Here is a 72089-nt window from a genome sequence, read left to right on the forward strand (position 1 = left end):
AATCAGGCAAACTCTGTTTGGACAAAATAAAATGCATTGAAATTCATCATGGTTCAGTCTTCCCCATTTTGTTCTCATATTATTCTATGTGTGTCTTCAGTGTCTTATGGGGACTTTTAGGAATGGCAAAATGTGTGTTTCTACAGTAGAGCATCTTTTGCCTTGGAACAAGACTAGATCATTTTATTTTTTTGATTTTTGCAAAGCCTTTTGAATTTGTTTTCCAGGATGAAATGGTTACATTTACACTAAATACATGCAAACAGGTGATTTGCCACAAGCTTTCTTTGGGAAGCAATTTAAATGTACGGTCACATGACTTGCTTTCACAGGGGTTTTTTGTTTCCTTTTTTCTTTTCTAAGGACAAAACCTCATTGTTCATGAGTTTGTAATTAAAAAAACACAGATGGCATCAATGGACTTTACTTATGTTGCCTATAGTATCAGTTGGCATGCATTTAGTTGATTTTATCACATGACTAGGTAAAAGGGAACCTCAGTAAGTTTACAGACAAGTAAAATCAGTTGGTATGTATTTCAGACATAAAATATTATTTTAAAAATGCCGTTACTGTGGCCAGCTCTTCTTTATTCTCACAAAGAAAAGTTTCTTGAAGTTTTGCCTGCACAATGACATGAGGTGAACTTGTTCTGTGAGTGGACACCAACAATACTCCATAGGAACTTCCCAGCTATCCCCAAGGACTAAAGCCCTCAAGGCTGACCACAAAAGTCTCTACAGTTAGTGAATGTGACAGTCCCACCTCTGCGACCAGGTCCAGTGGGACACACAGTAGGTGACATTTTTTGTGGTTTCAACCTCCAACTCCAGTTGTTAAATTCAGAGTATTTATTTTTTTGACAATGCATTTAATGTGATTCTTACCCCAGAGTAAATTTATGTCACAAAAATATTTATAAAAATATAGATTTAAAAAACATCTTTAGTAATTTTTTTCTCACTACAGCTGGAGGTGTTACTAACAAGACAATGAACAGGAATTAGTTATGTGTTTTACAACTGTCAACCATAGTGGTCTCTTTGCATGCTCATTATAAATTGAGTCAAAATATTGATATATATGATATATATTGATATTGATATATACGATATATATTGATATATATGATCCTTGAGGATGTGGTCTATAATAATAAATCACATGTGCAAGATCCAGTTAAAATAGCAACATGACTGAACATGAACATTTTACATGACTGAAAATAGTCTCTCACATTTTCCATTAAATATGTAAATGCCTTTAAATGCAAGGAATTGTTCTGATGACCCAAATTGTATTATATACATATTAAGAAATATATACAATCTTCCATAGATATTTATTCATCGACAAATTCCCAGACTTGTGCAGTTCTTTAAAAATACAATTGGGAAATAAAATTAATCATTTTTATCTAAATGTGTTCTTAAAGGAAGAAGTGGAGACAGAAGTGCATTTCTGCCCCTGATAATGAGCCAGGCAGAATTATTCTATTCGGTCAATAATTTAGTGTGAAAAGCTGATCTCACTGAAGTCAACAGTAATAGGTCTGAATCTTTAGTTTTAATTCTTCCTTGAGAATGAAATTTTCACTTGCTCAGAGAGGCAGGATAAGGCTAATGCATCACATCAGTCTCGTTTAGACTTTACCACGCCTCCACTTCCCTCTTTACTGAAATAGAATTTACAGGTGTTCTTCACCCATCTGTGTGAGGGTAAGCTGTTTTCTAATGAGAGTTTTGTTGTAAGAACAATTCTAGAATATATTTATTTCTTTTAATAAACAGAAAATACAACATTTCTTAATGAAGGTAACATTAAATGCTTGAAATCATTCCAAATTTTCTGGAAACAGACTTTTCCCCCAAGGCTCTAGTTTTGTCTTCACTAGTTACCTTGTGCAAAGCACAGAGGGTCTACCTGACTTTATTCCTCCTTCTTGAAATGTTTATATCTGATATGTTGGTATAAATACTTTTGTATAAGAAAAATAATCATTTCCTCAAAGATGCATAAATCTGTACAGAGTTGATATGTTCGTCCTGACTATTCTTTAAAATCATGTTATAACTGTATCAACTATCTTGATGGTTACATTATAAATTGCATTTATAATTTTTTCTTCAAATGTAAATTGAGGGAAAAAAGATTTTGAATTTATAATAAGAGAAGGGAGAAAATTAATTTAAGGCTTTTGATCTAGGTAGATGGATACGTTACTATATGGAAAAATAAAATATTGCTACATGAAGAGATTTCACCATGCAAGAGCTGCATTTAGTCATCTAAATGAATATAAATTCTATGTATTTGATTGATTTCTGGGTAAATTTAAATTTTATGAATTTGATTGGTTTCTAGGTCAATTCAAATGCTATGCTTTGTGGTAATACATGGTATAAAAACTCACTTTAACAGGAATGAGTTATTGTCCATACAGCAAGACTCAACAAGTAGAAGTACCTGGCACACGAAATAGCTCCTTTAGCTTTGCAGACACCATGCAGAGCAGGATCCCATTCAGGAAATGTTGTGGTGGTAGAATCCACACGTAATAATTTAACACTGTTCCAAACATTTTCCACCATTTGTGAGGAAGGATCAAATTTTGGAACACTGCTTGTTCAAGTATTTTGTTCAATTCTGGGGTCCCTGGTGTAAGAAAGACATGGACCAGCTCGAGCAGGTCCAGAGGAGGTCATGAAGATGATCAGGGGGCTGGAGCACCTCCCCTGTGAGGACAGGCTGAGAGAGTTGGGGGTGTTCAGCCTGGAGAAGAGAAGGGTACAGGGAGACTTATAGTGGCTTTCCAGTACTGAAAGGGGCCTAAAGGAAAGATGGGGAGGGACTATTTATCAGGGAGTGTAGTGATAGGATGAGGGGTAATGGTTTTAAACTGACAGGGAGTAGATTTAGATTAGACATAAGGAATCCGTTCTTCACTGTGAGGGTGGTGAGGCCCTGGCACAGGTTGCCCAGAGAAGCTGTGGCTGCCCCCTCCCTGGCAGTGTTCAAGGCCAGGTTGGACGGGGCTTTGGGCAACCTGGGCTAGTGGAAGGTGTCCCTGCCCATGGCAGGGGGGTGGAACTAGATCATCTTTAAGGTCCCTTCCAACCCAAACCATTCTATGATTCTATATGCCATAATTTCCAGCCTGTTGCAAATGTGTAAGATGTGTTAAAGTGCATCAAATTACTTTGAATGTATATATTTAGGTAAATAAACTGTGTGTAATGATAATTCAATCCTCTCTAAAGGAAGAATATTGAATAAAGTAAATGTGTAAGAAATGAACCATTTGTATTATATTATCTGCCGTAAAATCCACCACAGAAGATGAACAGAGTAAATACACTGTATTCCCAGCCTCAGTGTATGCAAGTACGAATAAGCTGTGAGGAAAGGCTCTAATGTTAATATTTGCTTTTACACAAATATTTTTCTTTCCAACTTACAAGTTTGATTTAAAGATACTACTATTGCCACCAGTACATGCACAGAAACGTGATGTTTGGCCTATGTGTGGAAAATAGAGTATCTTCTTCAGCCTCTTTGTTGAGATACAGGAGGGAGGAATTTATCATTCCACAGCCTTGATGATCTGCTGTGCCTATAGACAAGTACCTTCTTTCACTATATCTTCTAAGAATTGAATCCTGATCTTCCATAAAGAATGCAAAACTCCCACGGAAGTAAAACAAAAATGCCTCATTCATATGTCTGGGAGCAGAATTCATCTCTCAACTAAAACAGCTTGCTCTCACCTGCTGCTTTAATTCCAAAATGCATTTTCAATTGATATCTTGTATAAATCATGATTTGAGAACAATGTGCTTTATCCAGAAGACAGCATTCTGGTCACAAAGTACCATCCAAATGAAAAGCCCCCAAAAGTATGCAAGAATGACCAAAACTTTACAACTATATTCTTGGGTTTCTCTATGACAAACTCTTGCATGGACTATTACACATTTACAGGGTATCAGTTTTCATTTGGTCATTGTTGTTTAAAGCAGGAGAAGGCTTGCTCTTCTGACCATCAGTTCCTCCTTTGGATGTGTCCTGGAAGAAAAGCCTTGGCATCCACAGGGACATTAAAATTCGTTTGTATTCATTCCGAAAATTCTGATTTAGAAGTCCGTATATTATTGCATTAAGGCAGCTGTTGAAATAGGCCATGAAATAACTTACAATGAATAACCATTCAGGAACTTTTGGTGCCATTTCCATAGGATCAATAGCTACAGCCATTCCAATGAAGTTTAGAGGTGCCCAGCAAAAGGCAAAAATCACAAAAACCACAAACATGGTAAGAAAGTTTCTGAAGTCACTTGGCTTCAGTCTTGGCTTTGTTTCTGACTTGACTCGTCTTCTAACTTGAAGCACCAAAACCCAAATTCGAAGGTAGCAGAAGCTCACGATGGTGATAGGGACGATGAAGTGAATTACCACCACAGCTATTGTATAGTATGAGCTTACGGTCTGAACAAATGTGCATGAATAAATGCGTGGATCATACTTTAAAGAGCCAACAAAAAAATTTGGCACAGTTGCAATTACTGTTAATACCCAGACTAAGCAGACATACAGCATTGTGTTCCAAAAGCTGAACACTTTGTCATAGACAAAACTATGACATATATAGCAATATCGGTTTATTGCGATTGCAGTGATGTTGAAAATAGAGCCTATTACACTTAGTCCCATCACAAAGCCACTCACTTTACAGTGCATTTCACCCAAAGTCCATCCATTGTGGAAAATAGCTAAGAGTACCAGTGGGTATGGATACAAAGCCACCACCAAATCAGCCAAAGCTAGGCTCACCACAAATGCATTACCTGGGGAAAAAGAAAAATACATAGACATAAGTCTGAAAGCAAGCATAGTTTTGAACAAGAAGAAAATATATTATCTTGGATATCAGCAATGCTAAATTATTGATGATATCAGCAAGCAGCAGATATATAGGCCTAATAGGTCAGTGTGATGGTTTGACTCTGGCTAAATGCCAGGTATCCACCAAGTCGCTCTATCACTTCCCCCCCCCCCTTCCCTTTGTTTTCTCAACAGGGTAAAGAGGGGAAAGAAGATAAACTAACCCTTGTGGGTGAAACAAAAGCAGTTTTAATATAAGCAAAGCAAAGCAAAAGTCCGCGCGCGGAAGCAAAAGCAAGCAGATTTATTCTCTACTTCCCATGAAGAGGCGATGTCGGGCCTTCTCAGGAAGCAGGGCTCCAATACGCGTAGTAGTTGCCTCGGAGGACCAAGGGTGACCCCACCCCCTTCCTCCTTTCTCCCAGCTTTATACTGAGCAGACGTCATATGGTATGGAATATCCCTTTGGTCGGTTTGGGTCAGCTGTCCTGGCTGTGTCCCCTCCCAAGATCTTGCCCACCCCGTCCCACTGGGGAAAATATCAGAAAGAGCCTTGGTGCTGTGTAAGCACTGCTCAGCAGCAGCCACAACACCAGGGTGCTATCAACACCCTGCAGCTCCCAGCATAAACCACAGCACCGTGAGGGCTGCTATAGGGGAAAACCGATTCCAGTTCAGCCAGACCCAATACAGTCAGTATTAGAAATAATTTTACAATTCAGCTTAGAAAACCATAGAAATATCTGCAGCAATATGGTGTTTCAAATTTGATGGTGACTGAATTAATATATCCTCCTTTCTATTTTAATCTTTAATAAACATAATCATCAGCGAGCCATTACACAAGCACATGTTGTTTCAGTGTAGCTAACTCCACAGCTGGATTGAATAAGGTGAAAAAGAAAAAAATATAAATTGGGCCAGGTAACCAAGGCATTATGCTGTTCTGACATACCACTGGAATACTAACAACCTTGACAAGTATCAAGGGGAAGGATATACAAATACTAGGTCTATAGGGATTAGGAGGATGTGTTGGTTTATGTAGATTCTAAATTGCTACACAATAGTCTGTAGTATAGATATTTTCTGCATGAATGGCCTACCCATACTGCAGTTATCTTCCCACTGGACTGACTAAGGAACAGTGAATTGCCTTCACTACTCGATGTAGAAAGACATATTTAATTATAAAAAGGAAAAATGCATGAATACAAGAGAAAGTATTCAAATTAATGGAAGGAACCTTTAGATTCTTTTCTGTTGATGACATTTAAATAAACTTTAGTGATATGATTGAGACTTATTTTCTCTCTTTAAACAGTGTCCTTTTCATCAGTTTGAAATTTCTGGACATTGTATATAGGATACTTTAATAAAATAGTGAGATGATAAGCTATGTTCCTGAAAAATGAAATATGAAATCATTCTCTTGGAACTTCCCAGGAGACAGAAAATTGAGGTACTAACTTTAGATTCTTGGCATTTAGGTGGCATAAAACACATTTCTGGTTTGCATACTCACTTTTTTGCTTAAAGTCCTTCACAGCATGAACAGATGTGTAAAAGACCCAAGTAGCATTTAAAATTGTGTGTGGAACATAATTATTTTTTTAAAAAAGAGTAGTTAGATGTGTAATGCTACAAATTCTGACCTTTCTAGTCCTCATCTAGGAAAGCATTTCTCCACTGAATTTTAAGTACATAAATAATGCTGTGGATAAAGATATCATTAGCTGGGAGCCATAAAACCAACAACCATGTGGGATTAAACTCTTCAAAAAACAGAAGAAGTTACCTATATACTGGTTGCTCTACCTGCTCTGCATCTGTAGCTTGTTTAACCTGAATTAAGGAATGGGGAGCTGTCTTTCTCCCACACACTTTAGGGGAAGACCATGGTTGTCAAAATTTACACAACAGCTACTGAATTAGACAAAAATCAGGATTATCCATCTGTAGCCACAGAAACATGTCTCATCTCAAGAAGGGTGTACAAATTGTTTTAGATAGTTCCTTGTTATACGTTTAGCAGTCTGTCTCACACTCTCTCTATAAAGGCCACACAAGTGTTTTCACAGCTACAGTTCACTGCATGGTACTGGATGTAAGGCAATTCCACGCTATTTGGCTTAGAAGCCCTCCCAAGCTGCAGTCATTCCCTGCTTTAGGGCTGAGGGCAGTCTATTTGTGTATGTTGGACTTGCACAAGAAGGTATTTCCTGCTGGCTTTATATGCATTATACTGAATACAATTCAGTAATGTCATGCTATTGTGAAAAAGGTAAACATAATTTTCAGATGCAAAACCACATGAAGTAATTTTACTGCCTTACTCAGGATTGCTAAGGCATGAGAAAAATGTCTCCAGTTTGGAGCTTCACACTTAAAAAAAGAAGTAAACTCTAATTAGAGCTAATCCAGAGCAAAGCAAATATCTACTAGTTTGTGATCTGTGGGGGATAATTGAACAAACTAAGGAAATGATTGAGTGGGACATGATAAATCAAATAAGTGAGCAGGAAGGATATAATCCATTCTCATGACTGTGGTGAACATCAACAAGCTACAGACACAACAAGGAAGTTTCAAATTAGACATTGAGAAAAGCATTTTAAAGGCAGGAAGAAAGAAGTGCTGGAACATCTTGCTATGACTCTGCCATTGGAGGCTGTAAGAAAAAGTTAAATAAGCATTTGTCACTACTGGCCTAGACACAGCTGACCCCTGTTTTGAACACAGGAAGTATAAGATGACTTTGAAGGCTTCTTCTATCTATATAATAAATAGGATAAAAGACAAGACTAACAAAGGAGCAGGGGCTTCTTTATCAGAATGTATTTACATAATAGCAACAAGAAGATATATTTTTCAACACTTTATCTGACATTAGAAGATAGAGAAGTCAGGAGGAAGAGAGGAAGGAAGAGAGGAAGGGAGGAAGGAAGGAAGGAAGGAAGGAAGGAAGGAAGGAAGGAAGGAAGGAAGGAAGGAAGGAAGGAAGGAAGGAAGGAAGGAAGGAAGACAGGAACACTTTTTTTCAGTTTTAAAATGCCTTTTGGAGACAGATAGTGTTTAGTTGGAAATGTGTGCTAAAATTAATCTAATATCTAAGGCCTCCCAGCATCAGTTTATACCAAAAAAGTAATTGTTCAGTTAAATCAAGTGGGCATTCAGGTCTTTCAATTATATTTGGAAATTTACTGTAAGGTGCATTTGACAAGAAAATTTCAAAATTTTGTGTGCAACTTAGGACTTCCTGAAAATTTCAGCTTCAATGAATAAGCACAGTTAGCAGTGAACTTGTCAAATACATAATATTCCACTTTACAACACAGAAGAAATATGGTGCAATATCTATAAAAGCATCAAGAGATTTGTCACTTTTATGTCTGTTTACAAGGCCAAGTGTTCACACTGTGCACTGCAAAGTAAGGTCAAATGTGGTTTTTCTTTCTATGTGGCTGACTGCAGAATGAAGTTCAATATTATATTACTGCAATAAATAATCTAAAAAAAAGGAGAAAATTTGTAATTCATAAAAAATACATCATCAACATCTTGAGACATCAGAGGTTTTAGATGGCTTTTAAGTGCTTGGAAAAAGTAAAATTTCCTTGATACACTTCAGACACAGCATTTGGAGTGACTATAATTACATTCATAAGATACACAAAGAGATAAATTTTTGCTGTCTGTAATAAAATAGAAGCTACAGAATGCTCATCTCATTGAAATTATCATTATTTCCATAATTTACTGGATATTATTTTTTTCCTAGATTACAGTTTCATCAGACAGAGTTTATATTCATTTATGAGAAATACATTTGCTTACTGGAATGGAAAGACCTCTTAATTACAAGCAGTAGCTACTAAAAGTCAAATATCTAGCCAGGGACTCAAAAAGATGCACACCTGTGCTGTTTTAAACACTGATATTTGGGTGCATAAAAAGAAAATAAGTTCTGATATTGACCTTGTTTGCCATAGAACCAGATCAATATTTCATGAAGTATTCTTGCATATTGGTTTTGTCACCTGAATTAACAGGAAAAGGGGAACTTTCACAATCTCTTGTAAACTTGATATGACTTGATATTGTAGGAATTTAATCACAGAATATACTTTTTGGTAAGGTCAGGACTTTTAAGGGCTAAGCATCTGCCATCTGAAAAGACAATTAACTTCTGATATCTACCAAAACCAGAAGCAATTGCAATCACCAACAATTTTTGAAAGGTTTTGCTTCTTTCTTTGGTTTCAATCTGGCTAAAATGATAAATTATATATCATGGCATTTTATTTTTTTATCAGATGGTGTTTTGTTTGCTAAACATCTGTTTAACAAGTAGTTATACACTGAATACAAACATCACCCTCTTAGCTCTATTTCCCCCAGGCTAATTGTGTTTGTCCTTGTGTACGCTTCTTCTGCATCCATTACTCTTGTCTCCTTGAGCGTACAAAGGCCTAGCGTCAAGACAGGAAAATTGTTCCTACGCAGCCTGTGGTGCAGACTGTTGAATTTTTCTCTTTCCCCTCCTCTCTTACTGTTGAACTTGGGTAACTCTGTAGTGACAAATGTAAGAGTAGGGACAGGTAAGGCAGAAAGTGAATGAATATGACTATAATGTATTGGCAGATTTTTTTAAATACTAAGGATCCATGACTCAGGGTAGCTATTTTATTCTTCCATTTCCATATCCTAACCTTAAGGGAAAACTCAGAGTTACCCTTGCAGATTTCTTAGTTCACTGTGTCTTCAATTGGAATGTAAACTGGAAAGCTTTTTCTTTGGGCTTAAGGCTTAAAATCCCCTCTAATAATTAGTACTGTTTATAATTAAATAGCCTTTTTTACTGGCTGAGAATGGTAAGAACTAGATTTTTTCAATGATATCACAAACAACTACCTGTAGGTATTTATCTGTACTAAAGGAAGAGAAGGAAGGTCTTGACTTTAATGAAGTAAATGAGTCCTGTCATTCTATAAAATGAAGCCAATCATTCCTCTGCAGAGTTCACAGTAACAGACATCCTCAAGAAGTTAGACTGTACTCAAAATGAACTTAAAAAAGAGAGTTCTGGAAGGCTTCCAATAGCTTTATTGTTGTGGTTGATGTATAAAGACAGAATCTGGGCTCAGTTTCTAGACAGCCTTATAGTCAAAGACATGGGAAATCAGGGACACATGGTGTCATCCATTCTGTGAGTTACTTTTATATAAACACTAAATGTAGTTTTACTCTATTTTTTACATTGTCCACAAAATACACAAGGTGAGTTTAATCTTTTAGTTCTTTCATGTAAGTCATGAAAGGAAAAAAAAATGTTTTACAGTCTCGATCATAATTCCAAATATCTGCAAGTGATATGCCATTTGCATACAAAACCATCCCTCAGTTGTGAAATCACCTCTCTCTAAGAAATGTAACCTTGATCCTGATACTGGGTTTTATAGGGAAGTTGCTGGTGGCTTATAATTTTTGGTTTTGACTACTAGCAATTTGTGGAAACAGAATGTTATTGTTATAGTTTTAATCTTAATGTTTTGACTTTAATGATATTATATGCTATAATATGATACAATATGATATGATATATGATATATTAGTGTAAATTATCTGGCTTTTAGGGCTCCTTAATGACTGCTGAAGTTAATGGGAAAATTGACATAGACTTAAAGGAAACATTAATCAAAGAAATACCTCTTACTAACAAAAATGTGAAATACTAAAAGCATTTGGTCATTGTAACTAGACTAGTAACAATGAAAAAAATGAAGCACTTGAAATATATTTGAATGTAAAAGAACAAAAATCAAAGCCTCAACTCCTTTCATAGTTCCTGCAACTTTTATATATAGCAGTGCATTAATTCCAAGGCATGTTAGCCAGGATTCACTACAGCAAGTGGTTTATTGGATCTACTGTTTGAGTCAGGACCAACATAGAGATTGAAGAGGCATATATAACAGCTTGAAGAAAGTAATCAGTCTTTCGGTCAAGAAGACTGTCCCCCTTTATTCTCCCCTTGTCTATAATTACTAATTAGTAATAGAAACTATGCAGCTCTGATGAAGTATTGTCTTGAAATTTCTTGTGCAATATCATCTTCTGAGAACCAGGTTTAAATATAATTTCCAGGCTCCAGGTCCTACTGAATTTTCATGAAAGTGAGTCTCAAGGTCTGGACCAGGTAAAACAGGAGCATATTCAACTAAGAGCAAATTGGTATAAAACTGACTTCACGTGTCTATGTCTCCACTCCTGGTTGTATAAGAATAGCCCTAGACTGAAACTAAGGACCAATCTGCTTAGGCAAACATTTTAAGCAGCAGATTATTTGAAGTGCCCACCTGAGTGCAAACCTGAGCAAGATATGAGTGGTTTTACCAATCAGAGTTCAGGATTTTGGCAAAACAGATGATTACTGTGATGGAACTGTGTAGCTGGTCCCACTCCTGGAGCTTCTTCATTATATGTAAGCCCATGTACACATGGATACTTGCTACTTATTCACCTGATGGTTTTTGCCAAAATTGGAGTTAGTTTTGGCATGTTTTATGGAAGAACTACATAACAAGGTAAGGTGGTGGCTTTTAAATTAAAGCCCTGGCCACGTTATTGCTGGTTCTTGATGCTCACAGTGACACCTAGATTTTCTGACCTGTCATATTTTCCACAGGGCTTCAGTTCCAATAATTCTTGCAGCTCCCCTCAGGCTTGGTTGTGGGGGTTCTTCTTAGGGTTTGATCTTTAATGTGGGAAGACAAACATGACTCTGGAGGGACTGAAGAACTGACACCAGGAGGGCAGGCGGAACTATGTAAGTACTGGGTAGGATTTTGTTTCTCTTTCCAGACTGGCTCAGTGAATATGGCTCAAATGGCATGCAGGGAGATGTTAGCTGCTCCTGGAGAAAGGCTGGCACTTCTTAGTTCCTCACTACTATTTTTTTGTCTCTACTTTCAACTTATTAGTATTGTTTTACAGTATTTGAGCTCTTGTAATTATTGATTTTTTATTTGAAAAGGTAATTTTAAAATCTGTTTAAAATCACCTGTGTCAACTCCTTTTCCTCACAATCCAACAGAAAAAATAAAACCTGCTAGCCTAACTCAGATGAAACTCCATTCATGTCAGTAGGAATGAAGCCACCAGAAGTGGACACCAGCAACAGGTGCAGCAGAGAATTAAGTCTTTCACACACTGACATTTGAAATCCCTGTGACACTACAAGCCAAGACCTAGGGTAATCTTTGATTTACTGAGACATGTTAATCTAGTGTAATGTTCAACAGTGTGTTGCTAACAGCAAGTTTAACATAATGCTCCAAACAAATGCCAGATGCGATTTTGTTTTCTTTGAATAGGACAGTTTAAAAGCAGTGATATGCTCCTTTGCAGTAATGTCTAATGATTTCAGATATTAATGGGATATACTGCGGACATTGAAGTAATGGAAAGGCACAGACAATATATTTTCACTAGAAACCAGTATTTCAGAGACTCTAGCAAAAATATAACATAAACATTGAATTAAGGCTGGTCATTGGTTGACAGAATGTTCAGATAATTTTTTTAGGAAACATATGTTCTATGAAACTTTTTAAAATATTTGGTGCATATACTTATCCTGTGATATGTGTAAGGAAAATTCTCTGCCATCACTTGGAGTAGAATCATAGAATCATTTAGGTTGGAAAAGACCCTTAAGAACATCAAGTCCAAACGTTAACCTAACTCTGCCAAGTCCACCACTAAACCATGTCCCCAAGTGCCACATCTACATATCTTTTAAGTACATCAACGGATGGTGACTCAACCATTTCCCTGGGCAGCCTGTTCCAATGCTTGACAACCCTTTTGGTGAAAAAATGTTTCCTAATATCCAATCTAATCTCCCCTGGCACATCTCGAGGCCATTTCCTCTTGTTCTATCATCGCTATGTGGGAAAAAGAGACCAACACCCACCTCGCTACAACCTCCTTTCAGGTAGTTGTAGACAGTGATAAGGTCTCCCCTCAGCCTCCTTTTCTCCAGACTAAATAATCCCAGTTCCCTCGGCATCTCCCCATAAGACTTGTGCTCTAGAACCTTCACCAGCTTCACTGCCCTTCTGTGGACATGCTCCAGCACCTCAATGACTTTCCTGTAGTGAGTGGCCCAAAACTGGACACATAATTTGAGGCACGGCCTCATTAGTGCCAAGTACAGGGGGACGGTCACTGCCCTAGTCCTGCTGTCCACACTATTTCTGATACAAGCCAGGATGCTGTTGGCCTTCTTGGTCACCTGGACACACTGCTGGCTCATGTTCAGCCCCAGGTCCTCTTCTATCAGGCAGCTTTCCATCCACTCTATCCCAAGCCTGTAGCATTGCGTGGGGTTGTTGTGACCCAAGTGCAGGACCTGGCACTGAGCCTTGTTGAACCTCATACAATTGGCCTCAGCCCATCACTCCAGCCTGTCCAGGTCTCTCTGCAGAGCCTCCCTACCCTCAAGCAGATCAACACTCCCAGCCAACTTGGTGTCACCTGCAAACTTACTGAGGGTGCACTCCATCCCCTCATCCAGATTGCTGATAGAGATACTAAACAAGACAGTCCCCAATACTGAGCCCTGGGGAACACCACTTGTGACCAGTCACCAGCTGGATTTAACCCTGTTCACCTTTGGGCTCAGCCATCCAGCCAGTTTTTTTACTCAGTGAAGACTATGCTTGTCCAAGCCATGAGTAGCCAGATTCTCCAGGAGAATGCTGTGGAAAATAGTGTCAAAGGCTTTACTAAAGACTAGTAGACAACTTCCACAGCCTTTCCTTCATCTACTAAGCAGGTCACCTTGCCATAGAAGATCAGCCTAGTCAAGCAGGACCTGCCTTTTATAAACCCATGACTGGGCCTGATCACCTGGTTGTCCTGTATATGACATGCAATGACACTCAACATGATCTATTCTATAACCTTCCCTGGCACCAAGGTCAGACTGACAGGCCTGTAATTCCCCTGGATCCTCCTTCTGGTCCTTCTTGTAGTTGTGTGTCACATTTTCTAACCTTCAGTCAACTGGGACCTCCCCATTATCCAGGATTGCTGATAAATGATGGAAAGGGGCTTGATGAGCAATTCTGCCAGCTCCCTCAGTACCCTTGGGTGGATCCCATCCCACCCCATAGACTTGTGTGTGTGTCTAAGTAGTGTAGCAAGTCACTAACCATTTCCCCTTGGATTATGGGGATTCTGCTCCTTGTCCCTGTCCTCCAGCTCAGGGGGATACATACCAGAGAACAACTGGTCTTACTATTAAAAACTGAGGCAAACAAGACATTAAGTACACCAGCCTCTTCCTCATGCTTTGACACTGTGTTTCCCCCCACATCCAATAGAGGATGAAGATTCTCCTTAGCCCTCTTCTTGTTGCTAATGTATTTATAGAAAGAATTTTTGTTGTTCTTTACAGCAGTAGCCAGATTAAGTTCTAGTTGGGCTTTGTCCTTCTATTTTCCCTGCATAACCTCACGACAACGTCATAGTCCTCTGACTGGCCTGCTCCTTCTTCCCAAGGTCATAAACTCTTTTTTTTCCCTGAGTTCCAGCCAAAGCCCTCTGTTCAGCCAGGCTGGTCTTCCCTCATCTTTCAGCGCATGAGGACAGCCTGTTTCTCCACCTTTAAGATCTCCTTGTTGAAGAATGTCCAGCCTTCCTGGATATTTTTGCCCTTCAGGACCATGCTATAGGCAGAGCAGAAGAAGACTATCTACTATGGCAATTATCCTTTTTTGTGCAGCTATCCAAAGTCTTTGAGAGAACTTTCTGTTCAGAAGAAATACAGGCTTAGACACCCTAAAAGTTAAATGCCTGTGTTTTCATAGAAAAGTCTGGAATCTAGACTAAACAGGTTTTAAACCTTAGTCATCCACTTTCTGGATAAAAGTACTATGCTGTTATGTAGAAGATGAGAAGAGGAACTTTTAGCTTTAAGATGCAACAATATAAACACCCCAGTGTGGGATAGTTTAGTGGAGAATATTCTGCACACTCCTTTTTCAAGCTGTGCTGCAATGCAAAGAATGCAGGATTCACAGGAACAAAAGCTCAGCATGCAAAAACGAGTTTGAGACTGTGTCTTAGTGACTTGCAGACTGCTGAACTGGGACAGACTTGGGTTGTTGGTCCTACGTCTGCAGTTGAGTTGGTTCTGGAAGCTACATTTGCAGGAGATGAATTTTAGGCTTATAAGCCTTAGCTCTCAGGTGTCAACATACTTTTACTGAAAAAAGGCACCTAAATTGCACTTGTTGATTAATATGTTTTTGAGATAATGATTTTGGCATGCTTGTCAGCTAGATACGAACATAATCCAGTGAGCAAAGCCTCCAGTTTTTCTGTTTCTTCTCCCTGTGGCTATTTAAATATGGGAGCACTGGTACTTGCTGTGAGTTTGCTGCCATGAATTTCATAATGGACTGCAGGTGCAGAAAAATATTTCTATGTGTTTTAACATTTAACATAGTTTTAACGGTGCTGTGCTGTTAAAAACTTAGTAAAAGTTTGAGATTTGTAACTCCTAGGTGTATAATTTTGCTCCTTTGTGGCTGCCTGTGGGCCGAGCAGGGACAGTGGTGACTCTCTAATGTCACCTAGTGCTCCAGCCACACGGGGACAATACATCGCACTGTCTAGCAGGGTAGAAGGCAAAAACAAATGGTCAGTTCTTCCAGAGCAAAAGCCTGATCGCTAATCAGATAGTACGTTTATGGGGTGATAAATACTTTTCTGGGCTTCTGATACTTTCCGAGATTGCAGGAGCTTTCCTGGTACTGGGTGTTTTCAAAGGGAAAAGGAAAGCAGAAGAGGCAAGACAGGCTCTTCTGGAGAATTCACTATCGCCTAGAGGTTAGGACACCTCCATGTAGAAGAGCCTTTCTTTGAGAAAGGATTGAGCCTATGTCTCCCATAGTCCCAAGAGAGTGCCCTACTCACCAGCCTTGCTGCTCTTCTGGGGTTAGCCTGATTGTCTCTTTCTAGGTTATGTTCAAGAATTTCACCCTAGAACCAGAATACACAGGTTATGACTTAGATTGTAGAGTGCTCTTGATCTGTATGTTTCAAAGAAAAAAAAAATCTTTTAATGATATAACAGGTGAGAAACAGAAATAGGCAGGTGCAGGGACTCCCCCAAGACAGATTAGGAAGAACACTCTAGGTTCTTAAGCCTTGTTCTTCTCTATTAAATAATGCCACCTCTATTAGGCATGCTCTGGAAAAAAATAACAGCACATGTCCAGCGCACTGCTCTAAAATGACACCATAGTGCCATACTGGTACAGGTGGCTTAGAGCCAATAGAAGAGCTAGAGCTATTAAGTAAAGCTAGACAATTCAAAGCAAAAAAATACGATAAGTAGTAAACCTGTGGAACTCCTTAACAGATCTTGCAGATGCAAAAAATTTACCTGTATTTAAGGGAAGGCTGGAAAAGTACTTGAAAGAGGCATCAGTTGAAGGTTACTAAACAATACTAGGTTCAGGAAATCCTTTGAGCTGGAAAGAATCACAAGTTGAGAGAATACAGAAGTATCATATAGGGTTGCTCTGTTTTGTTGGTTTTGGGGTGTTTTGTTTGTTTGTTTTCCTGAGTGCCTGCTTACATTTACAGTTAAAGACAGAATATGAGGCTAGCTATGCCCTTGGTCTGTACCAGTGCAACTGCTTTTATGATGAGGACGGTAGGTTTCAGTAACACCATTCAGAAGCACAACTCCCTCTCAGGCTCCTCTGTTGTGGTCTGAATGGTACAATGTGACATTCTCATTCTGGTCCTTGTCAGGCACTCCTCTGCACAACCAGCCCGATTTGTTGACCAAATGTTTGAAGGGGTAATAACCTTGTTCTGTATATGTAGCCATCTGCAACTGAGCTGCATTTTGCAGCAGGCTCAGGGGTGGTAGATCCCTTACACCAATGCCCTCACACTGAAGAAAAGATCTGGCCTTCAGGGTAGTCTGGGATAGTGAAAGGCCCCTGTTGTCACAGAGAGAATGTCTCTATCTAGGGTACTATTGCTTTTCATGCAGGGAATGAAACCAAGACATTTACTTTGCTTATCACTATGGACGCCAGTGACTGCCCAGCTTCAAAAACTCCAGTTGCTGAGCACAATCACTGAATAACAACAAAACCAGACTGTTCTTCCACTAATTCATGAAAGAAGTTGTTTTCTGTATCTGTCAGTACACATCAGCTTAATTTTCTTCACTTGAAGTAATCACAGCTGTTGATTGCTTCAACCAAGGAAGAATAGGAAACCGACATGAACAACTGCAAGAATGATAACTTATTTACAGCTGAAAAAATGGCTAATATGAAAAGCTGTAAAACACAACAGGTGCAATCTAGTCAGATCCTATAAATAACCAGGCAAACTATTACTGTTAGTAACACATTCTTCAGTCTCCCAACATGATATTGCATTCCATAGGAAAAAAAAAAAAAAAAAGTAGCACTTTGTAGGATGTTACTTTGTTTAAAAAAAAAAAAAAAGAAAAACTAAAACTTGATTCAGACCAACTATAGAAGACTGGAGCGTGGAAGCAAAGTAAGGATATTTCACTGCTAAAAACTCTCAACAAAATGTTATTGTTCCCTGGTAGATATTAATTTATATTTTGGGAAAGGCTAGCTCATCTTCTATTATTCTATTACCTTTACTATTACCTTCTATTACCTTAATCTTTGCTACTGTATTTAGCCTTAATTTCTATCAAAAGAAATTATATTGGATTTTTTTTTTCTCTCTTACAGCAATAAAACAATGTTCAGATCCTTAGAATAACTTCTTTCAACTTTCAGAAAGGAGGACAGGAATGAAAATAATTTTGTGCTCACAAACCCCATATTTTATTTTATTAAGCTGGTTGGCTTGTGGGGGTTTTTTTGTGTGTGGGTTTGGGTTTTTTTTGGTTTTTTTTTTTTTTTAATATTCAGTAGCAGATTAGTTGAATTAAAGCAAACAAACAACAAACCCCAGAATATAAAATTATTCTACTTTGAATTATAAGGCTCAAGGTATTACAAAAGATATTAAAAATATCCAGCAGATATATCAAGTGAATAAAATCAGGACTATTGCACAGTATGGGACATACTCAGCACCAGTTAGACAAGAGATTTGATTAGCTATGATAAGATGATTCCTGTAGTTTTGCCCTGTAGACCCATCTAAACAGAACTGAGTATTTTGACCAGTACAAATGTTGTGATGTCCTTCTGTGGAAATGAAGATATGCAAGTGGTAATTTCCACAGTGATTTATCCAGCTGCTCTGTGGGGCTCCAGACAAAGGACTCACAGCATGTGACAGCTACACAACCAGAAACAAATACATGCAAAGCATGTACATGCGAACTAGTTACAGCTGCAAAAAGAAATCAAATTTAAGCCCATTATTGCTGCTGTGTACTTTTAAGGGTTCCTATGTTCCACTCCCAGACACACTGTGGGATCCTAAGACAATCCTGGAATTCTATAAAATGGGATCTGATACACTGCAGTAAATATAGTATCTGAATAGTATAGTATCTAAATAATACAGTGTATAAATATAGTATATGGGTGCATTCAGGAACAGTTAGGTTGACAAGTTGCCAATGCTTCTAACATTCTCTGGAGCCCCTTCATTATGATCTTCTTTTCCCTTCTCTTGTTTCCTGTTTCTTCAATGAAGAAAATAGATGATATTTGATTAAAAGGGCCGTTACAACCTTTCAGTGAGAAATAGTCTTACCCTTTTTGTTCTGAGCTTTTGGAAGGCCTCATCACTGTACATGCATAGGGAGATAAATGTCTTCAGAAGCTGTTGTCAGTCTGTGCCATCTGCTTCTTTTGGAAACAATGTCTTAAAGCAAAGTACACTGACATGATTCATTTTATAATGATACCCATAGGTTTATAAACAGCATGTAAACGGATGAGAAAGTAAAATGCTTTTACAGGAAGTAGTTGCATATTCTCTTCTAAAGTACTGGCTAGTTTGTGTTTCAACTCAATACAAAGTCTGTAATGATCATTTCCTGAATTAAGGTCTTTTCTGAGAGCCAGTAAAAGCCCTGCAAAATGACTAGACCAAAACTCTGTTCTGGGTAGGCCTGTGAGTCATGATATTGGTGAGATAGGCATAGACATATAACCAATATAACTACAGAATAATTTTTGAATTGATCTCTGGAGATCATCTAGTCCAACCGTCCCATTCAAAGAGGGGTCAACTACAGCAGGTTGCTCAGGGCCATGTCCAGTCAGGTCTTGACTATCTCCAGCCATGGAGACTCAGCAACCTCTTTGGGTGATCTGTTTTAGCAAGCAATGGGTATAAAGGATATTTACTGTTTGCATTAGGGAATAGGCGGAAGATGCGGATTTTGCAACAGATGAGGGCTCTGTTTGATCTACTGAATAGCAGAGGGTATCTATGATCATACCTGGTACTATGTAAGTAGAGAAAAGGCATGGTCATTAACAGAGAGCTAGAGGTGGTCAGAAGAACAGGTCCCAGTGCAGATTAGAGTGGGTGAGGCTTTGCTTTGTTCATGAGTCTGTCTTCAGGTTCCTTGTGGCAGCAGAATCTGAACAGTCTCTGACTGGACATAATGGTCTGAGCCAAAGAATTTGGACCAACATACATTTACAGAGCTGGGGAGTAGAGGGTGGAGTGTGGTGACAGCTGCACAGAAAGAGGGAAGAAGCACCAGATCCTAGCAAAAACATTTTTGGAAAACAATTCCCACTGGCTTTAGGAAGGGCAGAATTTCCCTCCTTATCCAGATATTCAAATACTAGATTCAGCTTACCCAGGTTGCAGAATCCTTTTCCACATGTTATTTTGATGATCTTCGAGCACTGTGAACTGCAACTAGCCATTCGGACTCACTCCTTGTGGGAGTCCTAACTTTAACCAAGTGAGCGATCTGGTGACCTGTGGTCCGGAAGGAGCAGTGGGTGACTTCTGTCTGCCTGAAGTACCAAGTTACACCCCATTTACTGGGTGAATACACCTGCAAACTGGGTCAGACCAATGTAATTTTACTAAATCAGGCTCAAATGGAAATCACTTTTCTATATATTACATGGGAATGTTGTGTTTGAAGGTCATGCACTTCACTATTTTGGTTTCTCTTGATAAACAGATTAAGAGATCAAAAATATATTCTTCATATTTAACCAGGAAGCTGACTGTATAGCAAGTTTTATAATCTTTGTGGTCCTAGCCTACCAGGTGTTTCATAAGAGTGACTAAAGAGCATTACATTGTTTTGAGGTTATTTAACTAAATGCATAGGATCTCAAATTAGTTAATTTGTGCCCAGCTTTGAAGCAACAAATGTCCTGTGCTGAAATTAGACTCTGGATTGTGTAGTTAATGTTTCATACTTGGGACCATAATCATAGGTAAAATCTTTTAAACTCTTTCAACCTGCTTATCAGTAGATAATTTTTTCAAGGAAAATCACTATGGTTAAACCATCCCTTTACAAGACTTTCTTCAACACCTGATTAACTGTATTGGGTTTGTGTGACAAGGTTTTGGCAGCAGGGGGGCTACAGGGATGGCTTCTGTGAGAAGCTGCTGGAAGCTTCCCCCATGTCTGACAGAGCCAATGCCAGCCGGCTCCAAGATGGAGCCACCACGGGCCAAGGCCGAGCTCGTCAGTGATGGTGGTGGCAACTCTGGGATAACGTATTTAAGAAGGAAAAAAAACCCTGTGCAATTGCAACCAGACAGAAGAGTTAGAATATGTGAGAGAAAGAACCCTGCAGCCCCCCAGGTCAGTGCAGGAGGAGGGGCAGGAGGTGCTCCAGGCCCAGAGCAGAGGTTCCCCTGCAGGCCGTGGGGCAGCCCATGGGGAGGCAGCTGTGCCCGGCACCCATGGAGCTCCACGGGGGAGCAGAGACCCACCTGCAGCCCGGGGAGGAGCCCACACCGGAGCAGGCGGGTGCCCGAAGGAGGCTGTGACCCCGTGGGGAGCCCACGCTGGAGCAGGCTCCTGGCAGGACCTGTGGCCCCGTGGAGAGAGGAGCCCACGCTGGAGCAGGCTCCTGGCAGGACCTGTGGCCCCGTGGAGAGAGGAGCCCACGCTGGAGCAGGTTTGCTGGCAGGACTGGTGACCCCGTGGGGGACCCACGCTGGAGCAGCCTGTGCCTGAAGGGCTGCACCCCCTGGGAGGGACCCACGCTGGGGCAGTTCCTGAAGAGCTGCAGCCTGTGGGACAGACTCATGGTGGAGAAGTTCATGGTGAGAAGTTCATGGGAGGGAGCCCACGCTGGAGCAGAGGAAGAGTGTGAGGAGTCCTCCCCCTGAGGAGGAAGGAGCAGCGGAGGCAATGTGGGATGAACTGACCACAAGCCCCACTCCTGTCCCACTGTGCCGCTCAGGGAGAGGATGTAGAAAAAATTTGGAGTAAAGTTAAGCCCAGGAAGAAGAAGAAGGGAGGTGGGGGAAGGTGTTTTTTAAAATTTGTTTTTATTTCTCATTATCCTACTCTGATTTGACTGGTAATAAATTAAAATAATTTTCCCCGAGTCAAGTCTGTTTTGCCCATGACAGTAACTAGTGAGTGATCTCTCCCTGTCCTTATCTCAGTCCATGAATCTTTCATTATATTTTCTCTCCCCTGTCCAGCTGAGGAGAGGACTGATAGAGCGGCTTTGGTGGGCACCTGGTGACCAGTCAGGGTCAACCCACCACATTAGCATTTTACATATTTTCCTTTTAATGACTGCAAAACAAAGCATAAAAAAAAATAAAAGGAAAATCTTGCTTAACATGAAAACATATTCAGAAAACAATCTGATGTCCATGAGTTCTAACCCCACCTGTGAATTTAATAACAAGTATTTTTGCAGTCACTTTAGAGGTCTCAGAGGTAGGCTTTGTGTCCTTGAGTAGAACTGCTCTATATTACCACATCACCACAGTCACTTTCTGCCACTGTATTTTATGCCAGTAAAATACCCAAAATATGCCAATGTACTACCTGACTTTTGGCAGGGGACTTTGAATTTTAAATTTTCTTTCTCTCATGACCTCTAACGTAACAAGACAAAGGCATATAAAGATAGCAGTCCCCTATTAACCAAATAATTGCTGCATTATCTAAATATTAGGCCTTTCTATTTAACAGAAAGTTCTTTACATATAGCATTTTCTGTCAGGTGACTGCTGATAAATTAAAATTGCGAGAAAGTGTGCTGCTTTGTTTTTGCTTTTGGAAAGTTACTTTTGTTTCAGATTTTGATTGCAGGAGATTCATGAAAGTTTACCTCCCAGCTGCTTTCAGTATTACTATATACCGCAGAGTTCCACCAACACAAACTATTCTCTTCCTATTATTTATCAAAAGACTATCCCTTGATTAACAAATGACATGCAACCAGAGGCACTAATACTACTGCAAACATATTTCCAACTTCACTTTCCTTTCCTGTGTGGTCTTTTCCAAACCGGAGCAACAAAGGAATGAAAAACTAGTGGCTGTAAACAAGAAAAGACCACATTAAAGGCACAGAAAATTTACCATCTTTAAACACATGTGCACTGAAAAAAAAATCAAGCTTTTCAGAAATCAGGGATCTTGGAAATCAGGATGAGTCGAAGTCTACCTATGTCAGTAAGATAGTGCTGTTAATACAGTTTCAAATAAAAATCTTCCCATCAGTACCTAGGTTAAAATACAAGTTTTTTACAGAAAATTATGGTGTTGTGTTGGAGCCTTACAGAATCACTGTATCACAGACACTTTTAGGTTGGAAGGGACCTCTTGAGATCATCTAGTCCAACCCCTCCTGCTCAGGCAGGGTCAGTGCGAGCAGGTTGCCCACGACTGTGCCCAGTCAGGTTTTCACTGTCTCCAGAGATGGAGACTCTACAGCCTCTCTGGGCAACCTGTTCCAGTGTTTAACCATCCACACAATAAAAAAATTTTCTCGTGTTCAGAATGAATGTCACAGGCATTAATTTGTGCCCATTTCCTCTTGTATTCTCAGTGGGTACTGCCAAGAAGAGTCTGGTTGCCTCTTCTTCACTCCCTCCTACCAGGTATTTATACACATTGATGACATCCCCTTGATGTTTTTCTTCTCCAGAATGAACTGTCATGGCTCTCTCAGCCTCTCCTCATACAGGAGATGCTCAAAGACCCTGATCACTTTAGTGGCCCTATAGTGGACTACACTCCAGTAAGTCCATATATTTCTTGCACTGGTGAGCCCAGAACTGGGCACAGCACTCCAGGTGTGACCTTATCAGTGCTCAGGGGAAGGATCACCTTTCTCAGCTTGCTGGCAACACTCTGATGCAGGCCAGGAGGCTGTTAGCCTTCTCTGCTGCAAGGGTGCATTGCTGGCTCATGATCTGCTGCTTGTCCACCAGGAGCCCCACGTCCTTTTCTGCCAACCTGCTTTTGAGCTGGGTGTCCCTATTGGTGCAGGAAGTTGTTCCTCCCCAGGTACAGGACTTTGCACTTCCCTTTGCTGAACTTCATGAGGTTCCTGTCAGACCCTTTCTCCAGCCTCTCCCCATCCCTCTGAATGGCAGCATGAATTTCTGGCGTATTTGTCACTCCTCTCAGTTTTGTATCATCTGTGAACTTGCTGAGGGTACACTCTGCCGCAACATCTGGGTCAATAATGAAGAAGTTAAACAGTAATGGTCACATTATTGACCTCTGAGGCACACTATTAGTGGCTCGCTCTTCTACGGGACTTTGTGCTACTGATTGCAAGCCCCCTGGCCCAGTCGTTCAGCCAGTTTTCAAACTACCTCACTGTTCGCTTATCTAACCACTACTTTGTTGGCTATTCTGTGAGGATGTTATGGGAGACAGTGTCAAAAGCTTTACTAAAGTCAAGGTAAACAACATCTGGTGCTCTCCTCTCATCCACCAAGCTAAGCATGTCATTGCAGAAGGCTATCATGTTGGTTAAGCATGATTTTCCATTTGTATTTCCATGCTGATTACCACCAATCACCAGTCTTTCATGCTTTTAGAAATGGTTTCCAGGGTTAGTTACTCCATCAACTATTCATTACCTTATTAATGAATCAGAAGGTGTACCTTCTTGTAGCATCCTGTAATTTTATTGATTGTTCATCTTCCAACCATTAATTAAGTCAAACTTTACTTAGGTTATGACATAATTGATCTAAAAAGCAATAGCCGAGAATGAGACACTAATTGACAACATGTCACATATTCTCATAGGTTGAGGCTACCCACAGGCTTGTAATCCTGTCTTGAAAATAAATTATACATGAAATTTCTGGAAGTGTTGTGGAAGGCATTTCAACGCGTCAAATAAGTTCTTTTGATCTCAGCAGTATTAGCAGTATTTGGGGGTAAAAGAAGGAATACATAGATGCATCTCTTACGGTTTCCAAAATACTTCTCTGTCCTTTGCAGGTGATTTTTATTTACATTTCATGAGTAAAACACTGGGGATCTGAGACATCATAGCATTTTACTTAGAAGAGAATGCATGATCATTTTGGTGATGCTTTGAATAGTGTAGTTAGCTGTTTTAATGTAGTTACCAGTTGGTTACTTGGTTAGTTACTTGGTTTAGTGTGGCTACCAGTGAAGTTACCAGTTTCATCTGGTAGTTAGCTACACTTTAATAGTGTAGTTAGCTGATTCCTGTAGGAAAACTTCAGGAAAGATAATCTCTTTGTTTCAGAATGTACACAATGAAGATGTGAATGTGAGTCACATCTGCTTTTTTGGAATTCTAACTCTGTAGATAATGGAATTAAGAAATTTTGCAGATAGGTGTAAAGTGGGGGTTGTTTCTGAAGAGCCTGATACCCAAAAGTTCCTCAGCTTGTGAACACTTTGGGAAATCTGTTATTTTCATTTCATGCTTATGTAGAAGTAATAGCGTGCTGACTCTTTCTGCATATTTCTGTATTCAGTACAGCGGGTAACACCCACCATTCTCAGCACTTCTTGGATACATGAAGGACACAGTCCTTAAGCATGAACTCAGAATTAACGGCCTCAATGAATGAGGGTTAAAATGCCCTCAGTGACGAGTGGCTTCACATCAGAGTGGTGCAGCAGCAGGTACTGTGCAGTTTGCTACATCAGAAAGGGTTTGCTGAGGTGCTTTCAAGACGATAGAGGAATTAACCTTTACCTGAGTGTCTAAAAAGGATGGCCCTCTGTTTTTAAAGGACAACATGGACGAAAGTTCAAAGGTGTGTTAAAGTTGCAAGTTGTCTTGTATTTGCAGACCAGAAGGTTTGTCTGAGTGAAGCTGGAAATTCCAGCTAAGGTGTTGTGTGAAACTTTTCCTCTGTAACAATACAAAAAATTACGCCCTGTGCATTCCAGTGAGTAACACCTGATTTCAAATGGGTTGGCTGGAATGCTGTCTCTTGAATATGGATTCTCAAGAGTCTTAGAAACCATAAGTTGCAGTTCACAGAAAGGAGGGATGGGATAGATCCCAGTTGACACATAGTGACTACACCACCTGCATGTCTTTACTTGTCTTGAAGCAAAGCAGCATATTTTAATAGAACATCATTTTACTTGTCAGTAGAAAAGCTGAATAGAGTGGTCTACTTCTAAGAATGTCTTTACAAAGTCCTAAAGACTACAACACTGACGAACTTCACCATGGGCAGGATCTGCACAGCATGAGTAGCTTGAATGGACACTTTTTTTTTTTTTTTTAAATGCAGATAATATTAAGTAGATTATTTTTACTTGAATTAAAAGCAGGAAATAAAAATACCTAGATTGATTAGATTATGCATATTCGTAGGTAATAGCCACCTGCCTTAAGGTCCTTTTCCCTGTTTGAACTCAAATGAAATGCTGTGTATGTTGAAGTAATCGCAAAAATTGCACTGGCTTTAGAATGAGAGGACAGTGAGAATTTCAGGCAGGATTTGAGCAAATCTTAGAGACATAAGGATGCCATTTATAGGTCCCTGCCTTTTTTGCAGTGATATATTTTACAATTTGATGCTAGCTTTGAACTTGTAATTAGTTAATATAAATATATTTACAAGGCTAATGTATTAAGCAGATATTTTTCCTGCTAGTCAGACTGCTAACTAAACAGACTGGTCTGCAAATACAAGACAACAATACTAACAGTGGCTGTGTGTGATATTTTCTGACAGTTGTTGCCCTTGTTGTGCAAATATGTCAGTCTAAAACAACAGATGAACAGATGCTGTTCTGTAGCAGAAAGATGACAATGCTTGTGGAAGTGTCATGTAATATTATTATAATAATATTCATATAGGTATTTAAACATTGCAAATGAGACATGCATAAAAAAGCAGATGAAAAAATTGGTAACTGTGGGAAGGGTTATGTTTTTTTCTTCAGACATGATTTAAGCAGCATTTATTAAACAGTGTAATCAAATACCTCTATAATTAATAAATAATTTTAAAAGAATCTCAGCAATCAAGATCCTAGTCATTTGATGAATGTTATCTATTGTCATGTTAAGACATTTCTGTCCCATATGCAGCTGAAATGTCAGGAAAATGCTGACAGTGACATAGCTCAGTCCTTATCAGTATTGAGACCAAAAGTAAACCAAAAGATTCCAAAGCAGCTACTGTTGTTGAGGACAACAGAGTTGCACCCACAGTGATTTAGACATATTTCTGTTAGATTTGGCTGTCAGGAAATCTGTTTCATGCCCATATCAAGGTGGGAGTTTAAAAATAGAACTGCTGAGATTGTATTTTAAGAAGACGAAAATTACCAGAGCATTTTTTCCTTTCTGCAAAGGAAAAGGTTGTTTTTGTTTTATGAGCTCAGGATAACATAGCTGTTTTCATATGCATTCTTGGGAACAAGGCGATGTACTTGACAGTCTATGTCAAGGCACCAATATGTGCTTGTAAAGGATAACTTCTAAGAAGCTAAAATCTGGAGTATATCTGAAGATACTGGTAATCAAAATAGATCTGAATTGGATTAGGAGTAGAATTCACTCCTACAGACAGAGAACAGCTTATCACTGATTTAATGAGATAAATGTAGTCTCCTGTAACATCCTCAATACAATGGCTCAAGTCACCTGGTGAATATATACCTTCTAAGAACAGTTGAAAAAATTAGTCTTTTAAAATGAGCTGTCTGCTCTCTGTGAGTAGATCTGGTCTCCTAGCTCTTTGGTTAATTGTATCAAACAGCACCATGAATCCTTGAATTGCTTCTGATGGTCCATCCAAGGATAGAGCTTTGTTGCAGAGAGGTCATGTGAGTCTTGCAAAAGAAACGCCAGTCCATAGTTCAGGAGAAAGCTGGCAGCAAAGAGAGTGCTGCTAAAACACATCGGAATTGCCATAGTACAGCTGCTAAAAGGGCCTTCTGGTTTCCCGTATCTGAGGGTATGTTTCCACTGGTTATTTCAGAGAGATGAAAGGAAACTTATTTGTACTCTGAGTTGAAAAAAAGAAGTTGTGTGACTGTGTTAGACTTGGACATATGGAGAGCCTGGGTATGGTGTGGCAGGCAAAGCATCACACTAACATCATCCTTTGGTTTTCTTTTTCCTCAGAACATGGATAGAGTGGACTTGTGTAAGTGAAATATCCAACACAAATATACCCTTAGACTCTTCCATTACAGGTGCAAGAAAACCCTTACACTTCTCCAGTTCAACTAAATGCTTATCATTCTATTTCCTCTAAAGATAAGCATACCAATAGGTCCATTTACCAAGTGGAATAGAATTCAGTATTATATTCTAAAATAAAAGTATCTTGGAGCTGATCTTGGTGATATACTTCCTAGTCACCAATAAATTGGTTACTTCCTCTATGGGTTAAAAGAAAATTATAATTTAGAGCTATCATCCAATATGGTATTGCCAGGTGCTTCAAAGGGTGATACAAAGCACCCTACAGTTGTAGAATAACCTGCATCAGATTACAGTTTTACCCTAATCCTTAGCTGCTAGAATTTGGTTTACACTTGCCACTAACACATTTCATACTTTCTGCAATTTTTGGTACTATTAGCCATTATGGCTTTGAACACTGCAGATATTCACAAAAGAGCCAGTAGTTTTTTAAATTTGCCAAATTCCTGACTTTCACAGTTTAGTGATCATTTTAGGGCGTGACTTCCATTTTAGTATTCTCCATCTCCAGATTATGCTGAACATGTCCTTGGACTTGTATCGTGATCCTCTAGATGATGAAAAAAAGATTATTCTAGTCTATCTTCTCTAGGGCTATTCATTATTTTATATACAGTGTCATATAAAGCTGTCTCATAAAGCTGTTTCCTCTTGCTTTTGAGGAAACTGTTTATCTCCTCAGGATTCCCTGTGATGCAGACCAATACAGAAATTATTTTTCTCCTCTATGATGTTTGTGTACTCCTAAATGCTTCTTTCAATCCCTTTAAACCGATAACTTTCTTACTTTCTACTTCTAAAATATTTTATAAACCTATATTCTTTAGATTTCTTCTCATCTTGAACATTCTTAAGTCTCTGATTTTCACTTTTTCCAGATTTACGTGCAAGGTTCACTTCCTTTCGCTGAAGGATACTTCCTTTGTTAAAGTAATTTTCCTAATTTACACATGAATAATACTGACTTTTCACTTTGCTCTTCTACTTTTGGAATTATTAACAGGTCAAAAAAGTTTAAAGATATTATTTTATAATTGACTATAATTCAAAACTTTGAAGATTTATTTTCTCACCTGGTTACTGTTTGAGCCAAGTCTCACAGAAAAGAGGATCCAATTGGTGATGAATTTATACTGTTTCCTCTCCAAGAAGAGAATAAAAATGTAACTAGCAGTATGAGATGAGTCATGGGCACATGACTGAATAATTCTAGAAGTGATGTAGAAAGACTTGGAGTATTGATCATTTTGAGGTATTCTCTGAGAAGAGGTTTCATATCTTCATGGACAGAGTTCATATAGGATTCCAGCTTGCAATCCAAGCTGGCAGAATGAATAAAAGAACTTCAAATTGAGAGAGCATGAGAAGGAATCATGTAGTTTCTTCATTTAACAATCAGGGCCGGGGGAATCTTGGCTTCAGGAAGGTGGTGGCAACAAATACAGAAAGTAGGAGCTCAAAGATTGAGGAGTTCAACTGGAGTGGTAATAAAAAAAGCAGTAGAGTCAGTAAAAGAATGCCAGGAGCCTATGCAACAAAATAGGGGATACAAAACCAATAAGAAACTAAAATCAAATTTTACAGAAATAATTCTGTTGGAATGGAATAGCGCCAATGATCAGAGAAGAGAAATATTAACTGAAAGGTGTATAGTTTTCATAAAAGAAAAAAAAAAAAGAAAAAAAGAAGAAGAAACCTGGTAAAAGCCAAAATTACACTGGGGAAGAGTTGTAAAGACAGTTGTAAAGACAATGTGCAGGTGGAAGTATACAGAAACCTGCAGGTGGATGAGATCACTTCTGTTTTAGTAAGGAAATACTAATGGAAACAATGATGGGACACAGCAGCTCCTCATATGTAAAGGAGATAACAAATGTATTAATGGCTGTTGATTTCTAGACGTACATCCAGTCGATTTCTTCAATAGAGAGTCTATTTGCCAGTACACCTCAGCCTTTGTTTTGATAAAGAACAAAGACCTCCCCGAAGAATCTATTATAGAAGATAAGGTTGTATTGAAAGCAGATGAAATTATTTTGTTTACATTAAAAGGAAGAATAAACAAACCAGATATAACTAAGAAGGGGTTTTGCACATTTTTATAAATAAAAGAAGCTAATTAAGAAAGTGAAGTCAACAGTATTAAGAAGTTTGGGGACTTGAATGTGGAGGAAACTTGGTATTTCTTCATATTAAAGATACAAAAAAATTCTCTGGAACTTGCACCCAAAAGAGGGGAAAAAAAATAAGAAAGTTCCAGATCTAACTGGAGGAAAAGCCTCAGCAATGATACCAGGGGCAAGAAATGAGGCTAGAAGGAATAGAAAAAGACATGGCCACCAAAGAACACTGCTAGAGGGTGCAAAACTGGATAAAATTGGAACTGACAAAAATCCTAAACTTCATTGGCCTTGCAAAGACTTCTAAAATGAATAAAATACCCTTTCACCACGTTAACAAAAGGTAAAAGGGGTTACTGGGGGAGGGGCAATCTGTAAACCAACTCAGAACGGCTACTGGTCTGTAGAAAGACTTTGCTACAGTTTAATAAGGACAATAAGGTGGGCTTGGGGACAAAACAGGCTGGCAGGTGAAGAATTAACATATCTACAATAAAGCAAAAATGTCAGAGAGATTGAATATACTTGATGGCAGGAATTTTTTAACATCTGTTATCTCAGAGATAGTGTCATGGGTTCTGAAAGGACAGAATGCTACATGTGGGACCTCTAGAAAGGGGCCAAATGTGTTCTCTGGTCCTCACTGTAGTAGGGAAGTTCTGATTTCTCTCAGGCTGTGGCACAGAGCTTGACTCCTACATGCATCCCAAAGAGCAGTTTTGCCATGACTCACCTGCAGATGTGGCGCTCTCACACTTTACTATCCATTTCCTTCTCCCTTGCTATGGTGCTGGCACAACTGCTGTTTCTTTTTGCATGCATGGTGCTAGCAATAAGTCAGAAAATCAATTAATCAGGGCTTAATAAAAAAATTAAAACAGTGTTGCCACCTCTGGAAGATTCATTTGTCTACCATAGGGTATATGCTAACATGGCATTTGTATTTAAGGCAGTGAATCAGCTGCAAAAGGAAGAACGAATGGAGAAATCTTTGGGTTTCTTAATATCAGTTGTAGGCAAGGCTGCAGAAGCAAAATTGGAAGGAAAGGAAAATTAAAGATGCAGACAAAGACAAATGGAAGAAAATTCAATGTAAGTTTGTACAAAGTAGATGTACCAACTAATCTGATCATCTTTATTTGATAAAAGCTGGATTTAGACTTTTTGTACCTGGGAGGTTGCTCTAAACTGATCTAGTCTTGGAAGCACATGTAGTCTGTCGCTACCACTGCCTGAGTGGTGATGAAAGAAAATTGTTGGACTGGAGGGAAATAACCTACACTGAACTCATTTTGTCTGTTTCAGAAGTATTATGTCACAAAACACAATGGGAAATAATGAAATTTTGTGATAGTACAAAGTTGAGAGCTCACATTGATACAGGGAAATGTTGAGATCTTTTCTTCCTTGAGGACTAAAAGAGTAGAATGGTTACAGTATAATAGCATGAGGTATGAGGTCAGGTTCTGAAGGTGTGGACTGAAAAAGACAAATAAAAAAAAAGAGCTGCATTAGCAAGGGACTGCACCAAGAAGAGTCATCTATATGATGCTATCACATGAAAATGTGGCTCTGAAACATACCAGGTCCATTTTGTCCACTGAGGGAAGGACAGAACATAACAGAATGTTAATATTATTTTCTTGAAGGCATTGGTGGTACTTCACCTACATTACTGTGAACAATTCAATTTTCTCTTGTTCAGAACAGATTAATTCAGCTGGGATAAGTGAACTGAGAGGCCTAAAACAATCGGGAAAAATAAGAGCCTGGTTAATTACAGGAATCTAGAAGTATATGTCTTGTTAAACATGAAAAAACAAATGCTGAGAGGTAAATATGTGTTTATTTTCCATTAGAGAAATTCCATTAGCAGAGAGATGATCCATCCAAGTTAAATGACAATTATAGTTCTACAAATAAAAACATCTACTGTAAATTAGCAAATAATAACCACAAAGTTAAAACTAAAAAAAAAAAAAAAAAAAAAAAAAAAATTAAACCATAGCCTTGGTACAAAGAGATGGAAGAGCTTTATTTTAAGTGTTGGGTTCAACGAACTTTTGTGAATGTTGAATATTCCCATTAATGTCTTAGTACTGAAGTCGAGAATGTGAAGACCAAACACATACAGTCCCAGGGCTAAGAAGTCTGTGGATCCAAGGTTCAAGAAGTCAGTAATATGAAAGTTGAAACCATAAGAATAGGATCTCATGTTCTGCTCATCAAAATATATTCTTGTCAGCATCACTGCTGATATTAAGACACTTTTGCCAAGTGTTTCAGGACTCAGGAAGCATATTGAACGTTTCCATTGTATCGGTAATGGTGTCTTTTTTTTTTCTTAACATCAGCCTTATTTGGATCAATATGACCTCTTGGAGGACAGGTGATATGAAGGAAGAAAATGTGCAAATTTAAAAATGGAACTTGGCAAGTTACTAGAAGAATTATGCGATGACTTCTGACTTCATATGTTGATTTCCTCTAACCTAAATGTAGGTGACTACATTGAGATAGCCCTTGTTTCTTTTTGTTTTTAGTGGAGAGAAATAAACACTTTTACGGACTGAATCATGTAATCCTAATGTAGATGTCAAAAATAAATTAGATAACTATGCCCTGAAAATGCTTATTTTTCTCCATTGATTTATAAGGGAACCCCAAGGGAAGACATTCAGAAACAGGTATCTCCACTGTAGTTTTCTGAGAGATTAATTCCACCCCAGGAGACAACTGTCCTCTGTCCCAGTGTACAGGAATAAGAATAGGTGAGGAATAAAGGAGAGGAAGAGAAATGGTGTGGCCAAAGAGATGAAGAATAACCGAAAATCGCATATGATGAAAACATACCCTCGGCTATATTATGCAGATGTGGAGTGAAGATTACAGAAAAGGAAATAGCTATATAGCATGAAAAAAGTGTAAAGGATTTGGTTGTATTGCTGAACATGTTTATTTAGTAGACAGAAGAGTACCAAAATTACAATTCTACGTGCGGGAACATTTTATTTTGTACGGATGTGCATATGAGAACTATTGTCCATGTCTATAGCCATACACATTAGACAGAACTAAACATGCAAACACACCCATGTTCTTACAGGTAAAAGAAACATGAATTTTGATTTGTGTTGCAAGAGCACTTTGTCCTTCGAATGTAAATCAAGGTCTCCTCATGCTGTGTTAGCTGTTATATATAGTAAGGAAAATAGTGCAGAGAGTGACTAGGGTTGATAAAGTGCACTAAAAGTATCACTTTCTGCTAATGTATTCCATGGCAGTGCAATAAGGTTAAATGCAGGCCTTCTGCCAAAAGTCAAAGGCTCTCAAATCCTCACTACTCTTTGAAATGATCATGCGTTAACGTGCCTAATTCTCACCTCTCCCTTATTTTATGTTGGCTTTAAGGCCAATGAAATACAAATGGTTTGCTTCATCTCTCTCCTGTGGGAGGTACCTTGCCAGTTTTCAGCTTCTGGAGAGCTTCCATAACCCATACAAACGTATCCTGAAATTCTTAAAAGCATCTAGTGTGTTTGACTTACTTGATGCACCTTCAGGATACTTGATCACCCAGCAGTGGCTGTTGAGCACATGTAACTTTAACACTTCAAAAGTTTAGCACTTTAAAAGCTGCCATGAATTAAGTATGCCCAGTTGAAGACACTCAAAACCAATAGTTGCTTTTGAAAATTCAGAACATATTTGACATTTCAATTAGAAAGACAGGCTAATGTATTTTATTATTTCAATATGCAAAGTTTTATTTAATTTTGTAGTGTGTTGGACAAAGTTACTTCCCTCCCAAATTTGAAATGATAAAAGCATTAATTTCTGTAAATCATTTTTAGTAATCAGAAGTTGCTCTCACATAAAGACTGGGTGCAGTTGTGTAAGAAGACAAAGATGTTGATTTGTAACAATTATGCTATGCACCCGAGGGTGCTGAAGGAGCTGGCTGGGGTGCTCACCAAGCCGCTTTCCATCATTTCCCAGCAGTCCTGGCTGACCGGGGAGGTCCCGACAGATTGGAAATTGGCCAATGTGATGCCCATCTATAAGAGGGGTCGGAAGGATGATCTGGGAAATTACAGGTCTGTCAGCTTGACTTCGGTGCACGGGAAGCTGATGGAGCAGCTCATCCTGAGCACCATCATACAACATGTGTGGGACAACCAGATGCTCAGGCCCAGTCAGCATGGGGTTATGAAAGGCAGGTCCTGCTTGACAAACCTGATCTCCTTCTACCACAGGGTGACCTGCTTATTGGATGAGGGAAAGGCTGTGGATGTAGTTTACCTTGATTTTAGCAAGGCCTTTGGCACCATTTCCCACAGCATTCTCCTGGCGAAACTGGCTGCTCAAGGCTTGAATGGGCACACGCTTTGCTGGGTAAAAAACTGTCTGGATGGCCGGGCCCAGAGAGTTGTGGTGAACGGAGTTAAATCCAGTTGGTGCCCAGTCAAGAGTGGTGTCCCCCAGGGCTCGGTGTTGGGGCCACTCCTGTTTAACATCTTTATTGATGATCTAGACGAGGGGATCGAGTGCACCCTCAGTCAGTTTGCAGATGACACCCAGTTGGGTGGGAGTGTTGATCTGCTCGAGGGTAGGGAGGCTCTGCAGAGAGACCTGGACAGGCTGGAGCCATGGGCTGAGCCCAACTGGGGGAGTTTCAATAAGGCTAAATGCCGGGGGCTGCCCCTGGGCCACAACAACCCCCAGCAGCGCTACAGGCTTGGGGAGGAGTGGCTGGAGAGCTGCCAGTCAGAGAAGGACCTGGGGGTGTTGATTGACAGCCAGCTGAACAGGAGCCAGCAGTGTGCCCAGGTGGCCAAGAAGGCCAATGGCATCCTGGCTTGTGTCAGCACTAGCGTGGCCAACAGGGACAGGGAAGGGATCTTACCCCTGTACTCAGCACTGGTGAGGCCGCCCCTCGATTCCTGTGTTCAGTTTTGGGCCCCTCACTACAAAAAGGACATTGAATGACTCGAGCGTGTCCAGAGAAGGGCAACGGAGCTGGTGCAGGGTCTGGAGCACAGGTCGTACGGGGAGCGGCTGAGGGAACTGGGGGGGTTTAGTCTGGAGAAGAGGAGGCTGAGGGGAGACCTCATCGCCCTCTACAGCTCCCCGAAAGGAGGGTGCAGAGAGCTGGGGATGAGCCTCTTTAACCAAGTAATAAGCAATAGGAGAAGAGGTAATGGCCTCAAGTTGTGCCAGGAAAGGTTTAGATTGGATATTAGGAAGCATTTCTTTCCAGAAGGGGTTGTTGGGCGTTGGAATGGGGCTGCCCAGGGAGGTGGTGGAGTCCCCATCCCTGGAGGGGTTTAAGAGTCGGATCGACATAGCGCGGAGGGATCTGGTGTAGTTGGGAACTGTCAGTGCTAGGAGAACAGTTAGACTGGATGATCTTCAAGGTCCTTTCCAACCTAGACGACTCTGTGATTACTTGGAAGAGCCTTCACAAATTTTCCCCTTCCCCTCCAAAACCAAATTTAAACGTGGGAAAAGGCTTGTGTATGCTATAAAACAATCTTTCTGTTGTAAGGCTGGCAAAATTCCCACTATTTACAGAGTGGGAGTAATCTCTTTTCCTAATTAAAGAGTTTAGAAGCAATCTCTAAAAGCACCAATCCTACTCATTCTTCATTTTTCTTCTGCTGAGAATAGCACTTAGCAGCATAAATGCTAATATGTCATTTTATTTCACTCCATTCTTGTGCCTCATATAACAGCATTAAAATAGATTTGCTTTTGATCATGCTTTAATTTTAAGGAGGGTGATACATAATTACATTATTCGCAATTTTCAGATTCCTCTGTAAAGCCTAGGACAGAATGATGTTGATAAACCCTGGAAATATGCTAACACCCCGTTTTTCTTTCTGAAGGGAAGATTACTATTTGTTCTAGAGAAGTGGGCAGAGCTGCTTAATCTATTCCTCATACACCTCTAGCTTATCTGAAGTTCCAAACTCTCATCCTTATCCAAGAAAATCTCTCATTTCTCTTTTTTTCTTTGGTCATCTGGACCCCATCTCTGGTCACAACTATTCCACTAGCTTCATCCTGTCCATCTCTGACATCTTTATTACAAGTCTAACTCCTTTGATACCATTTTTCCTCACCATTTCACTTTCTACCACATCCACTCCCCTTGTGTGTACAAACGTTGTTTCTGGTTTGCCCAGGAAGGAAAACCTGTAAGTCCACTGGCTTGTCCATGTGCTTTCCTTATCGGAGGCTAAGGGCTCCCAAGCACTGCCTTAGCTCTCCACCACCTCCCCATTCCATCACTCCACCCACATCAGTTTGCAGTCCTCTTCCACTCTGCTCCCTCCTTAAGAAGTTTTCTCTGTAAAGACCTCTGTGGATGTTTACCAAACTGTCCTCTTTCAGTTTCATCCCCAAAAGCCATCTCTCCCTGATGAAAAACTAAGAGGTGTTTAACTTTATGAAGATTATGCAGAAGAGACTCCCTGCTATTCTGCATGGTACGTATCAAAGATGATGAGGTCCTTGGGACAGGGTCAGTGACATCGCACTAAGGATGACCCTAGAAAGGGATCAGTTAGGAGGTATTTGAGTTGGATAAGAAGACCACGTCTTATTTCAGCATAGGCCGCCTCAGAGCACTTTGATTATTATCTTGCAATTTATTCTTCCAGGCATCACTCCCTTCCAGTCCAAACCCTCCCCTCTGCTGTCCTTCGGACGAAGGAAACGCTTCACAGGAGAGCCCCTCGCTCGCCCGCGCCTCGGCCGGCATGTGCTGCCTCGGGCCGGCCGCGCTCTCCCCCAGAGCCCGTTCGCCGGAGCCCAGGGGCGAATCGCTCGGGGAACGCGCCTTCCCCCGGCGCCGGGAGGGCGCTGGCGGCTCCCGGGGGCTCGGCCAGCCCCGCCCGCCCCGGCGCGGCTCGGGAACGGCGGGCACCGGCTCCCGGCACTGCTGCCGACCGCGGGGTGCTGCCTTCCCCGGCTCGGGCTTTACCGACCTGGCACGGCTCTGCTGCTCTCGGTAGCACAGCCCAGGTACGAGCCCACGGGCCGCACCCCCCCGCCCCATTTTCTTCCCTCGCTCACCCAAACCCACTTCCAGGCGTCCTCAAGCTCGGCGCCGCTCTGTGGGCTGCGATCGCTCAGCCCTGCGCAAAGGGGACCTGCCAGCACCCCTCGCAAGCTGCGAGTCGTGCAACGAATAGGGAGAGGAAGCCTCAGCCCTCCCTAAACGGCTTCTGTTCCTAAGCATTAACTTAAAACGAGGGCGAATGTGTCTACTTCCAGTTAGGAGTTGTAGACACTGCACGTGGAACATGACACTCCTTAAAAAAACCCAAACAAAACTCTCCGGAGAGCCAAGTCAGCGGTTCTCCCTCCCTCCTCTCAGTGGGGAAGCAGCCTGCTGCCTCTGGGGTGTGGAGCTACACCCATACGATCCAGAGCCCCTGGGCTCTGAAAGCATGGGGGACATCGTATTCCTGACTTCCCTCGGCTCTCAGCAAAGTTGTTACTCTGGACGGCATTCGAGATCCGAAGAAGCAAGCAGTTTCTGGACCTGCCTGCTGCTGTGAGAATTTTAGTACATACACCACTATTTCGGGGTGTAGCACCTTATATCACACCAGTACCCAACAGCCAGCCAAGCGCAGGTATGGGAGCGGCAGGTATCAGGTAATGACTTAAGTATCCTGAGCTGGACTCATCAGGTGATGACTGGCAGCCACTGTGTCTACAGGGTGGGGGGCAAGAGCATCCACATGCAACAGGAATTCATACGTGAACCAGTTACAAAGTTGGCCAGGAGGCAAATGCAAGAAGTTGGTGCTAACTACAGAGTTGTGTAGTTTGAGACACATGTAACTAGCCCAACAAAGATGAGGAGAGAAAGCAAGTAAGTTTAGCAAATAAAACATGCAGACTCACATCTTAGAACACAAAAAGAAAAACTATACACACGATTCAAGGAAAACACCCCACTTTATTTGCTACTTTCTAGTTGAAGGATATTTGGCGAGGAGACAAGAAGAAAGGCAATTTTGTGAAAGACTATTGAGAACTCCAGCAAAGACTCCAGAGCATGGGCTGAGCCACATGCACAGCACCTCAGCTTCAGAAGTACTTTTAAGTAAGTTTTAAAGTTCTTTCTTCCTCCAACAGTTCTGGGCACGCTCCTCATCTCTGGTATTTCACTCAGATGGCACCGATTCCCCTCACCAGCAGCTCCACAGAGACCACACACTGCCTCCTCAAGAGCCACTGAATGACCTGCTCCCCCCTCGAGGGCTGGGGCGGGCAGGCTACGGGGAGCGCAGGGGCAGTGTGCGAGGAGGGACCGCTACAGGACAGAGCCTCGGGAGGTCCCCGCACACATTATAGGGCAGGCACCGAGAGAGGGGCCCTCCCCGGTCCCCCGCCTTTAGCAGGTAGCCCGCCCGGACCCCGCAAGCTGGCGGGTCTCCTCAGGGCAGGTGGAAGCGGCGTCCAGGGTGCCCCCGGGGCTCTGGGCGCTCGTTACCACCTGCGGGCGCCGGGGCTCGAGCCCTTACCTGAGTTCCTGAGCTTGCGGTTCTTGAAGACGGAGACGACGACGAGCAGGTTGCCCAAGATGTCCACCACGGTGGTGAAGATGAGTACGCTGGAGAGCACCGCCGCCACCCAGGCGGGCCGCGGCACCCCCGCCGCCTCCCGCTCCGCTAAGCCCAAGCGGCCTCGCCCGCCCGGGTCGCAGCAGTTCCTCAGGGAGCCATTCTGCAGCATCGCCCCAGCGCTCTGCCCCGGCACCACCCGCCGGGCACCCCCGGCGCGGCGGCGACTGCCCGCACGGGAGGGCGGTAAGGCTTTTAACGGCCCCTCGCGCGCCGGGGGCGGGGACGGGGGCGGGGCCTTGGCTCAGGAAGGCCCGGGGGCGGGCACTCGGCCCGGGCCCCGCCCCCGCCCCGGCGCGTGGCGGCCGTTGGTGGCGGCGGGCGGGAGCGGCGGCGCGCGGCAGCGAGAGCGGAGCCCGGAGCGGCGGGCGGGGGCGGGCGGGGCCTGGCGGTGTGGGGGGCGGGAGGCGGGAGGCGGGAGGCGGCGGGGCGGGCCCGGCCCGGGCCCGCGGGCCGCGGAGGCGGCCGTGCTCGGTCAGCCGCGGGGCTGGAGCGCTCCGGAGAGCCGCGGGGACGGGCGGGGGCGGGGCGCCCGGCGGTGAAGCCCCTCCCGCTCCCCCAGCGCCGCTCCCGGCTGCCGGCCCCGGCCCCGCGAACCTCCACCTTGCCCGGCGGGGAACCGCGGGTTTTGTTCCTTTGAGGGTTTTTTGGGGTTTGTTTGTTTGTTTGTTTGTTTTCCCGAGGCTCGGTCCGTTGTGTTCCTGGCAGTGAAAGGCCAGGGAAGCCCCTTCCCCTCACCGCCTCCAGACGCTCGGTGCGCTCAGACGGGTTTTTCTAACGCATTCCTTCCTTTAGTCTGTGCTGCAGATCTACAGAGGTTACGTTGCCCGGGTGTGCTTCGCGTTTGGACAAAACAGTCTGTCAGATCAAGACTAAGGCCAACGCCCGTAGGGAGATAACTGAAAGTCACCGACAGGACGTGCTCCCTAACAGTGTCAACTCCGGAAAATGTCTGTATTTCAGAGGTTTTTCTGTTGAAGCTATACAGGAATAGACAGTAGGGCATCGATGGACTTCACTCTAAAATTCAGTTTGAAACATACCGCTTCATTTGGGATCCCAAAGTGACAGCTGCCATCTGCTCATCTGCATTAAATAAATAAGATGCACGTGGCAAAGTGACACTGACAGTGAATCAGTGGGTTCCCATCACACGCGCTGACGATTAGGGCTGCCCACACAAGACATAACTCAGAAGGAGGTTGTGTGCATTGTTTTCAGGCCAACCAGGCCACACTGGATTGTTGTCCTGCTTCCAGGCTTTGCCCCACTTTCGAGAAGGATGCAGGAGATACAGAGGTTACTGCGTAGCTGCATTCTTCCTCTTTGTGCCTGTTCAACACAGAGAAAGGTATGCCCCGTAGTTTTTCAAGAATTAGAGGATGAGATAGCCTGCCTCGTTGAGTTAATTTGGAAAAACTGGGCAAGTTTCTGTCCTTTCCAACAGCAAATAATGTATGGCACACTTCTTCTTTGAGAGTTACGTGCACTGGTGTAATCAAAATGCTACAAATTATTTTGTGGACTTCCTTTTCCAAATTATAAATAGTTTATTTCTGTTCAATTTAAATGTATTCCTAATCAATTTTAGACCTACTGAAGTAGCCCTGGTTGGAACTAACATAAAAAGTGTGCATATGGATTTTTGCACCAGTCTTATATACACTGATTTAAAAAATATAATCATATGTCATATGCTTTCTGTTTAATGGCAATATATAAGTCATCACGATCCTTTTCAAACTACAGATGGAGTTACAGCTTCATGGCTTGAACTAAAGAACAGTCTTCTGAGAATTATCACTCCTGAATAGTTACTCTGCAGTTCTGCTGTAGGAAAGTAATAACTACACACTTGACAGAACAAGCTCATTAGTGGTGGAAGCTTCTATAGGTATATTGGTGATAAAAGGAAGACTAGGGAAAATGTGGTCCCTCTCCAGAAGGAAATGGGAGACCTGGTTACCCAGAATATGGGAAAGGCTGAAGTACTTGATGACTTTTTTGCCTCTATCTTCCCCAACAAGAGCTCCAGCCACACCATCCAAGATGCAGAAGGCAAAGGCAGGGACTGGGAGAATGAAGGACCGCCCACTGCAGGAGAAGATCAGGTTTGAGTACATTTAAGGAACTTGAGGGTGCACAAGTCCATGGGACCTGATGAGATGCATCGACGAGTCCTGAGGGAACTGACAGATGAAGTGGCTAAGCCACTATACATCATATTTGAGAACTTGTGGCAGTCCAGTGAAGTTCCCACTGACTGGAAAGGGGAAACATAACCTCCATTTGTAAAAAGGGAAAAAAAGAACACCCGGGAAACTACAGGCCAGTCAGTCTCACCTCATTGCCTAAAAAGATCATAGTGTGGATCCTCCTGGAAACTATGCTAGGGCACGTGGAAAATAAGGAGCTGATTGGTGACAGCCAGCTTCACTAAGGGAAAATCGTGCCTGACAAATTTGGTGGCCTTCTACAATGGACTTACAGCACTGGTGGATAAGGGAAGAGCAACTGTCATCATCTACATGGATTTGTGCAAAGCATTTGACAGTGTCCTGCATGACATCCTTGTCTCTAAATTGGAGAGACATGGATTTGATGGATGGACCACTCTGTGTATAAGGAATTGACTGGATGGTCACGCTCAAAGAGTTGCTGTCAACATCTCAATGCCCAAGTGGAGAGCAGTGATGAGTGGTGTTCCTTGGGGGTCAGTATTGGGACCAGCACTGTTTAACATCTTTTTTGGCGGCATGGACAGTGACATTGAGTGCACCCTCAGTGAGTTTGCTGATGACACCAAGCTGTGCGGTGCAGCTGACACGCTGGAGGGCAGGGATGTGCCATCCAGAGGAACCTGGACAGGCTGGAGAGGTGAGACAGTGTGAAACTCATGAAGTTCAACAAGGCCAAGTGCAAGATCCTGCACATGGGTTAAGGCAATTCCAAGCGCAAATACAGGCTGGGCAATGAGTGGATTGAGAACAGCCCTGTGGAGAAGGACTTGGGGTTATTGGTGGATGGAAAACTGACTCTGAGCCAGCAATGTGTGCTCACAGCCCAGAAAGCCAACCGTGTCCTGGGCTGCATCAAGAGAAGTGTGGCCAGCAGGGTGAAGAAGGGGACTCTCCTCCTCTACTCTGCTCTGGTGGGAGCCCACCTTGAGTACTGTGTCCAGCTCTGGAGATTCCAACATCAGAAGGACATGGACCTGATGGAGTGGGTCCAGAGGAGGCCACAAAGATGATCAGGGGGCTGGAGCACCTCCCCTGTGAGGACAGGCTGAGAGAGTTGGGGTTGTTCAGCCTGGAGAAGAGAAGGCTCCAGGGAGACCTTAGAGCGGCCTTCCAGTACTTAAGGGGGCTGCGGGAAAGATGGGGAGGGACTCTTGATCAGGGAGTGTAGTGATAGGAGGAGGGGTAACAGTTTTAAACTGGAAGAGGGTAGATTTAGATGAGCTATTAGGAAGAAATTCTTTACTGTGAGGGTGGTGAGACACTGGCACAGGTTGACCAGAGAAGCTGTGGCTGCCCCCTCCCTGGAATTGTTCAAGGCCAGGCTGGACGGGGCTTTGGGCAACCTGGGCTAGTGGAAGGTGTCCCTGCCCATGGCAGGGGGGGTGGAAATAGATGATCTATAAGGTCCCTTCCAACCCAAACCATTCTATGATTCTGTGATTTTATGAAAAGTTTATTTGATTTTTCTTTCTTCAGAAGTTATAAAGTAGGTTTATTCAGGTAAATGCCTATTTTCTGTATTCATCGGTGCAAAGAAGGATTTTTATCCAGTGAGTAATAATCTACCTTTAAGAAGAGCTTTTGTGTTACAGTGTGTGCCTTTATGTACCTTTGTTCCAATTTCCCTTTTCAGAAAGTTGGTATCCTCACTGCCCGTTATCTATGTACAGCTCTAGTCTTATTGACTTATTATGGAAATGTTACAGATATTATCATTTATTTTCATGCCTTGGGCTGTTTCTGGGCATCATTCCATAGTCTGTATAAGTGCTTTTAGGAGAAATGGACTATTTTGTTGTCTGTTATTTCTACAGGATTTATCTTCAACTGTTTGTCAAAAGCTTAAACTGTCCCTGAGCATAAATGTGACTTTTCAAGGTAGGCTTTGCTTCTGGCATTCTCCAGGTTTGCAGTTCGTCCACACAAGACGGACACTATGTATTTTCCCTGCCACACACAATTGTTATGTATCATCACTCATTTTGTTTTATAGCCCCCAAAATTTTGCCAAGTGATTTAGAGAAAAATGAGAATGCTGTGGCCTGAACTTGGCCTGAAGTATGAGCCTGCTACAAAATGTAAAATAAACTAATTGTTGCTGGCTTTATAACAACAGTCTTTCTTTTGTGGCTGCACTGGCATTTGACAGTAGGAAAACAAGTGGGTAGGAATCAAAATGGTAGCCCGTCTGCTTCAGCAACCTGTAAAGAGCAGGTTCTTCATCTGATCTGAATTCCCACTCTCTTAATTTATATCAGTAGCATAGGTCTGAATTATTATTTGGAGTTATCTATAAAATGATATCTTATGAAGGCTAATATTATTTATTTTTTAAAATGGTTAATTAACTGCATTAAACAATCTATGGATGTTCTTGCTCAGCTTTTTAGTAGCCTTATTTCAAATTAACTAAATTCTCTTTGAAAGTGAAATGCATGTTTAAGCCTATTGATTGTTACAGTTAATATGAAATAACTCATTGTTCCAGAAAACACTCTTTCTCAAAGAAAGGAGTATATTCTTAACAGCTGGATTGTTAAAACCTTTGTATTTTTAAGTTTTGGGAAATTTTCTTCTAATTCCATGTCCAGGAAAAGTAACCACTCTGTACTTCTTTTGGAAAGTAATATAAGTTTTCTAAGGCAAACTATATTTATGTTGCAGGATAAGACCAGGAATTGCCTGGATAATGGATCAATCAAATATTCCATGCATCACTCTGCTGCCAGAGGCTGTGCCTTTTTTTTTTTTTTTTTTTTTATTTTTTTTATTCTGAAGGCACATGTCTCCTTCCTAGAGATACATTCATGCACTTTGTATTCTGTGTTTTGTTGATTTGATTTTCTTAAGGGACTTTAATTGGTCATGGAAGTCAAAACTTTTATGAACATCAATGAAATTTCAGGACAGAGGTTTCTGTTGATGAAATCTCTTGAATTTTCGATACTTCCGTAGAACAGTAAAAGAGATTATGTCTCTTCTATATTAGTTATGCCAGAACACATTTCTACAAGAAGCACACATTTCTACAAGACCAAAGGACACTTAGAGCTAAAATGCATGGTCTCCAAGTAATGTTCCTACTTTTAGCTGTCTCAGTTTGAGTTGACTGCTTTCACACTGTACACCATGGCAGAAACTGGATTTTGGACATCTATACCACTTCCATTTCTACCCAATCTTGATTTTTAAAAAATAGTTCTCTATATTTTTGAGTCAGCTTGAGCCCAACCACTTTTTAAATGAAAGCCTGTTTGGCTACCCACTGCTGTCATGAACCTGTACAGAATATTGATATTTCCTTTAATAAAGAAGAGTCTGTCTTCTGTAGGGACAGAAGATTCACTTATTAACATTTTCTGTCTGGGTTTCATCTTGACTTAGAGGGGGAAGGGTTAGTTTGTTGACCAGAATTTTCTAACCTTTTTTTCCCTGCTGGAAATTGCCCATAAAATGAGATCTGTCATAACATTCTGATTTTTTTTTTTTTTTAAATCTTAGACCAATTAAATTTCCATGGCATGTAACAGGATCCTTTTACTGTGGATTTTCAATAGGGACTCACCTGGTTTTGAAACTTTAAATAGTCTGGGCAAAACAAAGATGGGGAGTGGGAAGGAATTTAGGTTGGGTGCATCTCAACCTAAGAGAGAGAGAGTTCTTCCAACGGACTGTGTGCATTTGTTGTACTGCCATCATTGGGTAGGTGTGGAAGGTAGGTGGAATAGAAAACCTTGTGCCTGTCTTTCTGCCAAAACTGAGGAAGAGCTTTGATGACTGGCATAGACCAGATCCTTCAGTGATAAGTGTTTAAAGGTGACTCTCACTAGGTGAAGATTACTCCAAGGGCTAAAACTAAACCTTGACCTCCTGGTTCAGATTCAGTGTCAACATTTCAAAGCCACCCTATCTCTAAACATGCTCACCTACACCACCATCCCTGTTTTTTAGTGTAAGTAGATATATGTATATATGTACTTTGTATACTATGCACCCACTTTCCGTGTATACTTGTATACAAGCTAATGTTGCTGTTTCACTCTTGGGACTGTTCTGTCAATTTGTGTTGTGCATTTCTGACATATAAGCGCTAGACTGGAATGGAAGAAACTGTTTTTCGTGACCCAAACTAATATTTGAACTTACATTTTTCAGGGGTGAAAGGCTAATTCCATAATCCTGCATAACCCTTTGACTAATCCTTTTTAAGATGGAAAACAGAGACAGAGGAAAATAATTGGTTTATATTATTAAAGGGACCTACCACAATCCCTTGTTCATGTAGCATTCAGGTGCTGTTATCTCTGTCCTTCAGCTTGCTTTTGCAAGCAGCTGCCAGTTTTGTCACAGCCAGAAGTTGGTCTGAGGAGGGAGCATTGCACTGGCAGCAGGAGGTTCTGAAGTCCTGGTGGTGATTGTCCCATGGATTTGCCACAGAACTGGGGCTAACTGACTTCATTTCTTTGTCTATTTTGTAAAATTAAAATAAGGCTAAGGAAACACTGTTATATTAATCTTGGGAGGGAATTGAGAGTTAATTAGTTAATGAATTAAAATATATTTAATTTTGCTATGCGGCTTATTGTCTTTTGCTTAATGCAAAGCTGTCATGAATGGCCTAAGCTGCATAAAAACTGGTCTGTAGTTTTCTACCAATGCCAGCAGTAACAGGTGGTCTGTTCACAAGGTTGACCATGAGTGCAACATGAGCTGAAATTTGGAACCAAGGAATAATGGGGTTTGGCGAATCAAACAAGGTCACAACTTAAATACAACATTTTTATAAAGAAGGAGGTCAAGTTTCATTCTTCACCACCAGTTTCCACCAGTGTTGTCCCAAAGACAGTATGAACTCTGCTGGCTTGAACTCTGTCACGGTGGCAAGGTGTCAACTGAGATGAGGTATTACCTGAGATCAGTCAGGTGACTGACACAATATGCACAAGACACAGACTTAAAACTCCCTTTTTCTCAAAGGAGTGGAAGTCTGGCTCTTTCTCTTCAGCCAGCTCCTGATTTTCACAAAATCTCGGGGAGTATAGTAACCACAAAACTTGAGGCCATGACTCAAATCTGGTGGAATTTAGCAAAAGTTGTTAGAAAGGGCTAACAAAGGGACAGATGTGTTAACAGAAGGCCTGATTATCTGAAGTTCCATTTTCATAGGAAGTTTAGATTACAGTGGTCTGGTATTTAGGGCACTTCCATCTAGACTACGTGGTGCTATATCCACTTGGTTCTTGTATACCAGGGAAATAAAGACTGGGACTGGAGCTGGAACGTGAACTCATGGGAATAAAAAACACATCAGGTTTTTTATCACCAAAACAATTGGTAATTGCACGATTAGAATAGATTGTTTTCTGATAACCACCATCACACCAACCAAATAATGTGCTTATCCAGATTTGTTTTTCCACTGTTACCTTCAGAGGCAACAGTCTGGCCCTTTCACTTTGATAACCAACAAGAGTATCAGTAAGTCAACAGTGGTTGACGGTGTGGTGCCATGTAAGATGGATCATATCTCTCAGGGTTGGGAGACAGAATAATAGATCATTGTGTAAATTTGAACTTACTGTCTGTATTCATTGCCTTGCCTGAATATCAGAAGCTGATTCACTGAATTATCTGCCATCCTAGTTATAGCTGCTGTTTAGGGGTAATGTGTTGAAAACCATGTGTCTCTCTTCAGTGACAACATAAAGTCTAAACACCACTTCAGTTACTGTAATAGTGTTTAAGAGTGAAACGTTATTATGGTACTTCTAGTGGTGTAGTGCTCTTGTGATCGTCTTCATTCCAGGTGAGTTTCATCTGTTGAAGTCTTTGAGGTGAAGTGTAGTTTTATTGATATTAAATAATTCACTGCACTAGAGTCTTCTACTTGAAGAAGTAATTATACATTGAAATTACACACCTAGTTTAGGGTTTTAGTGTGTCAGTTTCAGAAAGGGTTCAAAAGAATCTCCACTTTTTCGTCTAGGGTGCAGTAGTAATCATGCTTTTCTTCTGGCACTCTCCTAGCACAAAGGACAAAATCATATTAGAGGACAAAGTTATATTTATGGTAAATGTTAACTATTCATGCATTGACTGGAATTCATTAACCGGATAAAATGCCTGGGGGTATATTTGTGGAAGTGGTTCAGAACTGTTTTTTAACTCAGTATGATTATTAACTCAAACAATAAGAAATGGAATACTGCCAGACTTGGTAAAGCTGACATGGAGGGTATGACTGAAAGCAGAACATCAAATGAAGAATTCAGGGAGCAATTTGGAACATGCTGTGGTGACACTGTTTAAAACAAACATAAAGGAACAAAGTATCTAGCTTTATGAATAGAAGCTTGGCTGGCAGTAGGTAAGGGCTGCATGTGTTACAGGGAAATGGTATGGGACATGGATGAAAATTAGGAAAGGAAGAGGTAACAAAACTGGCCTTTTTTTCTAGTTTTGAATTTTAGTTAGTACATTACTAAAAGCAGGATCCATACTTGAAAAATGCACTAATACGAAGGTGTAAACTGGTTTAGAGTATCATAAGGGGATAGACAATTAAAACTATTAGACATGTAAGGTTTCACAGAAGGGAAGGAGAACAAAAAGCAATTCAAATTTTAAAAGTTAAGGTCCTTAAAGTAAAGTATAAACAGAAATAGAATATAAATAGTCTTTTTCAGTCATGGATCTCAGAGGGGCCATATTCAAAAAACAGTAGGCCATTGAGATATGCAAATTGACAATAAGTGATCATTTTGGCAGGAGAGCATTAATAATCATTTCCCCCACTGCTGACATGGTGTAAATTTCATTCACTTGTGGAACAAGTCGGCCCATTACAGATAATTAGCGGTCATCCAAAACCGTGTCATAGGGTAACACAAAAAGGGTTGGATTCAGATTTCACCAACCCTAATTTCGATATTTGTCTGACACTTTCTTGACTCGCAGTCTTAAACTGTAATTGTCTGGAATTCTTTATATTTCATGTTTAGATTTCTAGATTTATTAGGTTTTTTTAAAAGAAAACTGAAAATCAAATATTCTGTCATTCAGGATTTACTGACTTTTGTAGGTTTCTGACCTTTCAAGCTATTTCCCCCATATTTGTTCCCTTTTGTTCTATGCTACCCTGTTCCTCCATATCTGCTTCCCTCTGCTGTATCACACCTTGTGCTTACTGTAATCTCTTCTTCCTGCTCATTGCCTTGTTCCTATTCCTTTTCTCAGGCCTTGTCTCTCCTTTGCAATCTCTCTTTAAGACCCCAGCACCTGCCTGTCCTCGTGCACAGGGAGTCTCCTTGCCCAGCAAAGCCCAGTTCTCCTTTCACTACTGTTAAAGTTTTGTCTTACCCTTTTCCCTACTTATCTGGCTTCCCAATCTCACCACCCTTTTCCCGCAGTTCAATATCAGTCAGTCTTGTATTTTTTTTCTCCCTTGCTGCTGATCCCTCTTTCTCTCCCCAGGTACTTGTACTTCAAAGTACAAAGTGATGGAGATAAATCCAGTTGGCAGCCAGTCATGAGTGGTGTCCCCCAGGGCTCGGTGTTGGGGCCACTCCTGTTTAACATCTTTATTGATGATCTAGACGAGGGGATCGAGTGCACCCTCAGTCAGTTTGCAGACGACACCCAGTTGGGTGGGAGTGTTGATCTGCTCGAGGGTAGGGAGGCTCTGCAGAGAGACCTGGACAGGCTGGAGCCATGGGCTGAGCCCAACTGGGGGAGTTTCAATAAGGCCAAATGCTGGGGGCTGCCCCTGGGCCACAACAACCCCCAGCAGCGCTACAGGCTTGGGGAGGAGTGGCTGGAGAGCTGCCAGTCAGAGAGGGACCTGGGGGTGTTGATTGACAGCCAGCTGAACAGGAGCCAGCAGCGTGCCCAGGGGGCCAAGAAGGCCAATGGCATCCTGGCTTGTGTCAGCAATAGCGTGGCCAGCAGGGACAGGGAAGGGATCTGACCCCTGTACTCGGCACTGGTGAGGCCGCCCCTCGATTCCTGGGTTCAGTTTTGGGCCCCTCACTACAAAAAGGACATTGAATGACTCGAGCGTGTCCAGAGAAGGGCAACGGAGCTGGTGCAGGGTCTGGAGCACAGGTCGTACGGGGAGCGGCTGAGGGAACTGGGGGGGTTTAGTCTGGAGAAGAGGAGGCTGAGGGGAGACCTCATCGCCCTCTGCAGCTCCCTGACAGGAGAGTGCAGAGAGCTGGGGATGAGTCTCTTTAACCAAGTAACAAGCGATAGGACAAGAGGTAATGGCCTCAAGTTGTGCCAGGGAAGGTTTAGACTGGAGATTAGGAAGTATTTCACTGCAGAAGGGGTTGTTGGGCGTTGGAATGGGGCTGCCCAGGGAGGTGGTGGAGTCCCCATCCCTGGAGGGGTTTAAGAGTCGGGTCGAAATAGCGCTGAGGGATCTGGTGTAGTTGGGAACTGTCAGTGTGAGGTTAATGGTTGGACTGGATGATCTTCTAGTTGGTAGGTCTTTTCCAACCTAGATGATTCTGTGATTGTGTATAAAGTACCATATAGTACGTTAGTGTGAATCTTGTCATCTTCTAATCTGTATTTAAGTCGCTATTTCCATCATAATATATTTTACTGAATTATTTTGTAAATCTTTAAATTGGTTAATGATTAAGTGCTTCTATTTTCTTCTCTGTACTCTAAAAAAAGGTGTGGTTTTCACATATCACTTAAAATCATACATTATAGTGTTAACGTCAGTTTTCAAGGGTTAGGTGTCTCTGAGTTCACCAATGCAGGTTAATTAAAAAAGGAAGATATTTTGCCCAGTATATATTCTACCATCTTGAAAACATAGGGGGAACAACTCTGCTGAGTAAGAAAGTGACAATATTAGATATATTCTTGGTTACATTTTAAGTATGCTAGAGATGAGAAATATGTGTTTTAGCTGGTTGATGTGTTATTGTGATAACAGGGCTAGATTTAATTTTAAAGGGTAGTCTGAGTGTTTGCTTGCTACCCATATTTTGTATTTTCACCATGACCACAGTGATAAAAAAGGAACAGTGAGGAGGTCTATATGATTGATACTGCAGAAATTACTCAGGTACCTAGTACTTCATTTGAGTCAATGCAAAACACTCAACATCAACCATCACCAGGCACTTAAATTAATTTTAATGACAATATAGAGGTGCAGAGAGGGATAGATCAGGGAGGCATTAAAGACATTTAGATAAGTTAGATGGGTTCAATTTGTTCAGACCTACTGAAATTCACTCTGAAATCATTAAGGAATTTAGCCATTAAAAATTGCCTTCAAGAATTTCTGTAAATGAGGAAACTCTGCAAGTGAGCAGACTACAGAGAGCAAAATTTAAAATCAACAAGATTAATTTCAATAGAGGTAATGGTGAAGAATGACCATGAAGAAGAGGAAATCAAGCACACAAATAGAAAAATAACTCAGCTGAAGAGCAGCAGACAAAAGATTTAGGGGTGCAGTAAATCAGAAACGAACCCAATGAGTTAACATATTGGAGAAATTGAGGCACAGTGCAATGTTTTTTTCCAGAAAGGCAAGATGTGTTGTGCGTTAACAGAATAGGAAATGATAAGAGAGAGATTTTCTTTCAGTCTACTAAGCACTTAGCTAAGCTAAGCCTTACTGAAATACTGTGTACAGTCTGAGCATCATATTTTAAGTAAAACATAGACAAATTCTGGTTGCTCTCAGAGCTCAGAATAATTAAAGGATTAGATAACATGACCTAAGAGGAAAGTCTAATCAAATTAAATATGTTTAGACAAGAAAAGAAAACATGAGAGAAAGTATGAAGATAGCATTCTTGTTGTAAGAAGTTGCTATAAAATAGACAATGAACAATTGTTCTCCACATTCATTATGATTGGGGAGACAGGAAAGAAATCTGAGTAATTACAATGAAGAAAACTGAGTTAATATTTTAAGAAAAGTTTTTAACTGGAGATTGGAGACAGCTTTGTGTGTGGAGACAATGAAAAATCTAGATTAACAGGGGGAAACCAAGCTCAGAGAGCAGGCTTAAGGTTTATTACCAGAGAGTTAAGTCCTAGGGACAAGGCAAATTTGTAGACTAAAGCAGAATTCGTGGAGTCTCATGAGTATAAATCAAAGAAGGTCTTAACTCATTCATATGCTCCCATGGACAAGCCTGTAAAATGTGCAATTAATCATTCATATGCCTGGAAATGCTGATGTTAAAGTGTGTGACTGTATAAGAAATAACATGCTCTGTGAAATGTGGAATCTGATATGGAGCAGAATGCATATTAAACAATGAATGGAAAATTATTGGAAATACATAGTGCAAGATGGCACATCACTTCCAAAAGAAAATGGAAATATTTTAGCATCACTACTACTCTCTTCTGCATTGTAATTACGTTCCCATTTTGTTCCATTTGCAGTTTACATTAGACATCAGTAGGAAGGGGAAAAGGGTGGAGGAGCAGGAAAGGGACACTGTTGGAGAAGCTGACGGTGTATTTAGGGCTGCCCTCAAAGGCAACGTGTGTGCCTGTAAAGGCAGGAAGGACTACAAAGCTGTTACAGAATCCTTTAATTGAAAGTGATAGTGCTGTCAAATTAACACCCATTGCCACCCTCTGTGCCCACCTATGAATGTCAGTAGGGATGAAATATTACTGTCTAGGAAATTTATGTGACAAAAGATGCCTAGGTTTATTGAGGAAAGGAGGAATCTAGGAGCAAAGAAGGAAGGAACAGGCTCTCTATCTACCCAAGTTAGCCGGTTTTGGTAATAACAGAACAGCAGGTGTTGGAAAAGGTAATTAAGGCATGAAGTTTACAGTACTGTGAAATATTCTGTAAGGATGGATAATTGTATCAGAAAAACACCTCTGACGCTTGGTGGGGAGCAGCTCTGTGCCTGAAGAGCCTTCAGAAGTGTGAAATATCATGTATAAGTAAATGTAACGGATAAAATACCAATTAGCTCAAACTTTGATTTACATGAGGAAGACTGACATCCCTGTGAGTCAGGTATGAGGATCTCATATGCAGGAAGGATTAGTTGTTGCTTGAAGAATTGCCAGGGTTTATGGAATCTTGCCTTTGATACATTCAAAGGAAAATTTCCTCCAGAATTAAAGCTGGTCTGTGTGTCTATAGGTCTGTGTATGCTTATGAGTACATCTTATTTGATCAGTAGACTGCATTAAGAACTATTGTAAAAAGCAGGGAATAGGAGTGTACCGTTAAACATCTCTACATTAAAAAAAAAAATAGTCCAAATTACTCATTTAAAGAAAAGTGGATTGCAGCATATCTTCATGCCCTGCAGAACTCAGTTTCTCCATCAACCAAACAATGTTATCAGTGAGTTCATGAAATAATTTATGATGCTAAAGGAAATGTGTTTAAAACAAAGTGGGTTTTTTCCCCCATTTTGCTCTTATGATGATATATCAGCACATTCTTCCAGAGGACAGTAGTTCATGGATTATTTCTCTATTAATAGGGTAAGAAATTATAAGAAGGGGTGTTTATTATCCTCTGAAGGTGAGGCCTTGTGATCTCAGTGAAAGTTTACAACTGGCCAGTGTGTCTGTATGTTCCAAAGTCATCTACCAATGGCAACAGGATTGAATGCCCATGGATCCAGAATGGATTACCAGTAAATCTGAGGTTAGCATGAATAATCTCTTCCCTGAAGGATAAATTTGTGAAGTCATAGTTAAGCTGAGGACCAGAATAATTATTCCATTTCATGACATTCTTTCTTATTTTCCACCCTGGGTAAGTGGTGGCAGGCTGTACATAAACACGGAGAACAGGCCAGAAGGTATTTGTGTTAATTCAGTACTCTTGCTCATGCTAATTCTTTGATGCCTTGAGTGGCTGTTCTTCCAGAATATCTGCAAGATAATGTGGAGTATTTATGAATATTTGCAGAAGGTGTCTTTCTCATTGTAATTATGCTGATGCTAAACAGCTGAGAAAAACACTTTAGTTTGTTGTATCATCACTGTGCTGATGACAGTCACTCAACTATATCAAAGGAGACTGTGCGATTTCTTTGGTGTCTCATTGTCTTGCAAAGGTGTACTGCTTTGAGCTCAGAAGGCAGCTGAGCACCATGCAGCCACTCACTCACTCCTTCCACCTCAGGAATGGAAAGGGCAAAATAAAACAAAAGGCTTGGGAATCAAACTACGGACAGGGAGGGATGATTTATCCATTATGGTCATGAGCAAAAGACAGACTCGTTAGGGAAAGAAAAATAATAACAATTTCTTTCAAACAGCACCACTTAACAGAGTAGGACAGTGAGAAGTATAGCCACATCTTAAATACACCTTCCCCTCACCCCTCTCTTTTTCCAGGCTCAGCTTTGCTCTTAATCTCTCTACCTCCTCCCCACCAGCAGTGCAGCGGGGCAGGGGATGGTGGCTGTGGTCAGGTCATTGCCCATTGACTCTGCCACTCCTTCCTCCTCAGGGGGAGGGTTCCTCACGCTCTTCCCTTGCTCCGGCATGGGGTGTCTCTCATGGGAGACAGTCCTCCATGATCTTCTCCATTATGAGTCCTTTGCATGGGCTGAAGCTCTTCCTGAACTGCTCCGGCATGGGTTGCTCCCATGCATGGCAATCCTGCCAGCAACAGACTGCTCCAGCATGAGACCCGGCCTTCTTCAGGCACAGCCGCCTGCTCTGGCATGGAGCCCTCCACAGGCTGCAAGTCGGCATCTGCTCCACCATGGACCGCTATGGGTGGCTGGAGGGCAGCCCTGCCATCTCACCATGGGCTGCAGGAGAGTCTCTTCTCTGTCATATCTCCACCCCTTCCTCCTCCTCCTCCTTTCTTCCACTGACCTTGATGTTTGCATAGGTGTCCCTCTCACAGCTCCTCCTTATAACTCCCACTTCTCCTTTAAGGTTCCCCTTCTTAAATACGTTATCGCAGAGGTGCAGCCACTGTCGCTAATTGTCTTGGCCTTGGCCAGAGGTGGGTCTGACTTGGAGCCAGGGGATGTTTGAGAAGCTTCTCACGGGGGCCACTGCTGTAGCCCCTACTCCACTACCAAAAACCCTACTGCCTACACAAACCCAACACAGCAGGTTATCAGTACTGAGAAAGAGTAGTATGTCCATGTGTATGTTGAGCATTGACAGTGTTTAGTCTTGTTTAAGACATGAAACATAGCTATTCCTGGTAGAAATTAAAATTCTAAAGAAATCGGGTATGTAATATGCAATCTCACTGTGAAACTCCAACATAAAACTGATTGCAATTTTTAATTATGCATTTTTATAGCTTTTATCGACCCTTTTCTTGAGGGCAGTATGTATGAATACAATGCAACTAAGATAAAGCTTAAGAGAACTGTGTAAGTCCATTATCTATATTTTTATGTTTATTCTTTAACATAGCAGGTAAGTGCACTGCACTGAAAACAATGTGTCAATGAGAAACAGGGCCGATTCATCCGACCGAGTGTGGTATTTTCAACCGTTAAACTACTTGATCACAATCCCATTAACTGCAAATTACTGAAGTAGGCATTTCTTTGGTGAAATTCCTTTTTTTGCTGAAATAAGTATTTAACTTAAGTCAAGTGAATCACATTTCAAGAGTGCTTTCACCATAGACGTCTACAGTTGAGTTGTGTTATATCCGTGCTGGCTTGCTCATAACGACTGACTGCTTACTCTGGCTGCATGCGAGAAGAGGTATCCTGGCCACAGAACAGACCTTCAGAGAAGCAGGTAAGTGGGAAAAATGGAGAGTAATCCGGCTTTTTAATAATAATTACATACCAGAGCTTGCTAAAATTAATGCTGTGCATTTAACTGCTTTCAAACAGTGTTATGCAGGTACTAGATATGAAACACAGAATAGCCAGTCTCTGACAGGGCAGAAACACAGAGTGTTTCTGTGTTCAAAAGAACATTTTGCCTAGATTGACATCTACACTTGAAAAATCAGTTTCTGTTTAAAGGAAGCCTAGTCCCACTAGCTCTAAAGTTAGGCAGGATGAGTCTGGTGCAGAAAATGCTAAGAGGTTCTTGCAAAATTGTATGACCTGTGTGACTGCAAAGATTAAATTCAAGTTAGATAAGGCAGGCACGAAGTAGAAGAGGTGAGAAAGGCAGCATTTGGCCAAGATGAGGGGGGAAGCACATATACACTGAATGGAAAAAATGCATCTACCTTTGCTAGCTTGGCCCAGTGCTCTAGCTTCTGTGGTCTGAAGACACAACAGCCATGACCAAGGAGGGTTTTTCTTACTTTTTTCTTAATGCAGTTTCTTTCTGGAAATGTATTACACCAGACATATCTTGCTTCAGTATCAACAATACATTTTTTCTCATAATACATCATGTGACAAGTATCACTCTCCATATATATTTTTTTTCTATAAAAGAAAACAGCAACACAGCTCTGAATAGTTCAGCTCTTTCCCGTTTTAAAGACCACAGTCTCAGCCTTAGAGTATCTTAGGCAAACTAAAGGTGTGTGCTCTTGTGTTCAGGCATGTTCACACAGGGACTATTATTACTTCTCAAGTCTCTCTAGGGGTTATTAGGGTTTTTGCTGGTGTACCTTGTAGAGTTAGAAAAGAAGTTTTAGGAAAGATTATGTCCGGTGCCTAATCATTGATCAATACCTATGCATGGGATCTACTGTTGTATAGGAACACAGAACTGGTGTCATCAAATCAAATCACATCCTCTGTAACTGAGGTCAACTATGTAACTTGTGTTAAACACACAAGATACCACAGTACCCCTTTGGTTCACAGTATTCCTCTTCCATACTGCAAAAATCCTTTAGCAGACCAAATGCCAGGGAAAACTGCAGTATGCCCAGGATGATTCACCAGAGCAGGAACAGTTTGTCAATATATACCTGACACAAAGCAGTAAGCATTTTCACCATGGTCCACGTGATTTTGGCAGCTAGAGCCCCAGTAACATTTACTCCTTGAAATTATGATAAGAAAAATCTCTCACACAACATAACTGGGTGTGTGGCTTCTGGCTGCCAGCTGGGTTTAAACCATGACCCTGGGTTATCACAGATATGACCGAAGTGCATCCTGTCAAATTATAGTTATAATTCAAGCTACATGGAAGTTGAAAATTTATTTTCTTTGATGACTTGATAATTAACTAAGCTGACAGATATGTACCACAGCGAAAAGGGTGTCTGACTGGCCATTTATTTTTGTCAAACAGTAATGTTTCTCCCTCTCATTTTTCTTTTTTATTTTTCTTTTCATAGCTTTTAGAAGAAATTAGTTTTATAATCAGAACAACAGCTAAACAATGTAGTTTGCAGCAGATAGTAAATAAAAGTTCATGTAATGTGTTCCCCATAGTCTAATGACTCATATAGGTGTCAAAGATGAGTGAGACATGACTCATAACTCAAGATCACTAGGCCACTGGATTCATGTATTTCACGCTGTCTTCCTCAGGCTGTCAGTGAGAGTGTGACCAAGTACAACAGTCACCACTGCTCATTACACTGAGTGTCACTGCTCCGCTTTATACCATAGGATGGGAATGAGTATAATCTCACTGTCTACACAGCTACTAGTTCTGCTTTCTCTTGCTTTAAGCCTCATTGACTGTTTTAGGTCATCTTACAGTTTTCTGAAGCTGGCTGATCTCATCTATGGTGTCTGGGTACACCATGCTTGGTAAAGTACACACCAGAGTTAAGACAGAACTTAACCTTGACCTTGGGAGAAGGTTACCCCAAACTTGCTACCCCTAGGACTATCAAAGTAGCAGCATCAGCCCATCCTCCCACCAGCTGAGGCAGCCAAAAACAGTCTTTCTCCAAAAGGCTGTGCAGACTGAGGGGATTATTGCCCACAGGGTGTGAGAGATGACTGACTACAGGGGTATAGTGTTCAGTATGGGATGTAGATGGAACTGTGCAACATTTATGGGGTGTTCTAAAGAAATTGTGGGAATGTGCGAAACATCTTATGGGATGCTTAGGGGAAGGATCAAAGCAAGAAAAGGGAGTGATCAAGATGGGCTGGAGAGGAAAAAGCATGGAATAAGAGAGAACAAGATGCTAAAACATTGGATGTGAACAGGGGCTGGTGAGCACACTTGTCTGACTGAGTCCTGTGCTTGGTCACTGCAGTGTATCCTGCATTCTTATTAAATCCTCTTTCTGTCTCCTTGGTGCAGGCACCGTCTCTTCTGGGTGCATGTGTGTGAATGTGAGTGAGGAAGGTGAGAGGTCTTGGTGTCAGTGCTGTGGAAATGCCGAGGACCTGCAGGGACCCGAGGTCTGGGTACCAGAAGAAAGCAGGTCTGGGTGCAGCTCCTGGGTACACCAGGGGTCTCAGATGGGATCCTGGAGAGAGCCACAGCATGTGTGTGTCTGTCTCACTGGAAACTTTCTATGCTGTGAACAGGAGATGAGGAAGAGGACAGGGCATTGAGGGCTGTTAATTGTCTGTGTGAGCATGAGGTTCATTTCTGTGGGTGCTGACAGACAGCATGTTCTGTCTGTGTTGATCTGTGTGGCCACTGTGCTAGTGTGTGTGGTATTTATGGACACAATGCTGCAGCAACCTCCGTCAATACCACTGGGAGGAAGCCTACTGAGAATTGTAGCCCACTGGAGTTGGCCACTTCTATCAGTTAGATGTCCCAGTGGACATGTGATGCTCTAGTTTTATCTGCACCTGCGATTGCACCCTGCAATCCATCAGCCTACACACTGGCAAGAAAGCAACCCACACGGACACATACCCATGGCGTGGGTGAAGTGCTAAGGCTTGAACAAACAAGCCCAAGCCAGAGCTGACCTATAGATGAATCCTGTATATTTTATAACTGATAACCATTATGCTAGTGGGTATTGTACTAAGTTATAACAAAGCACTTATGCTGATGTAAAAAGTGCTAAAGCATTGAAATACTGAAGCCTGAACAACAGGCCCCAAGCCGAAGCTGCTAACTTAGCATGTAAACATTAACAAAGTATGTAAGCTCGCTACTAAAAGATGCAGCTCAGACAGAATATAATCCGTAGTGAGGACAAAATGCTGAGAGAATGTACCCAACTTCCCTTGTTTAGCCTTGTTCTAGGCTGAGAACCCACGTATCTGGCCTTGTTAGAAACTCCCTTGGTCTCCCACATCCCGAGCCCTGGCCAGGCTTTGGGTGGAATCCAACAGGAGAATGAAACCAGAAATGTTCCGCTCCAAACAAAGGTCCCAGCTATTCTGGCCTGTCGATCTCTGGTGTATAAGGCTGGGCCCGCTCACAGCGACTTTGGCAGCCTCACCTATGGGTGGACGCACACGCAGGATTTCCCCCTTGCCGGGACAGGCTCCCCAAACCCTCGCTGTAACCGGGGCTGCCCAGCCACTGCGGGGCTGGATGATGGTAACGTGTGCGAGTGGTGAGGGATCTTTCTTAATCTCCATTCTCTCTCATGTAGTAATGATTTGATGCATTACCTTGTATTTTCCTGTTTGTTGCTTTAAGTGCACTGTTCTGTCTTTTCTTACTGCATGTCTTCTGTATTACACTGTTACATTATTTGGTTATCACCAGTAAAGTACGCCTGCTCTTTTCACTCTGGTGTCTGGGTTTAATTGGTATCCTTAATCAGCAAAACAGTGGGTCCCTACTTGTTGCACCTCATGCTGTCAGTCTACCAGCTGGATGAAGGCTGCTCATAACATCCAAGGGGAGGATGTTCTTAGGCCTTGACAGAGGTTGTGATGCTAGTGGGGTGACTTCTAGCAGGGCCAAAACAGGCTTTGTCTGCTGCTCTGCTCCCACTCCAAGTTTCAGATTTTCCCCCTGTTACAAAGGATCATACTTCTTTTATAGTTCCTTTCATGCTGATTCTTTATTTCAAAAGTCTCTTTCTATTTCCTTAGTTACTGTTTAATTCAGCTGATGGCTGCCTTTCTTTTTAACATCATCCCAGTTTTTGGGCAAACACCCTTTCAATCAGCTTTAAGTATTCCATTCATGCACACACTTTTTACACTTACATTCCTATTTTATCAGATACTCTTATCCAGGTCACTTTGCCAAGGCTGTGCCTTGTGGGCACTCCCATGGAGAAGAAAGACCAACCCAGGCAAGATGCAGGCTAGAAACGTGTCTCCTGTCTCTCAAGCCAGTACTGAAAATGCTGGAGTGGTTTGTCAATTATGACCATGGCATACCTGTTTTGAATACTCTCTTTTTTCTCCCGTGTCACTGGGGATTCAGGCTGCACCCTACAGGAATGTCATTCAGCAGCTTGGCTAGACCTAACACCCCTTCACACTTGTCTCCAGCACAGTGGTGTTGGACATTTGCTATGCCATTAAGTCAGGTCATATTTGGAAAGTACAACAGTTTTAACTTTTTCAGTACAGCCTTTTATTACTTTTTCTCTAATGTACCTACTGTTTGTATAATATCACACTGCTCAAAGATCAGTATGATAAATGAGGTAAAAATCTTTCCTGAGGTCACTCTTAACTTTTAAAATATCCTAATGATATTATGATAAATATATTAGCTAAAATCAATGAAATTGACTGGATAATCACTAGAATTAGTCACTGGAGTTGTTTTTAATGTTGATTTAATTAGAATTTATAAGTAATTTGAGGTCTTGATAACATTTTTGTTATTATTTCCCAGAACACAAAATATGATTCAAACTCCAGAAACTGCAATAAGTCATAAAGAACTGCAATAAGCCATAAAGAACTGCTATAAGCCATATAGTACCTTCATAAATTAGCACATATTTTAATGCTGTTTTGAAAACCACTATGTTTATTTACAGCCATTCTTAACTGATTTATCCATAATAATTAACCACAAATTAACAAAAAATTAGCATTTTTTTCAAAAGAGAGTTTTGGAAGGAACCTGCCAAAGAGATATGAGAGGAGATTACTTTTAGATTTTAATCCACCAACAGTCATCTAAAACAGCAATTACTATCTATCAGGTGAATAACACTTACCTGATAAACTATGTGTTGGTACTTAGTGTGCTTCTCCAGACTTTTTGGCATTATGAAACTCATGGTGTTGCAGAGGTTTTAAAGGCTTTTAGTACTTAGCATTCAAAACAACAAGAGCTGTTGTAAACTAATAATAAGACTCAGAGCTATGAGATGATCCCATTTGCTTAATTTTTATTATCTTAGGGGAAATGATAGATGCTCTGCTGGCATAAACTGTTGCAGTTTCGTTGACTTATAAAATATACCAGCTGGTAATTTGCCCAATATTTTAGTTTGTAGTGTTTAGGATTAAAGTATTCATGTCTCAGTCTTAGCCAACTTGAATAAACAAAAATTATGATATAACCTTACAATCTCTACTGATTTTTCTACAAGCTGAGGCAAGGACTTAGCTCTTGGACTTGGCAAGATCAATTCTGAAATGAAATTACATTGAAACTGAAATAAAAATGTCCAAATTCAAGCCCTTTTTTAATTTTAGGTCTCTTTCCTATGCTAAGTTGTGCCAATATCTTTCATTTAACTAAAGAATTTGTTGAGGAAGCTGAATGTGTGAATGGATTGTGGGACCCCCCAAGATCACTAGTCATGCCTATGCCCCAAAAGGCAAGCAGGTGGTGTATGCCTCTGTTAAGGGGAACTGCAGGATGCCTTTCAGTCCCAGCATTTAATCAGTTACAAGATCATTAAATGAACATACCTCACGGAAATGTTCTGTGTTGAATCATGCAAAATCAGCTTGGAGTAGGATGCACACAAGGTGATATATTCTTTACCTTAGGCTCCACAGGAGAAAATTAGGAATGTATTAATGATAAAGTTTAAAATAGAGATTCATATCAGCTTTCGAAAAAAATGTACCTGGTGCAGAAGTTTTCTAAACTTGAGGTATACTAAGGCACAGGTGTTTCATATTAGTTCATTAAAGTGAAGTATATCTGTTGCCTCTTTTTGAACCTGCAGGTCTATAGAAAATTATATTAACCAACTTTCATAATTGACAAGCGAACATCTTTTTAATAAACTGTCTTTCAAATTAAATATAAAATGAATTGCTCTGACTTATAAAAAAGCTGAATTCCACAGGAGTTTTTTCCCATAGGTTGCTTTTAATCAGGCCTCAAGTTATGAGTAACACTGTATGGCTGACTCTTTACTTCTGTGATTCCATCAAAGTCAGGCAGTATCAACTTACGCAAGCGCAGCACAGACTGTCAGCTGTTTCAAAAATTATTTCTAAATGGTGGATATTTTATTTATATTTTATCCTTTTCCTTTTTATAACATAAGTACTGGTTTTGCTTCTCTCCAATTCTTAGGTGAAAATGGTTCAGAGAACATAGGCTTCGTATAATTTCTGGTGTGAACTCCATTGGGCCTTGCCAACTCAAATTCATTATTTAATGTGTCCTTTCTACATTGTAGTCCACATTCTTACCCCCTTGTTGAAATTCAGATGAACCATTAGTAATCTTTTTTTTTCCCCAGCAAAAATCTAAGAAGCTACTGAATACTTCAGTCTTCTTTTTATTCTCTATTATTTGCTCTGCAAATACTAATTAGTCTTACTAGACCTATACTTTCATTTGTTTTTCACCTTTCAAGCATATTTGCCTTTTTTTAATTCCTTTTACATAACCCACTAAGTGAAACTCATTTGTTTTTCAGCTTTCTTGTTTTTTATTCATATAATTTATGTCATTCTTTATCCCTAGCCAAAGTCATGCTCTCTAGTTCCCACTTGGTATGATTCCCTACTGATTTTCAAGTCTTTAAAGACCTCTAATGCAGTCACAATGATTTCTAGAAGAATGGTTTGCTATGGTACATCTATTTCAGTAACTTCCAGATCTTCTGTTCTAACTCTTGGATTATCCCAGCAAATTGTATCTCATAGCTCCCCAAGTTTGACACAGACTTAAGTTGTTTGTTGATTGCAAGAAAACATGACAACAGTAACATAAAATCATTTTGGTTTGGAGGGACCTTAGGACATCCCTAGTCCATGCCCTGCCTAAAGCAGGGTCAGCTAGGAGACCAAGTTATTTAAGTTACTGAGGGTTTTGTTCAGTTGGATTTTTAAAACTCTTCAAGGGTAGAGATTCCACAGCCTTTATGGATCACCTTCTCCAGTACCTGACTGTGCAAATAATGAAAAAGTTATTATATCAGTTGGAACCTTTCTTCTTACAGTTTATGTCCATTGTTTCTTGTCCTCACGCCATACACAACTGTGAAGAGCCTAGCTCCATCTTCTGGAAAACCTACTCATAGGCACTGGCAGGCTGCTGTTAGGTCTCCCTGAAGCTGGTTCTTCTCCATCCTGAACAAGTCCAGCTTCCTCAGCCTCTCCTCACAGGTCAAAGTGCTCCATCTCCTGACCATTTTGGTGGGCCTATGCTGGACTCGATCCAGTTTATCTACATGTCTGTTTAGAGACCTGACAGCTTCTCACAGCATCTTTTTCCCTCAGCACTGTCTCCTATGGGATCCCACCTCCCACCTTCCTGGACAAACTGAAGTCTGCTTGCTGGAAGTCCAGGCTCTGTACTCTGTTCCTTGCCTTCCTCAGTCCCTTCAGGCCTTTGAAACCCACCATTTCATTGTCAGTGTCACAGTGTCACAACTGCCAACCAGTTCTTCCTTGATAGTGAATAGCAGACGCAGCTGCTTATTCCTGTTTAACTCATCCAGAGACTGGAACTCTCCAGAAATCTTGTGGATTACTTGTATCTCATTGTGCTACTTTTTCAGCAGATGTCAAGGAGATCAAAGTTTCCACTAAGAAAAAAAGAATATGTTATCCTGAGACTTCTTCAGTTAGTTTCATAATTATTCCATGGTTGTAATGATATGGACACAAAACGTATTTCTCTCTCATATAAGAATGATAAGTATCACTAAAAAGCCTCAACAACCTTTCACTTACAGTTAGGTGTATTACACTTTATACACTGGTGTCTTTTTCTGCACATTAATATATCTTTTTGCAATAGAGATAGTAAAACATGGACTATGGCCTCCCCATTGTAGTGACAAACATTGTACTGATTCGTACTCACACTTATACTAACAAAACAGCATGGGGGCAATTCTGAGAAATCAGTATACTTTAGAGCATGGGTGATTCTTATTCTGAAGCCTTTTAAAGCAGATGAGATAAATTACACCTTCAGATATGCCCATTTTTCCCAGATGACTGAAAATTGTTCGCTGAGAGACTAGCTCATCTGTAGACATCTGCACTGGTGGCATACATAGGTGAATTCCAGCTAGTGCTTCAGGATGTGAGCTATTCAGCTAAAAGCTTGACATCATGAGAATCACAGAACGATAGAATATTTTAGGTTGCAAAGGACCTCTGGAGATCATCTGGTCTGACCCAGCAGTCACAGCAGGGCTGACTTCACAGTTAAATGAGGTTGTTAAAGGCCTTGTCCATCATTTAGTTTTTCGCATCTTTCCATGCTTTTGCACATTTTCTTGTGGGGTAAAGTGTGCAAGCAAAGTCCGAGGAGTCGGAGTCACCAACCATGCTTCCTGTTCTCTCACCACAGGTTGCAGAAGGGTAACATCATTTGGTGCTTAGTCAGGATGAATGAATCATGTGTTTTAAGATCGCATATTTGGAATTATTTCTCCCCTTTTTCCTTTCTCCCCTCTACCTTTCTCCCCTAACATTTGCATCAATTAAAATGCAAAAGTTTGGGGAGGTTAGAGCATTGCTGTCTCATATCCAATTGCAGATAATAGGTAGTAGACATATATTTATGATACAACATTTGGGAGTGAGAGCAGAGCTGTAGGAGGAGAAAAAGTGTGATCAGAGTAGGTAAAATGAGAACGGTCAGAGAAAAGACAGAAAAGAAAAAAGAAATTTGAAGAGAAAAGGGTAAGAATAACTTCCCTGTACAAACATGAAGGAAAAATATATATACTGGCCCCAGGAGAAGTTGAAATAAGGGGGGAAAAGGGGTTTTACAAAGGAGAAAGTGCACCTGCAGAATGAGAGAAAATGAAGGAGTAGCTCCAAAGCAATTCTGAGAAGAACAAGCTTCACAGAAACAGTTACTACAAACAGTAGGAGAAGAATACAAGAGCAGTAATACAGACTCACAAAACCATCAGTGTACTCAGCTCCAGCTCCATAAAACCATTTAGCTGAAGACAGACACAGGTTGGCCTGGTAAATTTTGTAATTTCCAGATAATGTGAAGTTTCAGCATGAAAACATGAGATGCCCCTTCCTGAAAGAGAATATTTGAGGACTTTCCTGCCTGGCAGGAAAACAGCATTGTAAAACCACTGAGGATTCGGGTGTCATGCTATCATAAGGAGTCATGTGCTTGCCACAGATAACACCTTGAGGGAACTTTCCAAAAACAGTAGCTGAGAAATACATTATTGCAATTCAGATGCCCCCAGGATTGGAGGGAAGGGAACTGGAAAGGCATTTTATGTAATCTCTGATCTTTCTTCTTTCACAGCTGCCCCAAATATAAGGGTTTGGAACACCCAAAGATGGAGCCATGACTTCTAGCAAGGTTTAATTGATGCAAAGTGCTATTAATGACTGAAGAAGCAAAGAGAAACAATGAGAAGCTGCAGCCAACCTTTAATGCCCCAAATTACCCTAGCATTCCTATGTCAAACACACTGTGCTACTCTCAGCTCTACAAATTCTTGCAAAATACATGTTTTCTCATTTACGAAAAGAAGTGAGAAGTGGTGCATCCCAGTGTGTTTAAAAAGGTTAAACTATTTTCTCACATGGCAGTCTATAAAAAAGTGTAAAAATGATGACTGAATTTACACTTTCCCCTCACTTTTCCTTTAGTGTAGCTGATGCTAAAAGACACGTGGCTGGGAGAATGACAGTATCATGGGGACTGAGAAAAGGCACAAGCATAATACACAGTGTGATGGAGAAAGAAGCCGTTCAGTGAGTAGAGACCGGGAAGGTGGAACTGGGTTGTACAGATCTTCCTATACATCTCTCTCAGGGAGAATGCAGCGACCATGTGAGACAGAGTTTATCTGAACAATGAACTAGACAAACGGGTAGGAATTATTAGGGTTTCAAAACCAAGGAAGAAACTTCCATTTTGAGGCTCCTACCCATGTGAATAAACACAGCTTGGGAGATACATACCTCACATACAGTGTGGCAAACAGCTCCACAGTACCACACATTCTTAAATCTTGGTGTAACTGTATCTGACAGGTAGTTTCATCATGACAAACTTATCTTGAACAGGAAAAAAAATTCATTTTCATAAAACATGTTCACGTATAATTCCTGGAACACATGAACAATGTGAATGGTGTTGAGTCTGTATTAACTAAAACACATGTCAAATTCAGACATGTAGGTGTGCAGGTGACCTCGGAGATGATCACATATGGTGTAAACCCCAAATTTGTTTGAAATGCAAAAGTCTTCAGTGAATTCATTCATGAACATGGACCCTCCAACAAGCAAATAGTCCTTTCAAATCATTTGGTGATCATGTGGTGACATTGTGACCAAAGCAGAAGTAATGGGTTGAGCTGAGCTTGGATGTATAGTAGTATTAGCAGAAAGAAGATTTGGCTATTACTCTTAGTCTTATATTTAGTAAGTTTGGTACACATTACCTTTACCCATAATTGACAAGTTTGTGGTTAAAATTACAAGGTTTTTGGCTCAGGTTTGTTGGAATGACTGGAAGTCTTAGACACATGTGTTTCTTTGATGGAAGAACTGTCCTCTATGAGGAAATGAACTTTACTGATCTCTGCATATCCTCAATGAAAAAAAAAAAAAAAAAAAAAGACACTAATAAGCTTCATAGCAAAGCAAATAAATCAGTGTCTGTAAGTGCTTTATTATACAGTATTCACACACTTGCTGCTCTGTTTCTGTTCATCCTCGAGAAATGGTTGTATATACTGTATCTGCCAGAAGCTGGATAAACAATGATTCCTTCACATGTATAAGGCAGATGTAAGGAGATGTAATAGATCTCCTGCCCCCTCAGTCTGCCATGCTTCATGAAGAAGCCATTAGTCAAGAAGTGGTTGCAAAATATGTACTGAGAGGACTTTCACCCCTGCCCCTATTTAGACCTATTCCCTGTAATTACCTTACTTTCAGAGTACTTTTTCTGGAAAGTTGCAACTACTTTTTTGCATAAATCAGGTTCAAGCCAATTAGTAAAGTTGAAAACACATTCCATCTTCAAATCTGATTATCTCCTGTCATTTTTTTCAAGCTGGATACTTGTATTATACCAATGTCCTTTGCTTCTTTGCCAGCAGGGTTACTGACGGATCCTAGAAGTGGGCTATTAATTTTTTTTCAGCAACAAATCTCTACCCCAGTCACTTTTCTGTTGGTGGTTTTAAAAAAAACTATGGAAGATTCTCTTTAGGTCTTCAGTAATTTTATAAGACCTGGTAAGTCAAAAGGTGATGATATAATCTAAACTCAGTCTCTCCTGGTAGCCATTCATCAGAGTAAATAAATGTCCAAGAATAATTGTACTAGATTTATTTCTGAAAATGACTGTTTTTAACTGTGTGTATACTGCTGCTTTGCTTCTTTTAAAGCTTAGATTAAAAGGGATCTGTTTCTGTTGCAAGATCATGAAGTCCATTGGATGTATGGTGTAGCATCTGCCTCAGCCAGTTCTATAAAGTGATGGAAACATTAATTCCTTCAAGAATGTGCAATTCTAAAGGAATTACCTGAAACTTTCTGACTGTAACTCTTGTTACTACAGCTGAAATATCTCTGTTGGAAAGTGGCATGAATTTTAGCTTGTCTAGATCAAATGATATACAAATATACACAAACATAACCAGACAGACATATAATCCTGAAGGATCTGATGTAATCAGACCTCTGATATTTTAATCTCTCTTCTCTGTCTTCAGTCACAACAGATAAGAGGCCAGCAATAATGTATAACATGTAAGAAGGAACTAAGGTGTTAAAGGCATGTTAATACAATCTATTCCTCCCCTTCAAAGTCAGACTTCAATATGTTTATTTGATGAGTCTTCCATGTTTCAAAAAACAGACCCAAGAGGACCAGACGTACTTTATTAGATGATGGTCAACACACTGGAGGGCAGGGATGTGCCATCCAGAGCGACTTTGACAAGCTTGAGAAGTGGGCCCACACAAACCTCATGAAATTCAACAAGACCAAGTGCAAGGTCCTGCACATGGGTCAAGGCAATCCCAAGCACAAATACAGGCTGGGCAATGAGTGGATTGAGAGCAGCCCTGCAGAGAAGGATTTAGGGGTATTAGCGGATGGAAAACTGACTCTGAACCAGCAATGTGTGCTCACAGCCCAGAAAGCCAACCGTGTCCTGGGCTGCATCAAGAGAAGTGTGGCCAGCAGGTCAAGGGAGGGGATTCTCCCCTCTATTCTGCTCTTGTGAGACCCCACCTGCAGTGCTGTGTCCAGCTCTGGAGCCCCAACATAAGGACACGGACTTGTTTCAGCAATTCCAGAGGAGGGACACAAAGATGATCAAGGGGCTGGAGCACTTCCCTTGTGAGGACAGGCTGAGAGAGTTGGGGTTGTTCAGCCTGGAGAAGAGAAGGCTCTGGGGAGACCTTAGAGCGGCCTTCCAGTACTTAAAGGGGGCTACAGGAAAAATAGGAAGGACTCTTTATCAAGGAGTGTAGTGATAAGACAAGGGGTAAACTGAAAGAGGGTAGATTTAAATTAGATATAAGAAAGAAATGCTTTAGTGTGAGGGTGGTGAGACACCAGAACAGGTTGCGCAGAGAGGTTGTGGCTGCCCCCTCCCTGAAGTTGTTCAAAGCCAGGTTGGATGAGGATTTGAGCAACCTGGTCTAGTGGAAGGTGTCCCTGCCCATGGCAGGGGGGTTGGAACTAAATGATCTTTAAGGTCCCTTCCAACCCAAACTGTTCCATGATTCTATGATGACCCTGGAATCCAAGGATAGGGCCATTCTGATGTTGCAGCAAAATCCACCCAGAGAAGCAACCCAAGGTAAGCTGTGTGCTCTGCTATCTAGTAAAACTCAGGTTAAGAATATGTCAGATATGTCTGCATGTAAGATATTTTAAGAATCAATAGCAGATTGCAAATTAATTCTGAGTAACCTTAGTAGCCTGAGTCATTCTATTGTGTGAAGTCTTTTATCTCTTGCGTAAGCATGTACTCCACAGACATCCAAATTATATGTAACTGTCTAAAGTTCCCCTCAGTCAAGGTATAGCTACGTGAATCTCCATTTTCTGTGACATGTTCAGAAGCAGTGGAATGAGGCCTGGTGTCACTGACATGAGTGAATCCTGGTGTCCTTCCTTACATGTGGTATGGCACGTTGCCCACTGCACTGCAAGGTCATTGAGTTCTGCCAAAAGATTGGAGGCCTTGAGTCAAATAGGCACTACTAGATTTCAGAAATGTATGATTAATTTATCCAAGAACAGTCACTTAATTTCCTCTATTTGTTGATGGAATGGCTGGTAGCACTGGGAGAAATACCCGCAGCACATTTAGCATGCTCAAAGTCTTTCTGAAGTTACAATTTGTGGATCAAAGGGGTGAGAAATAATCTGCTGTTGAGTAGCCTGGTGCCCTTAAGCAAAATGCTGAAGTACATGTATTTGCTGCTTAAGATATATGCTCTGGACTTCTACATTATTTCCCTGTTCTTTGGATGTTGTAATTTGGTAATTTGAAGATGTCTTATCTGTGACTTCAAGGTATTGTGGGAGGGTAGCAAACACATCAAGAACAATACCATCTTACCCTTCCCTTGTGTAATTAAAGAAGGCATAATAGAAAATAGTGTCAGAAGAAAGCTCATTCAATACTTTTATGAAGTTTATAAGGAATAAATAAGTTTCAGGCTAGAGGCCATTGTCCAATTGACAATAAATATGAATTTACATAATGTTTGTCATTTATATAAGCTACCTATGTGTTTATATTATATGAATTATATTGTGTATAATTTTTTTTTTTTTTTAAATCTATGTACACCTTTCTCCTGAAGCTGGCTATTTGGGGAAGTAAAGAGTAGAAGATTGAATTTTTAAAAGTGCATACTCACCTTGCATCTTACTCTCATCTTCCTCTATTACTATTTTTGGGCATTTTCCCCTCTTTATCCCTCCACTTGTTGTTTTTGGCCAAGCAACCTCCTTTATGATACCTCCACTGTAGAGGGATGTGACATAAATGGAGGTCCATGAGCTACTCTATTGCTAAGAAATAGTGAAAACAAGTCTGAGTCTACTCCAAGCCAAATAAAAATTGGATAGACATTCTACAACACAAACATGTTTCCTGAGCATTAAGACATGTCCAGGAGATGAGGATGTATAGGAAAAATCATATACAGCTCTGGAAAAGTCACCTGGTGCTATATGCAGTCATCATTATTTGTGTATTTGTTCTAGCATAGCAGGGTACCAGATCCAGGAAACGCCACTGTGAAATAGCAGATTATGAAGTGGAGGTAGTTTGTATCTCCTCCAAGAAAGTGTAGGAAACTTATGAGGCCTAGTGAAACCAAAGAAGAGATATAGCATACACGAAAATGTGTAGTTTATATTCCTAGAACAGTAGATACAGCTTTACAATGTGTAGGTATTGACTCCAGGACTAAAGAGGAGCTTAGTTGTGTTTGGTCTTTCTATGAGCAAAATAACTAGTTCTCCTTAAGTCTGAGATGCTTGTATAGTACTAGTAAAACTATTAGATGTTCCAGAAGCATAGCTAAAACCAGTAATTATCTTGTCAGAAATAAAGGTTTCAGAGGAATGAGTGCCAGTACATATTGATTCTGATGGAAAATGCCCAAAACTCACTGTGCAATTTCTACAACAATAGGTAGTTTGGGAGGGAGGCATCATCAGTTTATGACTCATCTGTGTGCTTTGAGAGGTCAGGGTGTGTGGGAAAACTGTCTGTGGGTTTTGTTTCTTCTTGGCAGGAATGGAGCCACAGGACATGATCAGCTGACGCAACAACACATATAATCTCCTAAACCGCATTAACAATTATATACTACTAAGAGACATTGCCAGAATAGACAAAACCCACTGAAACCTGGAAGAGGCAGATCATCAAAGCTGGCACAGAAATGTCATTGTAACTCTCTGCTTCACCCTGATTTGCTATATTTCATTAGTATTACAGCACTTTCAAAAGGGAACGTGCCAATGAATAGCTGGACTACAAAGCAGACTTTGTAACTGTTGATATGCAACTGTAGGACAGATATGCCAAGAAAGTCAAAAAGTGATGATGAATTTTTATCACTTGTCTAAAAGTATGTATGCAGCCAAAGTGTGGTCTAATGTTGACTTAGATATAGGACATAATTTACACATTTCTTTGGCAAGTGTGAGAACATGACTGATGCCACCAACTTGGTGACCAAACACCATTTAAAACCTTTTGGCTTCAAAGAACAATTTTGTTAATTGTTTTCATCAGTGTCACATCAGTGTGAACCTCCCATTTGAACACGACTCATTTAGTTTTCTCTTAACAGTCTTTCACAAAATACCACCCTGGAATAGCAAGACCACAAAACAAGCACCAGTGGCTATCTCCTTTTTCTTCTTCAAATCACTATCTATCTGAACTACACAAGACTCACATGAACATACTATGAGATCAGAAATAACTTTGGGTGATTTATTTTACAGAATGTTATTGCAGTTAACAGGTATGATGTTCTAGTGATAAAGCTACCACGACTGAGCTGAATATTTGACAGCTTTGCTAAGATTAAACTGTCATGTTTACTATATAATTAATAGATTTATTAAGTGAATAAAATGCTGAACATGCTGGAAAACAGCTGTTCTCATGTTAACTGTAAACGATCAAAGTATCTTCTATGAAACCAAGCCATGAACATTTAGAATGACATACTGGCAAATATGGTAAAAAACAATATTCAAAGATACTCAATGATGTGGTAACACATGCAATAGCAAGAGAACCTCTATAGTTTTTGAGAATAAGATTGCTGCTGAAAATGCAAAAGGACCTCCAATATATTAGTACCATGGCATATTCTTCCTTAGCTTATACATAAAAGAGAAATCACATGCACACACAAAATAATAACTTTTGAGGGAAATATTGATTAATATTAAGAATGCCATATAAAGACACATAACAAAAGAACATTTCTCTGTCTCGGTATTCTAGATAATCCAGGAACTACAAACGGTCAAAGGAGATGTGACTATTTGAGAAAAATCATTGTTGTGTAGTTCTGCATATGTTTCATAAGCAGACGATGTGAGCCCACAAGCACAAACGTAGTGGAACATAGATTGCAATGTATGCCAAATAAACGATAAGTCTTCAATCTTAATTAGGTCTGGCATTTCACTACAGCAACCCTACAACAATAGCAAAGAACTTTTGCTTCCCAAATATAATAATATACATATCCTTTTTCTATATGTGCTGAAATGCTCTATTTCAACAGAAAATGTGTAGTTCATTAATGAGCGTGCATAAACGCTACTCCATTACCTGCCACTATGGTGACTGCTTTCCAAGACTTTGATTTGAAACACATGACAAGCTTTCCCTGAGGAAACAGGAAAATGGAAAGAGCCAGGAGAATGGAAGATGTGGTCTTTAAAGTATAACACTAAGAAGCATTGCTTGAGCATGCTGGAATTCTTTGATATATGACATTTGTGCAGCAAAACTCTTGAAGGGAAGGTGACTTTGTCCCTTGTAGCCTGTGGTTCTATAACACTTAAGGCAAATTAATGTCTTCCACCATGGAGAGTCAATAGAATACCTGAACAGCTCCAGCTGCCTTATTTAAATGCCTTAAGTTGCATTTGTGAATAGTCTCCCTTGCTCTTCTTCAAGCAATTATAATGCTGCTGTAATGGTGATTATCAAATATACTGGGCTAAAAAAAGAGCAGTAAGTTACTCCAAAAATTTATGGGGCAATATTATGTTCTTCCATCTGGGATCTATTTTAGTGACAATCAGTGATCTTGCACCCTAAGTCAGAAAACTGTCAAGATATCCATATTGCAAAAATGATGGTACATGTTTCTGTTGCTAGATCAGTATGTAAGCAAGGCACAAATAACATTATAGTGTTGCATTGGAGGAGGAGGTTGAGCGGAATAAGTCCAAGACATTTCATTATTGTTTAGTTTTCAGTTTCTCTCTTGAAAATAACTAGAAATACTTTTAGTATATAGACAATAAGTGACGAGAATAATTTAGGTGGGGCACAGAACTGAATAGAGCAGCCATTCCTAACTGAATTAAGGAAAAATATTTAGAATAAAGACAAGTGAAAAGAAATTCTGACAAGAAAGTGTAGTATACAAGTGTTGTAAACTTCCAATGGTTCAGCCTAAGAAGAAAACCTTTTCTGAGTATGGGCAGAATCAGTAGTGCTTTAGCTTTGTAAGGAGTGACAGATTTATTCTCCCTCTGAGAGCCATATATCTATTTTCAGCATGTATGATTTTTTCACTGGGTTTGGTCTGTGTA

General features: G+C 40.8%; 1 protein-coding gene across 1 annotated transcript; it reads right to left on the minus strand.

Annotated features, from left to right (window-relative positions):
• Positions 1-3975: 3975 nt before the first annotated feature.
• Positions 3976-38434, minus strand: MTNR1B (melatonin receptor 1B). Its single transcript, XM_074932533.1, has 2 exons — positions 38224-38434; positions 3976-4844 (listed from the first exon to the last, which is right to left on the minus strand). Exons 1-2 carry the CDS (start codon positions 38432-38434, stop codon positions 3976-3978), a joined length of 1080 nt encoding a protein of 359 aa, XP_074788634.1.
• Positions 38435-72089: the final 33655 nt, after the last annotated feature.

Source organism: Athene noctua, chromosome 1 (genome assembly GCF_965140245.1).
Source record: "Athene noctua chromosome 1, bAthNoc1.hap1.1, whole genome shotgun sequence".
In the NCBI taxonomy this organism is placed as follows: Eukaryota; Metazoa; Chordata; class Aves; order Strigiformes; family Strigidae; genus Athene; species Athene noctua.

Coding starts and splice junctions, on each gene's coding strand:
- MTNR1B (XM_074932533.1), bottom strand. CDS start 38,434: ATGCTGCAGAATGGCTCCCTGAGGAACTGCTGCGACCCGGGCGGGCGA. Junction 4,845..38,223: donor CCGCAAGCTCAGGAACTCAG/GTAAGGGCTCGA, acceptor CTTTTTCCCCAG/GTAATGCATTTGTGGTGAGC.